General features: G+C 39.8%; 1 protein-coding gene, 1 long non-coding RNA gene and 4 other non-coding genes across 6 annotated transcripts; all 6 read left to right on the top strand.

Moving 5' to 3' along the window:
• The first annotated feature begins 2241 nt into the window (after positions 1-2241).
• Positions 2242-2313, top strand: Trnac-gca (transfer RNA cysteine (anticodon GCA)). The gene has a single exon. It is a non-coding gene; the product is annotated as a tRNA-Cys (tRNA).
• Positions 2314-8634: 6321 nt separating this feature from the next.
• Trnac-gca (transfer RNA cysteine (anticodon GCA)) lies at positions 8635-8706 on the top strand. The gene has a single exon. It is a non-coding gene; the product is annotated as a tRNA-Cys (tRNA).
• A 2087-nt stretch (positions 8707-10793) lies between these two features.
• Positions 10794-10865, top strand: Trnac-gca (transfer RNA cysteine (anticodon GCA)). The gene has a single exon. It is a non-coding gene; the product is annotated as a tRNA-Cys (tRNA).
• Positions 10866-11952: 1087 nt separating this feature from the next.
• Trnac-gca (transfer RNA cysteine (anticodon GCA)) lies at positions 11953-12024 on the top strand. The gene has a single exon. It is a non-coding gene; the product is annotated as a tRNA-Cys (tRNA).
• A 3893-nt stretch (positions 12025-15917) lies between these two features.
• Positions 15918-24399, top strand: LOC139121936 (serine/threonine-protein phosphatase 6 regulatory ankyrin repeat subunit A-like). Its single transcript, XM_070687269.1, has 2 exons — positions 15918-16624; positions 19466-24399. The coding sequence occupies exons 1-2, from the start codon at positions 16207-16209 to the stop codon at positions 22084-22086; spliced, it is 3039 nt and encodes a 1012-aa protein (XP_070543370.1). The 5' UTR covers positions 15918-16206; the 3' UTR covers positions 22087-24399.
• Positions 24400-56604: 32205 nt separating this feature from the next.
• On the top strand, positions 56605-59038 carry LOC139121930 (uncharacterized). The gene is made up of 2 exons (XR_011549368.1): positions 56605-57298; positions 58275-59038. It is a non-coding gene; the product is annotated as an uncharacterized lncRNA (long non-coding RNA).
• The last annotated feature ends 1910 nt before the right edge of the window (positions 59039-60948 follow it).

Raw genomic sequence — 60948 nt, 5'->3', positions numbered from 1 at the left:
GTGGAACAACATATTACCAAATAAAAACAATCAACCATTCAATACGTCTCACCAATCAAAAATGAATTTAAGCGACTGATGAAGAAAACTCTGTTTTCGAAACGTAGCGCCAAAGGATCGTAGTGTCACAGCAATCTCTCCGCTCCAGTGCGGATTAACACAAGACACGTAGATAACGGTACGTCTCGCCATGGTTAAGCAACATTTTACATAAAACAGCCAAACATGATATACACTTATATTATACACAATATCATACACAAAACGCAAACAACCCAAATATGAACGATGTGTGGAGTTGCTTTCCCTTTACTACCAATACTATTTAATTCCCGTGTGATCTGTACACCTTCAAGGAGACTTTAAACCCCATCTCCCTTGGCTCGGCTCTCCCGCGCTGGCACACCCTGTCAATTCAGGCACGGCTGTTTATGGGGGCCCATTTTGGTCAAAATTATGTGTTATTAATTTTAGTATGTTAGAATTAATTTTATGTAGACTGGAATTAATTTACTAGCATCTCGAATTAATTGCATGTTTCTTTTAATTAATTTTTATATGCTTTAATTAATTTTGTGTAGTCTTGCCGAATTAATTTTATGTGTTCCAATTAGTTATTTCTGCTTATCTTTGCTGTAATTAATTTTATGTAGTCTAGAATTAATTTTCCTAACATTTCAAATTATTTATATGTTTTTTTTATGTGCCGGAATTAATTTTATGTAGTCCAGATTCAATATATTAATTCCTACAATTAATTTTGGGTTCAAAATGTTTTCACGTGCTGCAATTAATTTAGCCTAATGTGTGACTTTTTGGTCTTTATCAAGTAGCCTTGTTCAACACCAAAGTGGCCACGGCTACAGCTGAAACTATTAGTGTAAGCAGTTTTATTGCAGTTCACTGCAGTGGCTTCGCGCTCTATTACGAAAATGGTTGTAGTTATACTGAGATTTCGTTCAATTTATTTATATATTTCACACCATATACATTAGCATCTTGCAAATACGGCTAGTTTTCAATCGGGTTCGAACCCACAACATACGGCATCGATATCAGTCGCCTAGCGGAGAGGCCACAGAGAGAACCGCTCGGCTAAATCTCCACTCCCAAATTAGACAAGTATTGATTGGAAGGTGAAATGTGTGTGTGTGTGTGTGTGTACCATTGTTTTACCCTGAAATTCAGACTTGTGTACCTGTTTTATTAATAACTACGATTGGAAATGCCCTAAAATGTTGGAAATTAGAAGAGAATGTACAATTTATTAGAAAATTAAAAAAATTGTCCAAATTGGACTGATATCGCGCAAAATATGGTCATAAGTGTTGATTCTATAATACCGGGGTGGCCATTTTGGATTTACGCAAATTAGGCATTGTTCCAGTCCTTGTGTATTTATTTATTTATTTATTTATCTATATATTCATTATTTATTTATTTATTTATTTATTTATTTATTTATTTATTTATTTATTTGTTTATTTATGTATGTATCTATTTATGTATATATTTATATATTTATGTATTTATTTATTTAACATTACAGACATTTGCACATTAAAATTGATTAGAAGACACAGTGTGTGAGCATTGTTTTACCGTAAAATTCAGACTTATGTTCCTCTTTTGTAAATAATAACAATGGAATTATCGTAAACATGTCTAAAATATCATGAAAATGTACAAGGTACATGGAAATAAAAAAAAATTCTCAAAATCGGACCAATATTGGGCAGTAAGTGGCAAAAAGAATTGAACCTATAATACCGGGGCGGCCATTTTGGATTTATGCAAATTAGGCCGTTTTCCACTCCTTGGATTTGGAAGACTTTTGATATGTTTTTCTGTGGGTTTTTCTGAGGTGAGTAGTGAAAAGATAAATTCTGTTGCAATTTGTAGTGGGTCATTTCGTAGTTTGACTGGACTAGAAAGCAGTCACGCAAGTGACTGATTGTTCTTGGTTCATATATGCAACAAGTGTTAATACGTGATAGGTGTGATTTGGAATGGGCATCATTCAGTGGATTGCTTCATTCTAAGCAACCAAATCTTATTTGTTTGAAAGGTATCTTTCAAGTTCATCCACCTACGATGTTTTGGCTTGGCAGTATCAGTTTAATGATCTTGGCAACATCTCATCTAAAACCACGTGACCACTCGACCTCCGCTGTAATGGTAGGCGATAGCTCGTAAAGAGAAACTGGATTTAAGACAGGATATTTCTTGGCAACGTATCAAGGGGATATAGCTCAGTGGTAGAGCATTCGACTGCAGATCGAGAGGTCCCCGGTTCGAACCCGGGTGTCCCCTTCTTTTGATCAATTTATACCAGAAGCAAGAAAAAATGTGTAAGAGAAAGGTAAGATGTTTGTTTGGATTCAATGGCATAAGATATTCTTCAGAAATCATGTTTCTTACCAATGTCAAAGATTGCCATTGTCAAAAAAAATGCAGAATTTCTAATTTCAGCATTGCAACGTTTTGTCATCGTCGATTATTATTTACATACATACTTTCAAATGTTAACTTCCTGTGTTATCTGTATAATTTCTAAAGAGGTGGAAAATATCCTTACTCCAAGACTTTAAAAAGAGCCCCTTCCCCACAAGTGGTAGATCAGAAAAGAGTTGTGTTGAAAACAATTGAAGTCCGAATATTTGTCCCCGAGGCGCATTGTACCTTAATACACAGACAATATAGACTGTGATACATAATGGACCATTCGTTTCACTTCCTTCAGAAAATGTTGCAACCGTATCGAAATAATGTCACCGAGCTTCCGTAAACTTGCTCACCATAAAAAAAAACATATCCACATTGTTTCGTATCAAGGTAGCCTTGCAAAGAATTTTCAAACATTTCAAATGACCATTTGCAGACGTAGAAACAGTGGAATGAATGGCACATTTGGAAGCTGATCGTTTTAAATTTCAATGCTGTTAAACAGGAAGACATTGCGGAAGAAAGAAATTCCCGACATTAATTTTCACAAGCGGAGATTTAGCTCAGTTGTAGAGCATTTGACGGCTGTGCGAGACGTGGCGGGTGTTCTTATGTTTTATCAATTTCTACAGTAGGCTATACAAGGAAAATAATAGGGAAGTCAAAATATTTGTTTGGATATTAAGAAAGTCTACATAACTGTTTCATAGCGATATATCAGAGCTTGCAATTAAATTAGAAAGCACCCCAGGGACGTATATCCTATCTCCAAATTTTACAACTTCTTTCTTATCTACCACGTTAGGGGGCTCAATTTTAAGGTCATGGAGTAGGACGATATAATTCCCCGTCTTCCTTTTTCAGATATTGAAAATTTTAATTCCCCATACAGTTAATGGCGGCTATTTTGCAAAGCAATTAATTTCTCTAGTACGAAATTTGCACCGTGACCCTGACTTTTATTCTTGATTTGGTAAGAGAATGGTTGAAAGTGTCATTTGGGAAAGTTTAAGTCTTTCACTTTCACTAGCCAAAATGAATAATTTATCTAAACAACGGAACTTTTTGTCAACCAAAGTTCATTAACATATGCATATTTTGTCACGTCTGTACTCTGCATGACTTTCGCATTAAGAAAACAATATTTGTATTTGAAAATAAAAGTTTTAATTCAGCCGAGTACCTGACCAGCTGAAGCAAGATACATATTATGTTCATGATTGCCCGGACGATCTTGAATTTGCAGTTATAGGTATACATAAAGCTGTCATTTACATATATCCAATAAAATATTATGCGTTGTTGCAAGGGCGTTTAATTATCCTAGTGTATACAAACTATCTGTCCCCTTCAATACATGATAGTTCAGGCTGTGACAGATAGTGGGACCACTGGTTTTACTTCCGTCAGGAAAGGACGCAACGGTATTGCAATATATACAATGTTAACTTCCGCAGACCACAAGTTCCCCAGCATGTCCATGTCGTTTTGTATCCAGCTTATACTTGCAAATAATTTTCAAAACCATCAGTTTGAGTACGACGTAGACGTTGGGACATTTTAGAGCGACGCGACTTTCCATTGAAAGTGCACTATGACACACAGAAGACAACAATGGGCGACGTGTCAGAACGCAACCTATGTTACCATGACAATTGAGGTCAAGAGCTTGCCCGCATTTCTAATAAGCAGTCATTTAACGGAATAACTTTACGTTGTCAACAACAGACTTCAGCGATAAACTTTTTAAAGGTTATTGACGAAATTGTATATTGCCTTTGTATAATCAACCTTTTACTATGTTTGATTATCATGTTTGTTTGTTTCGCTGCTTTTTACAATAGCTATTGTTTACACAGGCTTGTATAAGAGTCACTTTCACGAATTCTTCCTATCATTCAACAATAGGGCGTTGGCATGATTTATTCAGTGTCAGCTTAAAGTAATATAACACATCTGAAGTGTCTAACGTCGCCAGCAGAGATCAGGAACCCTCACATTCGTTCACCGTCAAGTAATCGACTGCCGACTCACTTCACAGGCAATTCAAGTGCAGGTTCAATGTCTAGCAAAACGGGACTATGAAAGTTCGTGTTTATCCGTAATGAAGCAAAAATATGCACATGCGCAATGAATCAACCACCGTATAGCTAAACTTTTTGTTCTTGTTGATGGTCGCAATCTGATTGCCCACTATTATTTTAACTTGGTCAGTAATCAAAGGTTATGTAAATCACTTTGGAATTTAACGTTGTTGATGCTAATGAAATCAAGAGATTTTATCACTTGGCCACTTGAACGATTTACACATACCAAATTCATATAACCGTGTGCGTAAATTGGTAACATGAACTTTGAATTGTTTTATCGAACTGCCTCCCCACGGTTACGGCGCGCCAAATGTTTCAAAAATATTTATCGATTCAGTGCAAAAATAAACTGTCTTTCTCGATTGAAATAAAAATTCGGTATCATTAGGAAGAAAATAAGTAAGAAAAGTATAATTAAAAAACAAAAGACAGAAATGTCATTTAATACTTCATTTTAACTTGAGAAAAAATCTTTAAAGCGTAATTAGGAAATAAACAATTTTCAATGATTTGAAAAATCATACATCCATACTTATCGACATACATACACGTATAATAGTTCCGTAAAAGGTGCAATGAGTGCTGATTTTACAAAAAAGAGTAAATATATTATACTGTGGTACGTCCACAAAATTCACAAGAAAATCACTAAAACTCACTACTACCACGCGGAAAAAATATTACAAAAAATGAAAATGTGAACCACATACAGAAAATCATTATAAAAGAATAAGACAAAAAAAAAGTCATGCATACATAAAATTATTTATGTACTTAAGAAAATTAAAAAGCACTACGTCTCATAATAAACGAATTATAGATAATCAAAAATATAATATGAACCACTAGCCGCTTTGACAGTAAAGAGAGAAAATCAGAGAAAAAATTCGGCAGTGATGGCTCTATACAAAAGTGGACATCATCTACAAAAAATAAAATAAAATAAAATAAAATAAAATAAGATAAAAATAAAAAAATAAAAAATGCCATGAACACAGGAAATACAAAAAAACGCGTGGGCCTGTGGAAAAAGAAAACAAATGAGCACTCGCCAGAGCCCCCAAAAAAAAAGAAAAAAGAAAGAAAAAAAACCGAGCACTCGCCACAGAAAAAAAACGCGCACTCACAATTAATTTATTCAAAAAACTCATGGTTCACGTTTCCTTCGATCGATGAATCCCAAACAGCTGGGAATCCGACACCACATACTCCAATGTTTGACGAAATATAAATGAGCATTTCATTGATAACTTTGACATCTTAAAACCTAGCTCTGTTTGGCTGGGCCCTGCCCGCATAGCTACTTGAAACCGTACTTGATGAAGTGAAGTGGGCAATATCACCTAAAGAACGTCCAGGTTAACAGTGAATAGTTCCAGAGAGTCAGTTAACTGGGCCAATTTTAGGCAGTCCACAGGTCAGATCACGAGCGAGACGTACAAACCCATGACCTTTCATAGCAACACTGCGAATATATCTATGCCTTAATAAGCGCGGTATGGCAGGGAGCCCACTGCAGGCCTTCCACCGAGCCGCACTGTCATCGCCGTTACATGATTTCTACACAGTCTATACGTGTGGTTCGATACATCGGGTTCCAATACCATAACAATAAACCACCTCGTTATTTGGTAATTCCTCGTCTATCCTCAAAGATCACCCAAATCATGATAAAATGAATAGTTTTGAAGAAATCTGCCGCGTGTTGAGAGAACGTCCATCATTTTCAATGTTCGACAAGACAAACGACGCAACTGTACAAGCCTTACGACTACGAGTATGGCGAGAGTGTCCGCCCTTCGCATCGCCAGACACTCTCACTCTACCCGCAGGGCTAGACCGGCACACGACATGTCGATCGCCATTGCAGAAATCTTTATATCCACACAGTCTAATATATGGAGCTACGATATTTGTGCAGTAGCCTATACATAGCTCTGGGTGGCAGGGCAGGGCTGTGAGTTACCGGCCTGGCCGTATAACGCCGGTGTTATACGGCCTGGCCGTATCCGGTAACTCACAGCCCGGCCTTGCTGCGGTTCCGTAGCCCTACCACTCCCTTTGCTGGTTGTGTTGAGCTACAGTGTACAGAGAAATAGCGGCTGCTTGATCAGTGTTTGTCAAGTCGGGCGCGTTCGCGTTCTACAGGTACTAGTGAAAACGTTGCCTCGAATTTAAACGGAGTGTTTCAGCCCGAGTATTTTTGCCTTTGCCATACTCCGTTTAGAGGCTATGAACCCACAGGATACGTGTGTGGTTCGATACATAGCGGCCGCTGCTAGCTTTGCATGGCAGGGCTGTGTACGTGTTACCGGCGTTATACGGAGGCCGTGTCACGCCGGTAACACACAGCCCTGCCATGCAGAACTAGGCCGCAGCGTGCTGCGTGGTATGCAATTTTACCATGCATACCCACACGGCGGCCGCTGTGTATCGAACACACGTAACCGTGGGCTAGCGGCAAGCCATCGTTTTGTTGGGGTTTGGGCACAGACTGTCTATGATTTGGGAGATGCGGCCCTACACTTTACAGCGAGAGGGGATCGCTGGTTGCCGGCGTGTAGGCCTACTGTACTAGCGACGGGACTGCCGGCCGCTGGCTTACCACCTCGAGTGTACATTGGAGCGAGGGGACCGCTGGCAGCCGACGAACCACCACGAGTGTTTTGTCCACTTTTAACCAAAACTGGTAACTGTTTAATATAGAATGGGACGTGTCGGTAACTTGGACGTCCATGAGATGATATTGAAGACTAGAAGCTGAGAGTTATCGCTGAAATACCCCAAAGATCATGTCCAACATCCGAGTGTGATGATCCAAAACCCTCGGCATTAAACTGTAACAATCATGACGTTGACAATTATTCAATTTTCATGTTGGGCTTTTTCTGCGGGGTGTCCCTCTCTGTTTTCTTTTCTCGAACGGGCCTCTTTTTTTTCTACTGAGTTTTTTTTTTTTTTTTTTTTTTTTTGGTAACCTCTTTTTTTTTTTGTAACCTCGCTTTGGTTTTTTTTCCAAGCTGACCTCGTTTTGGTTTCTTTACAGCCTCAACGCCGGCGCGATCTCGGTCGACTTTTCAATTGTGATTCTCTTTCTTTTTTTAGTCAGACCTGATGGTGGTTCGTTTTGTTTTTGGTAGTAGTGCAAGTACTATTTGTGGTTTTGTTTTTAATCATTTCAATATTTTTTTTGTGTGTGCTTGATTTATTTTTTTCATTTTTCTTTTTTCCCTTATAATCAGCATTCATTGCACCTTTATATCAAATACACATGTATGTGTACGTCAATAAGTATGGGAGTGTGGTATTTCCAAATTTTTGAAAAGTTTATCTTCTCATTACGGTTTAAAGAATATTTTACAATTAAGCATTACATAACATTCTGCCCTTTTTTGCAATAATACTTTTCTCATTTATTTCTTCCGTAATTCCATCGAATTTTCTATTTCAATCAAGAAAGACGGTTGCACGTCATCTTTATCTGTACAGGCACATTCAAATATTTAATGACACGTATTTCAAATGAATGCTATTTTTATGAAAAGGTACATAAATAAAATGAAATGATATGGACGAAAGAACTTTTTTCTTTATTATTCATACACGTTTAAGACTTTTTTTAGAAAGAAAATTTGACAGTTTATTTTTACTCTATGACGATAAATATTTTTGAAACATTTGGCGCGCACGTACACGTATATCAGTGAGTAATATGAAGATAGCAAAACAAAAAAAATACGTGAGTGGCAAAATTGACTCCTTTTAGTAAAACTATATTGTACTAATCAAGAGCCATATATAACAAGTGACTTATTATTCTTGGTTCATATATGAAACAGGTGTTAATACATGATGGGAGTAATTTGGAACGCGCATCTTTCAGCGTATTCTCCTCTGTAAGATTAAAAATATTTTTTATTAGAAAGGTATCTTTCAAGTTCATCAACCTACGATGTTTCAGCTTGGCAGTACCAGTTTAATGATCTCGGCAACATCTCATCGAATATCACATGACCACTCGATCTCCGCTGTAATTGTGGGCGATAACTCGTAAAGGAGAACTGATTTAAAGCCAGGATACTTCTCATCAACGTGTCAAGGGGATATAGCTCAGTGGTAGAGCATTCGACTGCAGATCGAGAGGTCCCCGGTTCGAACCCGGGTGTCCCCTTTTTTGATCAATTTACACCATGAGCAAGAAAATTTGTACACAAGAAAGTTAAAACTTTTGGTCGGGTTCAATGGCATTGGGAAATTATTCTTCGTTTGTCGTATTTCTCAACAATGTCAGAGCTTGCCATTGTCAATAAAAATACAGGATTTGTTTTTGAAAGACGGCCGAAACATTTTGTCATGGGTAAATTCATATTTTCAAATCTTTACTGCGCATGACTAAATGAATTTCCAATTATCTGAATAGGTATAGACAAAGCTATCATCTACACATATGCAATAAAAAGTATACATACTATTGCAAAGGCATTTATTTATACTGGTGCACAGAAATACTATCGACTTTAAGGAAGGACGAACCCCAAAACTTAAAAAAATTATTCTCAAACTTGCTTCAAGGCATCTTTCAACCTAGACTGGATACGATTACCGATATTTGAAATTCAAAATGGCCGCTATTCCTGCTTTAACTCAATGGAGAAAAAATAAAATTTTCGATATCCAAAAACCTGAGACGGTGAAAAGCTTTCTTACTTCAGTCCCCCACTCCAAGCGGTAGATAACAAAAGGATTGTAAAAAAAATTGAGAGACCGAATATCTGTCCCTGAAGCACACAGCTAGTATAGGCTGTGAGAAATAGTGGAACCACTGGTTTTACTGCCGTCAGAAATGATGCAACGGTATTGCAATTATGTAAACTTCCGTAAACTTCAAGTTTCCCAACATCCCCATATCATATTTCATTCAGCTTATATTGCAAAGAATTTTCCAAACTATCAGTTTGAGACTGCCCTGACCATTTGCAGACTTAGGGACAGAAAAATGAACGACGAGAGTTGAAGTTGGTAGTTAAAATCTTAACTCGGTTAAACAGGAAGGCATTCGTGGAGAAAGTAATTCCCGGCTACTGATGTTGACAAGTGGGGATATAGCTCAGTCCCCTTCCTTTTAACTAATGGTTATTACTGTTTAAACAATTTCATAAAATAATCATAATTAAAGAGAGTTCTACGGTAGCATTCCACTTACAAAAATGCTTGCTGTTCTGCTCTAGTTCAAGGTCATCTCGATCTGAATTTTGTTAAAGCCAAACTTTTATCTCAAATTATATTTGGTAGGCAAACTGGAACCATATTTATATCTTTTAATTCTTTGAAGTCCTAGAATTCAAATTGTGAAATTCTAGTACCATGTCAAGTGATTCTTCAGAGGAAGTGGAAAACCTTAGTCGAAAAAAATACATTCTTTTTACTGTTCTGACATCGACAATTGATCTCGAGTAAATGACACTTCCTTTAACTGACAAATTAATTTCAAACATTTCGCAGCAATTAATAGGTTCGAATATACATACGTATATAAACGTTTAACAGCAAGAAACTACGGAGAAACCGACTATTAGAATGTCCGCACAGTCACTCCAACTCATTCCTGTGTGGTTTGAATCGAATAAACAAAAGCTCAATTTCTGAGTTATCTTATGCAAAATACTATATATGAAATGAACGATTAACGGTCATTCACAGAGCTCAACGAGCGTCTGAGGTAGCCCTGGTTTTAAAAAATGTGAACACGCTATGCCTGAGTGTAAACATAGCAACTGTCTTCATAACATTTTAATTTGATGAAGTAACCCGGATCATAACACAGTAAATATACGAAAAAGATATTGTAATTTCAATTCAAAAGTGTATATTCGATCATGCACCCTGTACACTACTCTTTCTAGATATGGTACATACACGAATCTTTTGTGCATATACTGACAAACAAAACACAATCAGGTAAGTTCCGTCTCATTATATTTACTCAGGCTAGAATACTCTAAACCGTAGCACATGCGTGCAACAGGTGATAATATACGTAAAAGGCAACATAACATAAGGCACACTATAACAAGGGCAACACTCTATAACTCTAACAAATTGTCAAAACTTTTTCCTGTCTCATTTCACATGTTTTGGCCCTGTGGTCATCATTTTAGACTTTGATTACGCCCTAGTGATCATGTGACGATTGGAATTTATGGTGAACTCCTGAGTACAGAAAGGTATTGATACGTTAACACCCACTGGTGATACCAAGGGGATATAGCTCAGTGGTAGAGCATTCGACTGCAGATCGAGAGGTCCCCGGTTCGAACCCGGGTGTCCCCTTCTTTTTACTGTCGTTTTCGTGATAAGAGGTCCCGTGGCGATGTAGGGAGGCGTTGCAAAACAGCAGGGATTTCATTCACGATTGTCAGGTAATGGATTTGTCTCGGGTCAATTCTGCGGTTATGATAACGTTGGACGCACAATTAAAATACTCATGTTTCGAAATCATAACACTACTAATACAACAACTATCATTCTAATCCGAGTTGCAATGACCTTGACAATATCCCAAAAGAGGACCTATTATCAACCTATGTTTCTATGTGTTTTGAGTGGTTTATAAACATTAACAAAAATATTTTCGTAGGTAAATTTTTATTCAAAGGATAGTAGAGGAGCAAAATAAACTTCCCTCCAGAGAGATGATTCCCTTCTTCCGTCAGTTCTCTCAAATTGTGTTTTACGGTTTACAGCTAGATGGCGCTCATTTTAAAGCGCTTGCAGTAAATTAAAACTTTCACCGTCTTAGTTTTGTGAAAATCGAACATTTCAGGGATGAATTTCAAGTATCGGTAGATATTGGTAAAATTTGTTTTCTAGTGCCAATTTTTGCAAGGTGACTCCTGAATTATGTTTTTGATTTAAAAGGGAATGGTTTGAAGCTTCCTTACCAAAAGCTACAGCAAACGTTTAAGGCTTTCAATTGCTAAGTGCGGACAACCTTAATACTGTATAGTGCAGTTTTAAATAATATTCCCTTGCGTTAATTATCCCAGGGTTTCAAAATTTCGTCTGTACTTTGAAATATATTGTTAAACCCACTTTAATGGGGCGCTGTTCAAGATGATTGCTATGTCATAACTATCAAAAGAAAGTTCTGTTCTGTAGATAACGTGCAACAGGTGGTAGTGCTTTCCGTGAATTATAGGATGCTGGGGCATTTCCACAAAATAATATTTTCCAAAAATTTGAAAACCAAAATTTAAAGAATAAGTAAATGTCTTTAGATTAGCGATCATTGTCGTTTGACGAGAACAATAATATTTGCTGATCCAATATCGGATATCGAATATTTGAACATGAGCACATGAGAGCAGGCATAGCTTGAAAATGGTTGTAACCTTTGTCCACTCTCTAAATTATGTCAGGGGATATAGCTCAGTGGTAGAGCATTCGACTGCAGATCGAGAGGTCCCCGGTTCGAACCCGGGTGTCCCCTTCTTTTTAATTTATATTTCTCTCGTTTGGCAATCGAGAGATATATATGGTGTCACGGTAAGCACATATGGTGTGACGGTAAGCAATTGTTTATGCGCCGACTTGATAGTGAAGGCTTGCATGCAATATTATGGATACAATCTTCTCAAATTTTATGAAAAAGGCGCATCGAAGGCATTTGAAGAGAATACATAGAGAGAGGTATGGTCTATTCGAAGTAAGACCACTTTTTTATTATTCAAGTTGTTTACCAGCCTTTGATAAAAATGTGGCTGAACTGGCGTATGCAGCGTTCTTATCTTGTAGCATGTCTTGACAAGTTCGCACTCCCAATGACAACTAGGCTTGTGTGTATCACGTGCACTCGGTAATAATTTATACATTCCCTTTTAGGACAATGTATTAGAGTTCTGGATGATTAAGTGACACTGGTCTCTGGTAATATAGTGCAAAATTCTTATATGAGTTATTGGAATTAGAGCTCGTAAATCAGAGACGAAATCTTATAGTACGACGGACTGAGGTTAGACTAGTTTTCGAGCTGTGTGTCGTGTATATACACGAAGGTCGCCATTACATTCGCGTGACGTCATCGTGCCAACAATATCGATTCCGGTTGGCCGTCGCATGCTGACGTCATTGAGTTCGCAGGTCATCGTGCTGAGCGATAATTTGTACACGTACGCATAGTGAGTTACGTATTATTCATCTCGAACGAAAGAACGAGACATGACAGCAATATCAAGTGCCGATGTTTATGTTGTCATTCACTGTATATGAACATTTAATAATGGCCAGATTGTTCAACCCCTGTTATATTTGTATTTGGTAATTAACAATCTCAAATCTTCACTAATTATTGCACGGTACTATTTGCGTTTAAAAATTGAACTGAAAATTACTTACATCACATCTTTTCTATGCACGAGATGTAGCGTGCCAGTAATTTGCTGAATGGTGCTATCATCATAATTTATTTCCACATCGAGAATGCCAAGCAACGTACTGGACATTCGTGAGCACGCACCATGGCAAACTGTGAATAACTGCACAGATTCAAATGACTGCATATGTTTTATGAGATTCCTCATGACATTACTTCAGACATGTCCACACTAAAATATCCAACAATTGCGAAAAACAGTACTTACAAACCGTGGATTTCCATTCGTCTTGTGAAATCACTTTGCGCAAAACACATTATTTTAAATTACCAAAAACGAATAAGAAAAACATTACCCAAAATGTTCTTTACAAACCGAATTACAAAACATATAAAAATATTCTCGTCAGCCTTCTAAAATTGGGCGAAGAAGTTATTACACGAATAAATTAGGATTCGCACAAGAAGCCAAAGTGTACCAATACCCCCCCCCCAGTAAAATATTTTCTAACCCATCAAATAATTTCATTTCCGCCTATTTGCAGACGATACCAATTCATGTAAGTTAGTTTATCGATGACAACCATATTAATCTCGTTCAACTGGATTCGGACTTTTGCAAAGTCTGCTATTGGTGACATCACTAGAGCCAAATATTTATTACACAGAAAATTAACCGTTTAATTACATTCTCTGAATTCCGTTCCCACGCTGCTACTTTTCGACAATGGGCAAATTCGATTTTAAATGGATTACGCGCTTGAAGTGTAATACTTAAACTCTTTCGCTCAAATTATCCTCCATGAAAACTTTGAACCACAATCTTACCAAATCAATATTGCAAATCAGGGGTCACCGTGCAAAGTTTGCCACTAGAGAAACATATTACCTAATATAATTAACGATATATGAATTTCAAAATGGCCGCCATCTCCGTGTTAACTCTGAGGGAAAAAATACAATTTTCCATTTTCGAAAAACAGGTGACCAGTTTCCTTACTCAAAGAGCGTCAATGACCTCCACAAGCGTGATAGATCAGAAAAGTATTGTAAGAGTCCGAATATGTTTTCGAGGCGCATACCACCTTAATTACGTTCTAATTCTGTTTTCCATGTTGCCACTTTATTTAGACAACTTAGCATATTAAATGTCCCCACTCTGCAAATATCATACCAGTCTCTTTGTCTTCGATTTATTAAATAGCCAGTCAGCAAAAGACAAAAATCGTTACCGTCATACAATTCCCAACGATTATTCTACCCGTTTTTCTATTGGAGATAACTTTTGTGTGCAGAAAATTTATCACAAAGAAAATCAACTAAAATGTGCGGTGAAAAAAATCACGCGAAGGCATATATGTATGAAAACATTAAACCTATTAACTGTATGAATATCACACCGTGTACAATTTCCATGATTATTCTGAAGAATTTGTCATGTATGATTTCATGGATACGTTCCATAGATTATTTCCTATTTATTTAAACATGTGTTTTTAATGTTAATACATTTATTTATGACGAAATAAACCATACAATGCAGTAAAATATCATACAGTACAATGCAATACAATACAATACAATACAATACAGTGCTCGGCGATTAGGACGTCAGGTTTTCAGTTGAAAATGTAATCAGCCATCACGCAGCTGAAGAGAAGTGTCATATATCTCGTGCAATATTAAATTATTTCCTGCAATTTGAAATAACATTGATCGAACAACAATTGGCAGGTTTTGTGAAATAAAGTATGGGAAACGATCCAGTTAACCGTGAGTTTAGGGGAAGTATACGCCGCGTGAGGGCGTTCTGCCCTACTGTGAATATTCATACAGGAAAAGTAAAGCATGCATATTAAAACTTGTTTGACATATTTGTCAAAAGGACGAAGACATGTAAACTTGTGGCGTCCATGTCATGAATGAAAGACGAATCAATCAACCGTGACTGGGCCACGCCTTGGTATTGACTTACGCCTTTATATCGCCATAATCCTTCTGTCCGTCACATTTACCATATCTTTTCTTTATTCTTAAGGTAGAACGCGCCTCGGGGACAGATATTCGGACTGTCAAACTTTCATAATTCTTTTCTGATCTACCAATTGTGGGGGTTCATTTTAAAGCTCTTGGTGTAAGAAAACTTTTCACCTACTTAATTTCCTGAAATTCGAAATTTTATTTTTTCTCGATAGGGTTAACAAAGTGATGGCGGCCATTTTGAATTTCAAATATCGCAAAATGTTGGGTAATTTGTTTCTCTAGTTCAACGTTTTGTACGGTGACCCCCCCCCCCCCCCCGATTTTTATTCTTGATTTTGAAAGAGAGTGGCTTAAAGTTTCATTTAGGAAATTTTGAGCAAAAGTTTAAGTCTTTTACTTTCGAGGCCCATATACTACCTTGTCAGAGTTCATTTGATTGCGTGTGTGTGTGTGTGTGGGGGGGGGGGGTTAAGGTAACAGCGCATTTTCTTGAAAAGTGCATTGGGACCACTGCAAACGTGCGGATTCATTGCTTGTAGACACTGGTCAAATTCGAGCAGTTGTTTAAAAAGAATCAAAGTCGAACGTTGATTATTCTATTCTCTCTCATTTCAACAGCAATAAACAAATTCAGTGTCCGAACTGAGCAGATCTACCCCCTTTACTGTCTATGGATAAACTTACTAGACCGACTGACAAGCAGTTTAGTAGCGTACTATCTTCTCCGACGTAATGAGGTCACCACTGAAATATCGATCGCAGGTCGGTGCCAATATATCATCAAAGTCGCTGTACACTACAGGTTTGCATGCGAAGCCAATGATAGCGCGAATATTGGCAGCTGATCGGGTATTGAGTGTTGCGGAATTTCATTCAAATGGCGATGCCTGTCATACTATGTCTGGGAAGGTAAATATTGCGAAATGAATAAATAAAGTCAAGATTAGACCCCAGTTAATATTCAATGAAACGAGCTGGCAGGGTAGCTGCATTTCTATATCGGACAGGTACAAAGTGCGGGGCGCACCACATTGCACGCAGACAACGGAACGACCCGACCGGCGTTGTGAAATACCGACCTACATTGGGGCAATGTAAATCCCGAAGGACACACTCGCTGGTCCAGAACGCTGCCGGAACTATTTACCATATTATTGTTAGGAACTTGTGAAGATTGTTTTTGCGAACATGGCATTATCGGTCGAAGATTTTATATTGCATAACTGATGAAGGCGGCGGGACACCGATGGATGATCATCGAAGAGGGGTATGAAGCTTACAGCCGCCAGTGAGTTCACCTTGTCCCGCTAAAACAACATGGCTGAACAGACGACTGCATTCAGTCGTATTTCCTGTCGGTGGACCCCGGATGGATCGCGGATTATCCAGGGATCCATCCAAAACGACTTAAATTTTCTACTGAGGATATTTCTCCAGTCTCTAAGCGTTGAGAACGCCCCAGAAGTCGTCTCCAAAATTCTAGGGGGCGTAGCGATGACGTACGAGGACACATTCGAGATAGAGTTCGCCAAAAACAGAGCCGGAAACGACATGGCCATACTTTTCATGGCAGGAGCGGCGGGCGACGACAGCCTTAGTTTCACACTGAACAAAGCTCAGCTTGTCCTCAGCATTCTTCGTGTTTTGGAGTGCAGGCCGGCAAACTCACCGAAATTGACCCGGATAGGAGACCTGAAGGCATATCTTGGTAGATGCGGCATTGACCCTGTAACAGGTGGGTAGTCAATCTAAATGACCTTTAACCCCGTGCACGTTGGTGCTGGCACGATGACAATCATTACAAGCCATAGTAACACCATTACTACAGATTGTTGGCCAGTTCTTCCACGTTATATATTTGTATCGGACAACTATACAAGAGTTTGCAGTATGTTTAATGAGCTTTTCGTAAATCATTAGCATATTCGAACGAGTTAAAAAGTTAGCCTGACAATATTGTAAACAGAAATGACGTGTTAAAACACTGGTATGACGTATACTGATAAGAAATCAGTATGGTATTGTATTATATGTATACTCAATCTAGGCATAAAATCAAATCGATGATAAAATTATGTTCTCTGGGAGCCCGTCAGCCGCCATGTTTGTCTATCTGTCTGAGTTTGGACCTTATCATTACATTTCAGTAGCGAGACCAATTGCTTTGTGGTGCAAGCATGATCAATGACAAAATCATAGTCCTCAGTATGTATTAAAAAAACCCCAAACATGAAACACAGAATATTTTGATAGAAGTATGCATTTACATTATGTATTTAACTGTACTCCAAAGCGGGAAGCTGTCAAGTGCTAACAACTCGTAAACTGATCGTCATGGAAACAACGCTTGACGCAACAATTTTGAAAAAAAAATGTTGAAGGAGACTTGTATCGATCAAGAACACCCACTCACTGTTTACACAGTACAGCACTTGATTAAATTCATTTGAAAGAAATGACAGACAGCTTATGATGCTATACAACTTTAAAAGTACTTCTCAGCAAATCCGGCATTTTAAGGGGCATTGTTTAATAGGTGTTGTAAAAGTATCGTCTGCAGCTCAAAGTATATGTTTCATTGGTGTCGTTTTTTTATTAACTTTGGTGATTTCATGAGGGGAGGGGAGGGGGCATTCTCTTGTATGAAGGAGTGTCTGTATTCAAATTAGCTAAGGCACTTGTACAAATATGGATTCTAAACCCCATTTTCGAACAGTACCAACATGAATATTTAGCATGACGGTATACAGAGTATAGGGTTAAATATTGTATATTCATTTTCTTTGATTCTTTGCTATGTCTGTCTACAAGTAACTTGAATCATTTGGTCTGATACATCAATGGGCCTAATGTGCAGCATCTCGGTTGGTTGTGAAGTTGCTGTGAATAGTGACAATCAACCAATCAGATATAACCTTCCGAGCCAGCTGCACAGCCTAATTAATGCAGCCATTGAAACCAACTCAGTGTTTAAAAAGTAATAGGTGTAGACTATCGAAAAAGAAAAAAGTCAGCGAAACTGTGCTTTATGTTGGCACAATTTTTCAAGACCAAATATAATTGTGTTCGCTTCATGACAATACGGGTTTCACTTTCCGCCAACTGCTCATAGAATATGTATTTGTGCCACTAAAGACAGGGTATTCGATATGACATTTTGCAAAATGGACCATGTAGCGTTTTGGTACAAACGACTTCCCTCGGAAAGCCATCAACCAAAGAATGGGGTGTAGAACATCGAACAAGTTATTGCGCGATAAACTAGCAAGAGTGGGTGTAGTAGATTAACATGGCGCTGTCACTAGAGAACGGCAGACATTTCAAAACTGAATGACCTTACACGTTTCTCACTATGTTTCATTTGCGAATAACATGAGTATAACACCGAAATGACAGAAAAATATACATCACGGTCTTTTGAGCCCAACATTTCAAGAATGTTACTTCACCCTGTGATATTTTTAGATGCTTGTGCAGACTATAGGTAAGAAAAATAACGATGAAGTGTGTTTAAAGCTCCATGACTGGTGTCGTCACCTCGTATCGTGTTTTATCGAGAGTCGCGTTGTTGAAGTCACGCTCTACTTACAACTTTAGGCAACTGACTCTGCGGAAACGTTTGCAAGGCACGTATGTTACAAAAGGAAAGAATGAGCCGATACTGGACAGGCTACTATGACCTAAGTTCTGCCTGCAATTAAAACAATAAATTAGTGGTTACATTGACGTCAGTGCTACGTATATAGTTCTTTCTCGTTCTCAGATTCCCGTGTTGCAAGGCAGACATCCTGTATAGTGACGCATGCGTTGTGTCACGCTGCCACAAATTCGAATACCTGTGCACAAACAAATCAAAGACGCTTGGCACTAGGTGCGTTTGCAGAAAAGAACCTGATAGGAAGTGCAGTCGAGCTTATCGAGTAAAATTGTTCCACGTCTCTGTCGGACTTCGAAAGTTTACCAAAGACAACTACCACAATGCAGGTTTCCCGCGTCGTTGCTCTGAAATGGACGGTTTGTGATAGATTAGCATGTGTATACATACCTTGCAAAGGCACCATTACATTTCATTCCGTCCTCATTATCCTAAAAATGTTTGCGAAAAACAAAGGTCGGCTTTATTTTCTTCCGCTCAATTTTTCCCTCAGACCAATCGGCCTGAGAAATTTGTAGCGTATGTCTTGTTAATTACGAAAAAATTACGCTAAAGTTTGCTATTTTCCATGGGTCGAAATCTCGCCTCACAAAATCGACCAGAAAAATTTCCAACATAACTGCAGAAACAAATTTATTATGATTTGAGCCAAGAAGTACATGTATCGGCCCAACGAAAAGTGCGCAATTTCACAATTTTCGGCCGACAATAAATAATAAAGTTGGAAATCAAACTATATTTTCCGACCTAACTACAATATTTTCAGAATGCAAATATACAAACGCGCATTTTATCATAGTTATTTTCGTACAGATACTCTCGTCGTATAAACTATATTTTCGGCCCGAGTCCACACGAGCGCAGCTATAGCAATTATTTCCAGTGAAAGAATTATAACACTGTTTTTTGTTCTTTGCTTAGGAGAGTGTCTTGTCACGTCTGCTTTCAATAAAGAAGACAAGCTCTTTGATGCTCTTCGAGATGACGACACACAGACAGCCCTGGAGCTTGCTAAAAGTGTTGACTTGCTGACCGTCAAAAATGGATTCACCCTCCTACACCAGGCTATACTCTACGACAACGTCTTGTTCCTCTTCTCCCTCTTCAAGTATTCCGACTTTTATCACCTGCTCAACATCCGGGTCTCGAATTCAAACAGCGAGTATAACGGGTTCTCGGCGTTTCAGTTGGCTGATTGCCTGGGAAACGACACTATGATGGAAAAGCTCACGTATCTCTCGGATGTGGAGTCGAGCTTCACCACTCTGCACAGGGCGGCGAGGGCTGGGGATCAAGATGCCGTGGAGAGGCTTTGCCAGAACGGAGAAGACGTCAACAGCCGCGGAAGAACCAACATAACCCCGATATCCCTCGCCTGCGGTGCTGGCCGGCTTGGCGCTGTGAAAGTGCTTGCAAGGTATGGCGCCAACCTGAACGCGCGCAACGACCGAGGTGACACCCTGATGCACAGAGCTGCAGAGGGCGGCCATGTCGGCATAGCCAGGTTCCTTCTGCAGAAGAGCAAGAAAGTGGACGTCAACGCAGTGAATCGCAGCCAAATGACCCCACTCCACAGGGCCGCCTACAGCGGAAGTGACGAAGTCGTGCACCTCCTGCTGGAAAGCAGCGCAGTTGTGAACTCGTGTTCAGAAGATGAGGCAACACCGTTGCATCTTGCAGCTTTCAATGGACACGTGAAGACAGCCAAATGCTTACTGGAGAAAAAGGCTCTCATTAACCCTGTTACAAAAGATTCCAAGACTCCGCTACATTATGCGGCCGAAGAAGGGCACACGAGTATGATAGATTTACTGCTGGAATATGGGGCACAGTTTGATATCCATGACGATGACAGCATGACACCTCTTCATATGGCGGCCAGGAAAGGTGAGGTTCGCGTGGTTGACAAGCTACTGGAATGCGGGGCAAAGGTTAATTCGGAAACCAAAGATGGGATGACAGCCCTGCACTTCGCCGCAGAACTGAACAAGGTCGCTATTGCACAGAGCCTTCTTCTAAAGGGAGCCATCTTGGATGCCCGGGACATTGAGGGCCTTACTCCACTCCACAGCGCCGCCTTCGAAGGAAACAATGAAATGATCGAATTTCTCGTCTCCAAAGGGGCGAACCTCGACGCAGAGACAGAGCCAGACAAGCTAACACCGCTGTGGATTGCGATAGACAAGGATCACGAGGAAACTGCCATAATGCTCGTTCAGAGAGGGGCAAACGTCAAATCAGCGGACTGCCACGGACAGACAGTCCTCCATCTTGCCAGCAAACGTGGTCTTGTAACCACGGCAATGCTGCTGATAGAAAAGGGTGCAGATGTTAATGCCTTGAACGAAATCTCGGCTACACCCCTCCACTGCGCTGCAGTCGAAGGGCACACGAACATAGCACGTATGCTTCTCGCCCAGAATGCCGTGGTGAATTCCCTTGACAACGACTGTTGGTCGCCATTATTTCATGTTGTCCAGCACGGAAACTACGCAATCGCAGAACTCCTCATCAGCAGCGGCGCGAAAGTCAACGAGACAGATGCTTACCGAAACACGCCTACGCACTTCGCTGCGCAACTTGACCACTTTCGTATGGTGGAGCTCTTGCACAAGAAAGGCGCTGACGTCAACGTGGCCAACGAGGAGGAGAAATCGCCCCTTCATTTCGCTGCTATGAACGGCCACGATAGGACTGTGAAAGTACTGATGAAACGTGGAGCTGACATTCATATGAAGGATAAGGCGGCTTTGGCACCGATGCAGTGCGCAGTGCTAAACGGGCATGCCTCTGTAGTTGAAATACTGCTCGACAGTGGTGCTCGAACGGACGAGAAAACTAGTGACGGGTCTACCGCTCTCCATTTGGCATCAAAAAAGGGCTACACCAATATTGTAGAACTTTTGATCGAGAGGGGGGCCTTTATCGATATTGGTAACGACAAGAACAACACGCCACTCCACTGTGCGGCGGAATCTGGCCAAACGGAGACTGTGGAGTTTCTTGTCAATGAGGGCGCTTCAGTGTTCGAGCAGAACAGTAGCCGTTTGACGCCCCTGCACCTGGCAGTGGCCAATGGACATGACAAGACAGTGCAGAAGCTCCTTCGATTCGGCTCGGCTGTAGACGCACAGGATATTGACCGAGAGACAGCATTGCATATCGCAGCGGCAAACGGATTCCTTGACGTCATTCGAACCTTGCTTCAGGCCAATGCGTTCATCATGGCCAGGAACATCGATGGGTGTACGCCTCTACATCTCGCAGCGAGAGAGGGCGAGAGTGCAGCATCGGCGCTGTTGGCCGATCTTGGCAGCGAAGTCAACGCGAGAGAATCCGAAGGCCTGACGCCTCTACACCTGGCAGCGATGGCCGGACACGAGGAAGTGGTATCAGAGCTAATTGATCACGATGCTGACGTCAACGTGAGGGATGACGAGCAGTGGACACCTCTAGTATTTGCCAGGGAAAACGAATTCGAGAAAATTGTGTCTCTGTTGCTTGAAAACGGCGCGTACGAAAGCAAGCCCGAAAACTTATAAACTTAGCGTCAATGGAATAAAGTACTTGAAGCCCACATTGAACATTGCAAAACTCTCCGGGAAAAGCTAGTACATCTCTACCACAGTTGTCGAAATGGAGCTATTGTGAAACAAAGATATGAGAGGATTGGGCCATTTCAGGTAGTACGGGCCTCAACATTGAAAGATTAAAACTTTTGCTCAAACTTGCCGTGATAAACAATTTACCCAATATTTTTCCGAGTCTTGAAATTGAAAATGGCCACCATTCCAGTATTAACTAGGTAGGGGGAAAATTAAATTTCGAATTTCATAAAGATAGGCCGGTGAAAACTTATGTTATTCACAGAGCTTCAAACTGAGCCCCATAAGTGGTAGACCAAAGAGTACAGTAACTGTAAAAGTTTGAGAGTCCGAATATCTGTCCCTAGAGCACCTTCCAAACGATACTCTACTTCTACAAGATGACTTTGCATGGGTGCAAAATCAATGCGTAATTCAAATGAATAGTTTTCGCCTTTTATACACGTATGTCGTGATTTTACAAAAAAACCAAAGAAAGCCGAAAATATAAATACGCCTTAATAAAGTTGTTGTGCCGAGTGAGCCTCTTGTGCGCACCGTAGTGATGTCAGCTAAATTTATATAATAGGTTGGAAAACCCATCGGAGACAGAATTTTTGCAGTCCCTTACTGGTCTACCATTTGCGTTGACTTGTTTTAAACTTAATCGAGTAAAGGAAGTTCCAACGTGTAATTTTTGTGAAGATCGACAATTTAGACCTTAGAATTAATAATAGCGGCCGTTTTGAATGTCACATATCGGTATTGAAGGTAACTTGTTTCTTTGGTAACGAACTTTGCGTGGTGACCCCCAATTTTTATTGCTGATTTTGAAAGAGAATTGATTAATTAGGAAAGTTTGAGTAAATGTTTAAGTCCTTCAATTTCGAGGTGCATAATACCTTAATTGAAAAGTCAATACTATTTGAGGGCGCGCTTCGTCTAATTGTACATTTAAGTGCATGTTTTTAAGTGTTGGGCAAATGTCCTGTATACGAAATCAAGGTTTACTAAATGACTCCTGCAACGCTATACCTCATAGTTAGTACATATTGAAAGTGATTTTTGACAAACGTGATCAGGACAATGAAAAGTTGATTTTGGTTGACGCCACCTTAATCTGAATGCGTGAAATGTAACAATATTTTGATACAGTAATCCTTCAGACGAAATTAAAATATTCGGAAATGACTTATTCATTAAAACTTTACATTTGGGCCGCCTTTGCAAGATGGGCATGTCTATTTCACTTTTGAGCGAGGTCAGAGTTCTATTGATTTTTAAGAGCCGTTGAACGTTGTACATCATTTTTTTACCTAATATTACTTTTTTATGCAAAATGTCATTCAAGTTTCAGTAATTTGTTAACCCAAGATTGAAATAAGTGTTAGGGTTTATATTTTAGCATGACAAGAAGTAGTAAGTTGGGTTGGAAAGAATTGTAAAGGTATGCAAATTGCCCGATTTCGATCCTAGGCTTTTTTCCTCTCTCGTTTTCAGCACTTTATGAGACTGTACTCTTGCAGGGTCAAATTGTGTGATTTTTTTTTCAAATTTTTTTTTGAAATACTGTTTATCATGATTTTCATCACTTTTGAATGTAAGTTTTTCAATTCATGCTGTTTAAGAATGAGAATAGATAGTACAAAAAAAATTGCCGTTCTTTCTACATAAACTCGAGTTTCAAGTGAGATATTACATTTCATAAGTAGTGTCGATGTTTTTACCTATATTATTCATAACAAAATTTACCATTAATATTTACCTACTTCATCCTTTGAGTAAATTATTGCTATCATACTAAACTAAGATTCTCTGCTATTTGAAAATATAGAGTATGAGTGGGTTTATGTCACCTTTGATAAGAAATACCTACGTGCAGCGCCACGTTTTTATAGTAGCGCCCTCTGTCGACCTTACATCATTCTCATCGCCATGAACCCTGCCTGCTTCCGTACGTATTGTAACGAAGTGTTTCACTTTCCATACGCGGAACGCTACACTGTTTTCATCAAATTGATCTGGTTGTTTTGATTGATAAAAAGTGCATCATACATGACTGAACAGATATGTAAACAGGATACAACGAATCGTTTTGATTCAATAATTTGCATGAGACTTTAACACCTTACCATCGAAATAAACAAGAAGGTGAATTTATGTGCATTGATTTTTATACTGGTTTGTTATTTGTTAGATATAGCCATGCACATTTTATGTTTTGAACAATAGAGCTCATAGAAATAAAGTTTGAACACTTATTCCTCGCAATCTTAACTTCTATTTCTTTATAACAAACATCTACAGCGGATGGTGACCCTCAGATGTAATACTAGTTTTTATTTCAATGAAAATTAAAACTTAGTTTTAATTATGGATAATTATGGAATAAAGGGCGAAACACTAACTATATAATAACGTTTTATTGGTGGCCAAGGGCAAGAGCCAAGCCAAAAATTAACGGGCAAGGCGGAGCCGAGAGTACTAATTTGGAGTTACTTTCGCCAGGACTAGAATTCAAATTTAAACAATAACTTGAACGTATATTGGTAAGCTAAGACATTGTTTTGGAGTAGAACAATAAATTGAATTTGTCATACAGAGCAGAATTAGCGATCAAATCATTAACGTAACAGCTACAAGCCCTTTCACTTTACAACTATTTTACCCACACTGTGGAAGATATGTTGCTTCAGTGCATTACAACGTGTTTGATATCACTACATATTTTGAACTGCTGAGGGCGTATTCCTGTTCACCACGGCGAACTGTGACCCATAAGAGATCACGTACACACATGTGGCACTGATCCAAGTTTCACCTGAACAGATATATACATGTTTAGTTTAAATGAATAAAGCACAAGACAACAGTACCTTATCTATGAACGTCTATACAAATTGCTCATTAGCAAGGTGTAAAACATTATATTGATATGACTACTCGACTTACGTTTACCGTGACTCAGTTTCTACTGAAAATGATGATGGTGATGATGATGATGATGGTGATGATGATGATGATGATGATGATGATGATGATGATGATGATGACGATGATGATTACACCGTAAGAAACATACATATAGTTATACACAATAACAGGGATTATCTTAACAAAACTGGTACAGGGGAAATACTCTCAAACACGACTGGAACTAATTTGGGATAATTCGATGGTGAAGTAATTAATGTCGGTTTAATCTGCAAATGTAAGCTCATCTGCTTTTCTTTTTAAGTTATACACTTGTATTTATGAGTAATTTGTAATATTGTAACATTCAGCTATAGGGCACCTAACACTTTAGAGATATATATATATATATATATATATATATATATATCTGTTGTAATATTGAAAAAAGTAACTTAACTTTTATAACTTGGGGAGCTTTCAATAATTACAGGGAGAGTTGGGCTGGGGAATTCCGCGCACACCACTATTCATGGTGTCTATGATGAAATGATATGAATAGTTTTTTCCAATACAAAAATAGGTAAATCTTTGCATTTGTGTACTCTTGATTATTGATATTAATTTTCTTGATTAGACTAGAGTGGTTATACAAGTCTATGGTTGTGCAACAAATTTGATTTTGGAATTTAACTGAAATGTCGATTCACTATGCATTGCGGTCTATGATGAAACTATGATTTTTTTTAGCGGTCTATAATGTGCATGTATTTTGTTGGTGATTTGCTATTCAGGAAATATCTGATAATCAAAGTTTTGGCCATAAAATCAGCTTCTGTCAAAAGTGACCCTCCCCCAAGATAGGTTCATAAAACGTGACCCTCCCCCTTGAATTGTTTTCTAAAAAGTGACCCTCCCCCCAATTCCTCCAGCCTACCCCCTGTAATTACTGAAGGCTCCCTTATTTATATTTGTAAAGTTTGTCAAACCTTCTGACTACCGTTATTTAATCAGTCTGAAGATCCTTTTTATCAGCTTCTATAGTTTTTGATATTTTTATTTTGGTGTTATGCGTACTAATTAGACTTGTTCACCAACAAGTAAAACTTTCCATTTCAAAATTTGATGGATACCTTGAGGGCGCCACTCACGCAGTACAGCTGTATACAGCTGTAGCCAAGTATAATACTTCCATGGCCGTAGCAATCGATCTTGCCAGTATAACTTTCTCCCACCCTCAATCACATTAATATTTGCTCAACTAATCTAGAGACACACACACAGAATGTCTTTCAAATATGAATCACGAAGAAAGATACTTTGAAAATTAATTGCATGAGGCAGTAAGAATAAGTAGTTAGTATCGCTGCTCAAGTGCAATCACTGGACGCCATATTTGCTCTGGCTCATTCCAAATTCTGGTACAGGTGTCAAAGTCCTCACTGTGTTAGGCCTTTTTTAAATGACATTTTAAATTCAACCCTAGATTATCAAGCTTACGGTATTAGTACGTGCCTATATCTTCACCTACAAACTAATGTTTATCACTAACAAAATTAAGCATCTCCCTACTGATTAAATACAACTTTCCTTTACTGATATATACCTTCAACAAAATGGTACAACTCAAAACAAGGCTTGAATCTCATCAGAATATAAGTACATCAGCCAATCGGAAAACTGGACATAGGCCAATGGGAAAACTGAAAATCAGCCAATCGGAAAACTGGACATAAGCCAGTGAAAAACGTCAAGCCAATTACTACATATTTCAAAATAGCCATGCATTCAGTTCAATTTTTAACGTACTATTTCAATTGTTAGCACAGATATATATATATATATATATATATATAGGCATCTAACGCTATATATATATATATATATATATATATATATATATATATATATATATATATATATATTATATATATATATATTACTCTTAAGGTAAGACGCTCTTAAAAATAATATTTTGTTTCACTTTTCCTCAGAGAAAATTTGAAAATATTTCTTTCCATAATCAATATTAAAAAAGTTAAGGCCTTAAGAAGAAAACAGAAAACTATATGAAATTTACAGATATTTGAAATCCACAATAGCTCCTACACCAATATTGGTGACAATCTTCGGAGAAATACATTTCGCTATTTCAAAACGATGAAACCGCATACTCGACAGCTTTCAATATGAGTCCACACACGCGGAAAGAGAAATACTATAAATACTTGAGTGTCCGAAAAACTGTTGTCAAGGCGATCTACCATCAAATGTCGCTTTTCTAAGACTTTAAAATAAGCAATGTAGATACTTTTGCGATGTCTGCTATTTTGCCGTTCATATTCAAGCTTTGTGAAGTGATATGAGTCGACAAAGTGCTGTATGACAGTATCTATAATATGGTATAGGCACAAAGTGCTTTAGTTGCAATACTACAGCTGTATCTATACGACAGCACACTATGGTATAGATACCAGATTATAGAGCCAAGACTGTAGATATTGTACGATAGTACACGCTCTACCCATCGTAGATATCGATGCAAGTTGTCACAGGTTAAAAAATTGCCAACAGCGGCAACGATAAATGTATTAAATGATTTGCATCATGGTTTATTTCCTGAATTAATTTATTTACATAAAACCATAAAATAACTAGCGCCCTCCCTTAATATCAGCGTCGCGTATGAGCGTTGTTTAGGCCTCGTTAAACCATGAAGGCCGAGTCCATGTGTACATGATGCTTCATGAGTGACACTTGGCACTTTCCTTGGCCCAATGGATTAGCTTTGACGAGGGACACAATAAAGAAAATCATAAAAAATGTGTTAGGCCTGCTGTACATCAATGACTCCTTAAACGAACCTTTAGGGTTGTATTGATAAGCTAGACCTAGTAAAATCTATTCAATGTATGTCGTTACAGATAATCAATTTTCACATGCCTTAAGGTTCTGTTCCAGTATTGCTAAAAATCAAAATCAAAAGTGTGACTTCATTCTAGTGCAGAATAGCATTGATCTGCAGGAAACTGATATTCACAAAGTAGCGTTAAGATGGTGAGTGCGCCCTCAGTTGGTAGAAATTTTGTGTCAACGCTTTGTTGGTTCCAGCATAGACAGAAGTTCCCCCTCTATTGTCTATGGTTCCAGTGTGCGATACAATTAATTTAATATGCTAATGTCACCGGTGAATTAAATTAGGGTATACATCAAGATGAGGGTACTTAGATACAGAAACTTTTTGCTCTAATAGGTCATGTTTAAATCCGTGCTATTTTAGAATTGTTCTGAAATCTAGAGGGCGACATGTGCTGAGCACTTTTTGACCAGCGCCACGTACAGCACATTTGGAACTGTCGATAACACTCTTTACTTCATTTTCTGGTTAAAAAAAATTTCGAAAGATTCTTTTCAACCAAAAGTGCCAGAAGTCGGCAAAGGAAGGGACAGTGGGTGTGTTCGTACTTTGTATGATTTTTTTCCAGGATCCAAACAGTAAATACACAACTCCCTGACAGGTTGACAAAGCAGACGACGAAAAGTGGCCGATTCGGTCCAGCAATTTACGTGTGGCACCTTCGGCGAACAATGTGCCCGTATGTTGGTCTCGATGAGGCAGTTAAATGCTGGAGTTAAAAAAGAGATATCGGGTTTCTCACGCGGGATTCACGTTCGACCGAACACAATTCACCACTTGTGAGTGTTTGTTTTGTTGTCGTTTGGAGAGGAAACAATTTGTGCCATGAATTCGCGCGTTAAGTTTTCGATCGCATCCGATTCGTGGGGTTTTATCGCCCGTTCGTTTGTTTGGTGCCTGCTTAGAAATTCTTCCTTTTTATGGTCTTTTGAACGGGCCCTGCTATGAGCTATTCAATTCAAAATCATACCAGCACACGTGTGCTGCTCCGCGTGTATTGCTATTACTCGGAATTTGCATTTAGTTGTTTTTTTCTTTCCGGGGTGATTTGTCATGTCAGAGCCGAACTTGTTAAAAAAGGCACTAGAATAAAGGCAATATTGCGAATCCATCGGCCATCATACAGAACCCAACAAAAGGATCCGGCGTTTTCCGTCTTGCCAGCATACGGTAGTCAATCCATATTAATTTGAAGGAGAAGCAAGCATCGGACACTGACCTTCGCAAATCTATTTACACCTTGTCAAAGGTCATCATTTTGAAGATCTCAATCTTCCGCGAAATAACACAAATCGACGATGTTTGTGGCGATGCAAAATGTCATTCATTATTACAACGCTGGGGGAGAAGATTGTGGGTCTGTTCAACAACCTTCTTATTCAAATCTAAAAGCCGTTTGAATCATGCTTGACCAACTACTCGCCGATAAGTAGTCGGTCGCGTGGGCGCGCTTGGGTTTTCTTAACACGGCGCGTATTGAACGGTATCGCGACACGCCGGGCAAAGGCATGTTGTGTTTGATTGCACCACCATATATGGCAACACGCACGTGCGGTGTTCTTTTTTAATGAGGCGAATCGGAGCGTCGCGCGTCCTTCTCGAGTGGCTCAAGTGGTTTTTTTTGTTTTTCTCCGTTCCCGGGGACACTGTGCTTGGCTCCGGTACCGGGTAACCCGAGTACGTGGAGCTTGCAATCCAAGCCTCTAAAGTAAACTTTGGGCCAGTTGACGAACAGTGAACCAGAAACACCAGCTTTGTTTTTCTCCTGTTCAGGCGATACCCTATCCCGCCTGGATTCTTCCATGTCCCTTTCACATTTTCCAGCAAACAGTGAATATTTCCATTTCGTGACATCAAAGAATTGTATTGCGTGAAAAAGGAAAATCCTTTCATTCGACGAGTGCCGTAAAATTAACAAGGCTCATATTGTTGCAGACTGTTAACTGTAAAGCCACGCCTCTTATACCACAAGTTGGTTTGTTTGTCTGTGTACAACTTGCTGTCTGTCTTTGTGTCTCTCTCTCTCTCTCTCTCTCTCTCTCTCTCTCTCTCTCTCTCTCTCTCTCTCCTCTCTCTCTCTCTCTCTCTCTCTCTCTCTCTCTCTCTCTCTCTCTCTCTCTCTCTCTCTCTCTCTCGCTCGCTCGCTCGCTCGATCGATCGCTATGTGGGCCAATAAACAGCAATGCGGACTTCTAAAAACACCGTGAGCTTCTGTTCAACATACAAATTTAATCCAAATCGTACCTTTTCTCACAAGTACAGCAAGTACATGTTTCTCAGACTCTCGCACCCTTGCCCCTTACTCCCTCCAACTCACGCAAGCATAAGTTTGACAAACAACTTTATATGTTTCTCTCCACTACATTTCACTTCTCTTAACCCAGATGATCCTGTTGGTACTATGTTTCTGCCCGACTTTCTCATGTTGTGTATCTATCTCTATATTTCCCTGCCTCTCTGTATCTGTTTGGCCCATTCCCTTTCTCTGTCTGTCTGTCTGTATGTCCGCCTGACTGTCTGACTGTCTGCTTGCTCGTGCGTCCGTTTGTCTTTCGGTTAACTCTCTGATTGGTCTGGGCATCACTCTTTTTGAAGTCACTTTTACCCACTTTCTACAGTTCAGAGATTTCTTGTTTGGGTTCACAGGGGTTCGTTTGAACAGGCAAAGTTACCGCACAGTCTACTTTCTGAAATCCTGTGACCTCGGCAAACATGGATGGCCTCAACGCGGTTGCCATGAGGCATCACGTAGCTACAAGTACATCCTTTTGGCGTCGCACGTATGTGGTATTAAGTCGATTTTACTGCTCTCCTTTAACGTTTATGTCGTTGAAACAAAAAATATTTGAAAAACGTCGAATGTGCTTCGACCCTGTCGCACTTTATGTTATGGGTCTGAGTCAGGACAAAGTCACAATGTTGTAGAGTATACAGATATAGCAAATTAAATGTATAGGTCTCCCCTATTTTGGTGTCGCTAAATCTCGCGAGACATGAAACAGCATTTAAAAAATGAAAGCACGCTCGAGCTCGCTAATGGCAGCTTTTGTGCAGTAGTGAGTTTTTACCGAAAAGCAACATTTTTTCACAAGACATAGTTCGACCCGACAGTATTTTTACACATGATAAAAAGTAAAGTTATCAATACAACCTTTATAATAAAAGCGGAAATGTTTTCCCGAAAGAATTTAAATGTATGTCATAATACAAAGAAAGGGTTCGATTGTTTGCTTTCTCTTAGCATCATTAAACAAAGTTACAGATTAGCTGCATGCAGATGGTGGAGAGCTTATCCGAGTCGGCAAAGCTGTTAAATACCAATATACATTTCCTGGTTTGCATCGTGTGTTTAAGTGCGAAAAAACGCGGAAACTAATATTTCTAATGAGTGAAAACCCAAGTTATCGTGAAACAACTTGACAACTTCCCTCTTTGAGATTGACCCTTAATACAACCAGGAAAACTCTAGTTATTTGTGTTGTATAGACCTAATCGAGCGTGTGCCTTAGAGTTTAGAAAACTCTGGTCACAAGAAATAAATCAATAAAAAGCCTTTAGAGGAAACGGGTACGCTTTGAATTTAGACAATATATCATTTTAGGCGGAAAAAATCTGATTTTATATCGAAATTTTTGTCGGTCTGAAAAAATACTTCCTTTTTAACACCGTTTAATGAATATCTATTAAGTTTCCCATTCATCCTGACAGTGTACTTTTACAATTTGACGTCGTGACAAACACGCTAATGCCAGTTGAGTTTAAGTTCCGATGGAGGGACAAAGTCGCCCGCAAACACTCATCTCGCTGAAATGTTCGGATTATCACAGATATGATATTAATCTGATTTCGTATGATCTCTTGGAAACTATTTAGGCCGCGCGTTCTCGTGTCAAATGTTCAAGTATCCAGAACATGAGCATATGCAAACATTCAAGGGGCGTCCTATTGTCTTACTCCGCTGTTCACAGCTCATCAATTTTGCTTTGAGTTGCCGGTAATCGAATCGATAAACAGCGTGCACGTGCAATAATTGATGATTGATCTGACGTTGCTGTAATTGACATCAATGCGAACCAGACACTTGACCAATTTTCAAAACAGATACCTTTAATGAGCTCAATATCAATTTAATAGTTTAACGAAAGCGTCCAAAGTGAGCTTATCTTTCGTTTGGGTTTGTTGTTTATTGCATATTTAAAAGCAAGCCAATAACCCTATGGTTGGTTGTGGCTTACTCAACACATCCAACGGAAAAATGTTGCGCTAGGCATGCCTGATAACTTGCCCAAGAGAAACAGAGTAGGTCGGTCGAGAAATTTTTCATTTGGGTATGAACTATAAATGCGTCATTTTTGAAAATGCACAAAGAGTTTAGAGTTTGAGGGTTTTAAAGTTGGATGTCGGTTTAACGGTAAGATACATATCGATATTGGGCCTAAGGACTGTTTTGTGTTGCTTTTGCAACATCACTCCAGGTAGATCGCGCCTCGGGGGCAGATATTCGGACTCTCAAACTTTTACAATTCTTTTCTGATCTACCATTTGTGTGGGCTCATTTGGAAGCTCTTGGAGAAAGAAAAACTTTCACCGGTTTAGTTTTTCGAAAATGTCAAATTTTATTTTTTGTCAATAGAGTTAACGCAGGGATTGCGGCCATTTTGAATTTCAAATGTCGGTATGTAAATCTTTGGTAATTTGTTTCTCTAGTACTAAACTTTGAAAGGTGACCCCTGATTTTTATTCTTGATTTTGAAAGAGAACGGTTGCCAGTGAACGATTCCTTAAAGAAAGTTTGAGCAAAAATTTAAGTCTTTCACTTTCGAGGCGCATACTACCTTAATGGTAAAAGTCATTCTTTCCCTATGAGCTGGTAGAAGCGTCGTGGTGCTGAAGACTTTGTTCATGGTATGTCCATTACGGTAGCACGCGCGTCGAAATTGAAAGACTTTAACTTTTACTCAAACTTTCCGTAAAGAAAATTTAAATCATTCTATTTCGAAATCAAGAATAAAAATCAGGGACCACCTTGCAAAATTTTGTACCGGAGAGACAATTTACCAAATATTTTCCGACTCTTGAAATCCCAAATAGCCACCATCCCCGTGTTACCTTTAAGGGAAAATATTACGTTTTGGATTTCAACAAAAACAAGCTGTTGGAAATTTTAGTTACATAAGCTTCAAAATAGGCCCCCAGCAAGTGATAGACCAAAGAAATATTGTAACAGTTTGAGAGTCCGATTTTTTGTCCCCGAGGCTCGTTCTACCTTAAAGTCCGATTAGCTTTCTGCATGTTTTCGATAAGATGATTTGAAATCAAAAGCAATTTATGTGAAAATGCTTAATGAAGTGTGACGACCATGTTTCAAACATTGACGACGATCAGACGACATACATTGGCGGCGAACAGACGATGTAGGTTTCAAAAAACTAAACAATTTTCGAGTTGCCGCTCGAACATGGCCGCCGCAAATCTATGCATAAGCACTTAAATTAAATCAACCAAATCCATCATCAAGGATTGATATAGTGACATTTTCAAAGACAATATGGCCTGACAACGGGAATCTAAAATGCATCTCTGAAAATTTTCTTTGGTAAATTGTAAAAAAACACAGCTAGTGGGTCCACGTTGTATGAGTTTTATCTTCTTTCAAAAAGAAGTTGCCCAGTTCATTTTGTAGTTTTCTATCGCCCCTGTCAAAACAGTACAAACATGAGATGAGATGTGGGACATAGCTTTCACACTTGACATTTGGACTGATATTTTCGTGGCCCCTGGAGGCTTATCTGCCATTTCTCGACAGCTAATCCTACCATGTAAGACCGGGCAGATTTAATCCTTTGCGTATATACACTTATTTAAGGAGATACGAACCTTAGATTTATAGCGGAGTTGATTTCGCTGACGTCGCCTGCAATGGGTTTCTTTGTTCTATCGGGCCGTAGGCGTTCTGAGAGCGAATGTCAATATTGCGCTTGTGGCCTAAATGTTAAGTTTAGTTTACTGACAAAACACAGCCACCGTTCATTGCTGCAATCTGTATCAGCTCCTGTTAAATATCACGACGCCTGAAGCGAGATCAACTCCGCTTTCCACTGTCACGTGTGGTTTTATCGTGACATTTAACGCTAACGAGCTTAATTTTAGTTCGCAAGATTATTTTCTGCACAACGCATGATCATGAGTTACCCTCTGCAATCGCCAACAGCTACAAGAAGTTGTCACTATGAAAGCGCAAGACCAAGCTACATGTAAGCGTCGCTGGCTGGTATTTCCTACGTTAACTGGAAAAGTCCCATCAATTGGTGACATCAATCACTGTTCACAATAATATTTATAAGCCCGTATATACTTTGCGGATTTCCTGCGACTTAGCTGTTTTGAGAGATCTCTCTCATGGCGTCAAACAGAATAACATCCCAGACGAAATAGAGGTGTTGTGTCTGTTTCTATTGACCAACAACCCACATCTCGTAGCGCTTAATGGTCACGCCCGACTTGTCAATAAGATTCCGCGTGCCTTTTATTGTCGCAGGAGACACGCGCAAACTTAAAACTTCGTCGGATCAAACAAGCTAAACGGAACTTTATCGAAGTACATGCGGGTTCTTTCACATACGCAAGGATGCATTGTTTACGATCGAGGAAAAGGCATGACCATGCCTAAATGAAATCGTAGACGCGCGTCTTATTGACATATTCGAGTTCTGTTTGATCCGCTTAAACGTCATATAAAAAGTTTTGGCACTGATCGGCGAATTTCGATGGTTTCTTGATTAGATACTGACCCTAAATTAATCACTCCACCTATCATACATACCCGCATCCCTGTGTTTGAACAACGTTCGTTATGTCTGCCACTCTACGATTGTTCAGATAATTATCACTATCTTCTTGACGCCGTGTTTGTTCTGTTGTGTTCACGGTGCCCGAGCTGTAACAGTTACCAGTTAATCAGATAACCTGGGTTAGTTTTTGTATTTCACATTTTCGACTTGGTGATAATGTCTGTTTGTTTACGATAAGCAGCGTGCGCGTCGGCGAAACTCAAAGTTGTCGATTTCGTTCGAGTAAACATTTCGGATATCAGAATCGGTTTTGGAGAGCTCATTCTTATATCTGACGCACCCCAGCACTCACTTGTTTCCATTATAAAATGTGGTATTTCTCGAGACTATATTCCCGAAACCCCAGAGATTTCAGACGAAATGTTAACGACGAAATGTTCACGTTAGATATTGCAAAGGTGGATCGTCTTAGGTTGTGATCACCACCACTACCACCACCACCACCACCATCATCATCATCATCATCATCATCATCATCATCATCATCATCATCATCATCATCATCATCACCATCATCATTTTTTGTTATCGGCACCACAATGTCACTTTTTTAGATCAGTCCCTTTATTAGATGCTATTTGGATTGTAGAACTCCTACTAAATAATCCACATGCCTAGGCGCGGTTGTTTAAATATGTAGATACACGGAAAAGAGATTCCTCGTGGATAAATGAGGTCAACGTCGGTTTGATGTCCACTGATAAAATAAAGATTTTCAGCGATTTGTTTAAGTTAAAACAAAAAGTAGGTGAAAGCACTTGTCGAGTCGTTCGCTGTAACTCAAGTCTACAAAACCAACCAAATCAATAGATGCACAGAGAAGGCAACGTGGCATGTCAAAGTTAATGTCAAAGGAACGAGCAGTGCATTTACAAACTGATACGGTATAGGTCATTGGTCCACCCTGACAGGTCACAAATCACACAAGTAGACATTTGTACGGCCCTCCTCGCAAAAGAAATCAAGGTTTATTTGGCCTAATCTCCGCATTATTTATCACGGTGTTTCGAGAGGTTCCCGTTAATGACAAACAGGTGCACCGTTTCAAAGCCCCAGTCTGCCCATCATACGGGCAAGCTTTGTCCTCAATGGCCCGATACAAGTTCGTAGATTGACGGCTTCTGTTTTACAGGAGTAAGTTATCTGGCAAGCACTTTTATCGTCTTGGCTGACAACGCCAAGTTTCAGTGGTGACAACCAATCGCTGATGGATCAGAGTCATGAATGTATGAGCATGATAGCCTGTCTCTGTCTGTCTCTCTGTCTGTCTGTCTGACATGTATATATGTATGTATGTAGTATATATGTACGTCTCCATCTATCTATCTATCTATCTATCTATCTATCTATCTATCTATCTATCTATCTATCTATCTATCTATCTATCTATCTATCTATCTATCTATCTATCTATCTATCTATCTATCTATCTATCTATCTATGTATCTATCTATCTATCTATCTATCTATCTATCTATCTATCTATCTATCTATCTATCTATCTATCTATCTATCTATCTATCTATCTATCTATCTATCTATATCTATCTATCTATCTTTATGTTATCTATTCACTAACTATTCACACACCCTAACATGCCATGCGCCAATGTTTTGATGCATGTATGAGTTTTGTGTATGTAACTGCGTACCTATGCATCAACGTGTCTATGTTTTTTTAAATATGCGTATCTAGCATTCAATTATGCGAATTTTTAGTCAATCTGTAGGCGCCATTTTATTGCGTCGCTGCTTGACAAGCAGTTGCTGTTAGCCTCATTTTTCAGTAGAAGCAAATTTGGACAACAGCGTCGCTTACAATCATCCACGCGGCAAATCCGTACACTAAAAGTCACGATGTAAACGACCTTTCTGTTCATCTACAGATCATTATTACCAGCAAACGAGCTGAAGTAGTGTCCACGTTATAGGTTGCACGCAGCCGAGCAATATAGTAGTAATAAAAGTGGAAACCGGCTTGTCTTCAAGTTTACCCCTTTAACCACGCATGTTTGCCCTGTTTTTTGTTCATCAAACTGTGCCTGTCATAATATCGTGCCTTGTGAGAATTTATGACGAAATTTATGAGTCCACAATGCCTTTTCCCCATGCAAATAAATAAAATTATAAAAGCGAATCATTCATACAACGCTGATATCAAATATGGTTTTGTTATCATTTCGGCCGCAATCTTATCATATCTCCCTGATTCATTTCTTTTTTTCATTTTGTTCATGCCGTTTTGATCTTTTTATTTTGAGGAGCAAATAAACCACACGGGTAGAGCCAGATTTATTGCAGGCGTGGTGGCAACCAGAAAGGGCTTTGTTGGTTGTAGCGTTTGTGAACAAGAGCGCCGGTTGATAACTTTGTCAGTCTTAGAGATTCAGAAGCCGGGGTTATGATCTTTTCGTAGATGTATCTTGGTAACCGTGAGTTCTCCGAAACCTATTTTTAACGGAGATTACCGAATTGACTGACCGTACAATACTGATGTGTAGCAGACACTGCAAGGCTAATGGTGATAAAGGTCTTCGCAAGCAATTTCTTCGTCGGTTTCTTCTCTCTCAGGCTCTAAAAATAGCAAGCAAATAGAGGAGCAGGCATTTTTAAGCATTATCAGGGAGGGGAATTTAATCATTGTTCACAGCGAGTAATTTGGAAAGAAGCTCCGCTTATAGGTAGTTAGTAGGTGTTGTTTTTGTTGAGGAAGTGGTCTAGTACTTCTTTAGGTGGAGGTTATAGTTGGCAGGTTTTTTCTGCAGATTCGAAGCGGAGAAGTTCCCAGGTGGGACGTTACAGAGGAATTGTACGTATGTGTGAGCGAAGGGGGATTTAAAGACGTAAATTGCGAACAACTTCCCCTTATTCCTCCAAATTTCCATTTTGTTCAGCATACGCAAGAAATACAAACATGGTTGACTGCCTGGGTGGCACATTCACTGCGGAGTTTTGGCAATATGCTGCTCTCTACCCCCTGCGCATTGCTGTTGAGGCCACGGTATGTGGTATATCACGCACCTCACAACTAAACAACACCCAAAACAAGCTTATTAATCAATGAACCATGCACGAGTCGACAATGTACTGTCCAGGTTAACACACGTGCTCTCTATCACGATGGAGGAGGTTATGAGGGCTGCCTAATCTCTACCGTTATGTGATGAAGTGTTTGCAGTTGACGAGTTACCAGAATTCATAAATCTTGCATGATTTTACGCATCTTCGCACGCAATACATACATACATACATACATACATACATACATACATACATACATACATACATACATACATACATACATACAAACATACATACATACATACATACATACATACATACATACATACATACATACATACATACATACATACATACATACATACATACATACATACATACATACATACATACATACATACATACATACATACATACATACATACATACATACATACATACATACATACATACATATTTATTAACTATAATCAGTGATCTCAAAAGACTTCTATATTAACAGATGAAGAAAAATATTTGTAATCTTGTATAGGCTTTGGATTTATGTCATGGTGAAACAGTTTAATTATATCATTATTTGTTTCTACAAGGTTTCAACTGACACCCATTGCAAAAACATTAATTCTAGACCTATTCTTTCTATATTTATTGCAAGTTTATGTTCCCCTATTTCTGATGCAAATCTAGCTGCAATAATTGTAGCCCTTGGTTGGTGGGGCTTGGGTTTCTGTCGTGCGGCTCGCGCCTTGCAAGGCGCGAGCCGCACGACAGAAACCCAAGCCCAACAAACCAAGGGCTACAATTATTGCAGCTAATGCAAATCTATCTACTCCTCTTGAACTATTCGTCGACTTATAATTCTCTGAGTGTGTGCTGATATGATTAGTTTTCCAACGGTTCACGATAGATGGCGTCGACCACGGTGTATCTAAACGCCACTCTGCTGATACACTTATTTTAGGGAGCAACATGTTTCCTATTGGAAAGGAAAGTCGATTAAAGGCATACACCTATCAAAGTTTTCCCATCTGGTTTTGGGGGAAGTGCGGAGCGACAGGGGGCAATTGATCGCAAATCGAATCTCTGGACAGAGGAAAGTTTGATCACACGATGCTCGTGTCCAGAATTTTGACTAATATCAAGTCCTAAATTATCTGCATGTAGCCTCTATTTTACCCCACCCCTCCCGAGGTTATTTTATACATTTCTTTAGCCTGTGATTGGGGAATTCGACATGGTTGGAAAATATGTCAAATTTCCTGTTAAACCCCACCCTGGAAACTTTAATAGGTATAATGTCTTTAATATACCGTTGTACAGCGTTTATCTCCCGACCACCGCCTACAATCACTAACCGCAAAATCCATGCCATCACGCTGCCAAGGTACTGATAGTCGCCACCTGACGACACTCAGTCTGCCCCCCCTGTGACTTTGTCTGTGTGTCGTTCGGTCTCCCTCGTCAAACTAATTCAAAGTTATTTCTCTGTATCAAAATTCGATACACCGTTAGATTTTATCCGACATCTTTGTTTACATTTTATCTTTATCTCAGCTTCCATGAGTGCATGGTTCTGCCTGATATGATCTGCAAGCAGGGTGAAAATAATGTTTCAAGCTACTGGGGTTTTCTAACTCGCTGCCTGCCGTTCAATTTATACCTGACATTTCATGGTATAGGTCTACATCATGGAGGTAGGAAGAGACTACCTCCATGGTCTACATTAAGTTGCTCGGCACAAACTACCACCCTTGTTTATTCCTCTATTATGCAAGAGGATTGTAGTGAGACACACACGAGTAGCTACTCTCTTAACATTTCATCATTTTGGCGGCGACACATAACTGAACAAAGAACCTGACACCGTGGTTACTGTATTCTGTGCATGCAGACGGTGGTGACACTGACTTTCTTATTAAAATACGGGTGTCTCGCTTCTTGCTCCCTTGTGTAAACGAGTTCAAACGTCATAGACGGACAGTGATTTGTGATATGGGGTCAAATCCCGAGCGCGTTTTTCATCCAAACCGTTGTGATTTCTACTACTTGCGCAGTTGCAACCAGGCCAATGTTTTCATTGATGTTTCCTCGATATCGAGCTGTGTGTTTTAGGATTTGTCAAAAGTTGGAATAAACCGTTGGCCGAGCGAGTGTTGGACAGATTCCGTTCACGTGGACACACTAAGCAGATAAGTAAGCATTGAAAGAGGTGTGTTAATCTCCGACCACTTGCCGCCAATGCCGATGAATAATTAATAAATGCTAGATCTCTGAGTACTGCCCAGTTCTAGCTGTCAACAACCTGTTTGATTGACTTATCAGAGCTATAGCTGGGGTTTGCTTTCAGCGCGTGGGACGATTGACGATTAACCAGTGGAGTGCGCTCGTTTCAAGGCCACGGAAGCCACTGAACACCACAATACGATACATACTGGTTCTTTGTGCGCACTGGCGATAAAACAAGCGTCGATGTGGCTAAGTGTCAGCCAGGATTCAACGCCTGGAAAGTAAACATGTAGAACAACCGTTTTCAAATTTTCATCGGCGAAAATAAATCTTAAAATCATGTAAGTGTATGTATGTACGTATGTATGTATGTCTGTTGTGTGTGGGTATGTGATTATGAGGGTATGTATGCATGCGTGTATGTATGTATTGATAGAGGGAGGGAAGGATGTTGGGTGAATGGATGGACGGATCATCATGGCACGAACAAATATGTGTGTATGTGTGCATGTAGAGAGAGAGAGAGAGAGAGAGAGAGAGAGAGAGAGAGAGAGAGAGAGAGAGAGAGGAGAGAGAGAGAGAGAGAGAGAGAGAGAGAGAGAGAGGGAGAGAGAGAGAGAGAGAGAGAGAGAGAGAGAGAGAGAGAGAGAGAGAGAGAGGAAGAGAGGGGGAGGGAGAGAGTTTGAACATTATTTAAGTTGCTATTTATATAGAAAGATATTTTTAAATCTCTGTATTCTGGCCGTTAATTAAAGTAGCTGTGCTCAATGTCTGGTCCTCGAGTCGTGGAGGTAGATTCTGGTTGTGCTACCTCCATGATTATGGCATGTGTACACTTATTGTCTGCATGGTATCACTACTTCGTTTTCCATTTCTAAAGTTTTATCAAGTTATAATCGATTAGTTTTGAGGTAGAGCTGATAAAAAAACACATATATGTGACAATCAACTGACAAAACGCTTATTTGTTAAGATGAGCATGATCAACACCGATCGATATTTTTCATGATTTTCAAGAATGCATATGATACATCAAGGTCAAGATTTTGTGTCAGTAATTTTCACGGATCGATCAATCAATCTTTATTATCTAACTTTGGGCAATCAGCATTGGGGACATGACAAACACATACATCAATTACAAATATGACAATTTAAAACACAATGTTAAAATCAGGGCAGTGCTCAGTGAAATTCAATTAAAAGCATACATGCAGAGGTACAATGACAGAAATACAAAATTTTAAAAGCTAATTGAGACTGTTCAGTTGTCCGATAGACTTGCAAGTTGATGATAGAAAAGACGTTCGCTACATCGTTGTTTTTTTCTCGTGTTGATCGAATATGGCTCATGCAAAATAAGTGGTCTCTCCGACTCTTTGTCTATGCTGATTAATTCTATTCACTGCTGCCATGATTTACGTCTACGAAAGAATCGCTAAAGGTTAACGACCCTTCTCTCCTATGGTTCTAGATAACTCGACAAAAATGCAAATGTATGTATGTTGCCAGTCGCTGCTGTTGTTTCCTTCGATTTCAAATCTCACGGGAACTGGCTACGACAAAACAAGCGTCGAAGCGTTGACCTGTAGGCTATACCAGTGGAATTGTTGGCACACCGTGACGATGAACAAGTCTCGTCTTGACGGATTGCTGAAAATTAAATGTGCGTCCCAGTCGACCGGTCAGTGCAGTGCAACACACTGGGGAGATTTGAAAAGGTTTTCTGGTTGAAAAAAAAAAACGCGAAGCGGCAAAAAGGTCGATGTCACACTAAAGATCATATGCAGAAATTGTGGCAGACAACAAAATTTAGAAAGTTGAAAACGCGCGACTGATATTTCTCTCTCTCTCTCTCTCTCTCTCTCTCTCTCTCTCTCTCTCTCTCTCTCTCTCTCTCTCTCTCTCTCTCTCTCTCTCTCTCTCTCTCTCTCTCTCTCTCTCTCTCTCTCGCATGTAGCATGCATATTAAGGCAGTCTAGTGTTATGTCAATTATATGTAACCATAGACGGTAGAGTTGGGAGACTTATAACAGTGCGTACACGGATATGAGTGCTACAGTACAGAAATATTATCCGGTACGATATGTAGGTTGTATGAAGGTGATGATATGAACCGTTAAGAATAAGTTCATGGCTAATTGTTTGATTTCAAGGCCCAGCTTCACCAGTCGATTGGAATGCCTTAAGGGCATGGACGGGCCCTTTCTCTACAATGGACTCCAGTGAACAATATGTCATCCACCACGAATTAAATAGATTGGTGATCAGAAGAGCAAATTTGTTATAAATGTAAATGAAATATTATTAAGCCGAGCAGTTTAAACTCCTGGATATACGTATTCAATAATGTTATCATTCGGTATAAATTGTTCTTGCATTGTGTTAACATTTAATCGACATAAAATCCTGCTGTTTTGTAGAATAATATCCTATAAAATTGATAATATCGTCTAACTTTTGAAGAAGAGTCAAATGCTAGAAGGGGTTCTGGTACAGGCTAAATATGCAGTTTTATTGGATAATATCCGATAGTATCGATTATCTTGTCCGTTTTTGTGAACGGGCCTCGTTCTCATTGCACAATCGAACTTGGTCAACTTAGACGAACTCGGAAATTGTCGATTGATAAATATACTGCGCATGCCGAAGTCGCGCCTTCGTACAGGTATGTCCCCGGATGCACCATTCATGGTACATACTGTCTATGTTCTGACGCAGATGATCGCCGGTGGCTGGGTTACACAGTACACTTCCGACAATAAAACTTTGTGACCCAAGCGTGTCATTAAAGCAGTTTGAATTAAGGTCAAGACCAGCTGACCTCCGATTTTTGAATAGATTTTCAATCACGCTGACCTCTGCCGGTTTAGTCATGGCCGTAAACACACTAAAAGAACCTTCTGATAAGTTTGCCAATTGTAAATTTTCCCAATGCGCGGCAGTGAGTACGCAGGACACAACAGTACGGGCTGGTAATTTGACTTACTTTAGTAACAGGCGTCTCATTTAAGAACGTCGCAAAAAAGAAAACTCTTGTAATTCCCTTTTTCTTGTTTTCTTTCAAACATGCTCAAAAACTGAGCAATTTAAACTGGTTTTGGAACAAAATCCCTTCGGCGATATCCCGGAAAGCGGATGTTTCCAAGGGCTACACACATACATCATGGAATACTTTGGGAATGTGTATAAGAACGAGTCACTGGCTGATGCCCAGTCTCGCTGCAGGCATATGTACATGCTCTTTGAACAGAGCTATGATTTATGGTGGATCATGATAGAACTGATCCGGAATCAGAAACGTGGAAGCTAGGGGTATTCGAGAAACTTTCTCCTGGCAAAATTGGCGGGAACGACGCTGCACTATCGTGCTGCTCTTGCGCTGTAGCCTTATTATTGTCAAACCACAGTCCGTGGTCAAAGCAAGTGATTAGGCGACTGATTTTTATAGTTGCTCTTCCAAGTCAATAAATGACATTATGCTAAAAGTACAAATAAGATTTTGTACAGATGGGTATTTTGGGATTGGCTAGTGATCTTTTGTTGCTTCTTTCGCTGGTTACGCTGACGACACATCCCTACCGTGGAAAAGGTTTTGTGCCCAGCGACCAATATGCTCTCCGTCGACTACATTCTAAATTTAGACGTTTGACTGTCACCACAGTGCTAAAACAATCACATTTGTGCAGAGGTTGGTTTTTTTTGTTTAAAATTCATGAAGACTGTGTGAACTGGTTTTGCACAATAACTTATGAACCCTCGAAGTGGAACATATCCCGGAGATATCCGCCAAACGCGTGCACGCAGTCTCATATAATCACAGACCACAAAGAAATGTCTGTCTTGTTTGATGGTGTCTGGGTGAGAGATATGTTTGGCCCTATAGGTCGGTTGCTGGCGCATGCCTTCTCATGCGATTACTTGCAATAGGAGACCAAGAACATGAAACGTACACGTGAACAGCAAAATCTCCACGATATTTTCAGTATTTCCGTGAGCGCAATAGATTGAATCTCATTAGCGATTGTACTAAGGGCTCTCCATCATTGCAGGGCAAGTATGTGGAAAGCCGCAAGTCGTACGCTGCATTGAAATGAAACAAAAGCTGTAGTTGACCGTCATCTCTGTAAACAGGTTTTAAAAATACCCTTCAGAGCGTCTCTAGACCTGAACTGACTCTTCATATAGTCGATCACATACTTAAAATTGTGTGTTCCGAACAAAATCTCTCTCTCTCTCTCTCTCTCTCTCTCTCTCTCTCTCTCTCTCTCCTCTCTTCTCCTCTCTCTCTCTCTCTCTCTCTCTCTCTCTCTCTCTCTCTCTCTCTCTAATGTTACTGTGAGCGATTTCAAAAAGGCAGATTCACGACGACAACAAAGCTGCTGTTACCATAGGATGACGTGACTCTGTGAAACCCGTAAATGATGCAGACATATAAAGCTGCAGACAAAATTGTCCCCTCATACAAGCTTTCTGTCAAAGTGCACTTTACGTGCACTAGTAAGCCTTTACAAGGCTGTGTCTTGTCAACTCCCAGACATGGATTGCGTGGTGTGACGTGGCAACTAGATTTTTTCCTGTATATAGCCAGTGTTTCTGTACACAACGATCTATTGCTCATTTGGTATGTGAAACTATTTTTCATTGAAGACCTCTACTCAATGGAAGACTTCAGTTCCGCAGCCTAGACCCACACTGCATAGATCAACAGTGCCGCGCCGACCGGCTGCTGTCGTAACTTTCACTGAATTGTAGAGGGCGCCCTCAGCAAAGACGACGCCCACTGCAAGTCTGGATGTGTGCTGTCCTCTCCTCGCCTATGTTTTTTGAAACTTGGTTGCTGAAAAGGTTTCCAGACACTCGAATAGTGATCACGCGAGTATGATGTCAGCGCAGTGAATAAGTTCAAGTTTGAATGCCTTTCGTGACATTGTATGAGGATGTATAGGTCTGTTTGCCAGAACTGAAGAACAAAATCTATTTCAAATTCTTTTTGTCTTTCTTGTCCCATAGCCTTGATTAGAACGCAAGTCTTTTATATTCATGATTAGAATCACAAAACCGATGGAGAGGTGCGATCTCGACGCTGAGTTGACAACAATCTTCAGAAACCTTTACTTTGGCGTGAGTGATTCCAAGGTGGGACGCTTTTTATTCTCAACTCTCACTTATTTTCAAGTATGGTAAATACACTTGTTGAAATCCCTTTAGCCCCTCTCTGCGTCTATCCCATTTATTCTTCAATACCTCAACTTCGGTGCTTTCAGTCTTGATAATTCGTCGCGACACAGTGGCGCCACTTCTCGTGACGTCATCCGATTAAAGAATACACTGAAATGTATGAAAAGATAGCACAAAACTGCAAAAGCAGACTTCGCGCGCGATTTCGGATCCAGGTGAATCGTTCGTTTATTCAGAAAAAAAATTTAACTAAAATGACGTAAAATGAAGTAGAGCTGCGAAGACGTTCTCGTCAGCTGCAACTGGTCTCTTCAGCTGCAACTGCCTGTTCTTGTCTGCAAGTGCACCCATAGACATGGGTTATCGAAAAGCAACAACACAGGTCAAGGGTCACTCGCTGATTTTCGGGGGTCTTCCAGTGTAGGTGGCCGTATCCTCTACGGCTACCCGTGAGCCTTTGCAAGTTAATGACAAGGTACTCAATCGGGTCTACTGGCACGTGTTCCATTGAAAGCCAACCATGCGAAAGACGAAAACTAAAAAGCCGTATACAATTCGTCATCAACACAAAGCGAACAAAGAGCTGTAGTGCATGAGCGATGAATCATCGCATAAGACATTGCAGTAGCCGGTTCTACGCTGAAGAGCGTGCAAAGTACAGTTTTGGTCGGCTGTTCTATTTTTGAATCTGCCTTTGTGCACGTTTTGGAAATATCAGTAAATATCCTATTGCCTTCCTCACAGAAATCGCCCCTTTCCTTTACATAATCTCCCGTTTTGCTTGAAAACTGGTAGTTTTGCCTCGCTCAACAATGTTCGCGCCCTCTGCTTTGAGTTGTCTGTCAGTTCAGAGAGATTCTCCGTAAGGCCAAACAAAAGAAAATGAAAGAAAAAAATCAGATCAGGAAAATGTTTAAGCATGCCAAGTCCATTGCTATACATAATGATGAATGACTTCAGGAATGTAAAACCAATAACTCGACATCTGTTTAGTTTATCGGTAACTCACTAATGAGCAACCCGCATCCACACGGCAGATTGTGACTGACGCCATCTGTCACGAATCGCAAAGTAACCCCTTGTATTTATTCAAATATGTTATAATTCGATCTTGAATTACAGGTACCTCTGTATATTTTTTGTATCAAATTTAGTACAAGTGACCTTTCGTCTGTTAACAGTTCTCCTTGTTGCGAGTATCCCTCCTCGCCACACCAGGAATATGTGCACGACCCAAAGGAGGGCATGTGCAGTTTACTGCAAATTCGCAAGGCGAGCAGTTCAACCTCGCAACACTCTGTAAAATTGTTGCATCTGCCGCGATTGTTATGGCGTGTGATGACGGGATACCGCGGAGGTAAAACCACACACATACACACCGTGGCGGTATAAAACCCTCATGCGTACATAAGTACTCGCACACACACCACCTCCCTACATCCAAGCATTCTAGATCTTAATTACTTTAAGGTACAGATTCCAATCGGTCTATGTGCGACGGGTCACGCTTCGGTTTATGTGTAAACTCAACAGGTTTGGCGGAGGTAGGTTTCCTTCCACGCAGACGCAGAAACACCGTACAAGTTTGACATAAGTACAGTATGTGTGCTACCACCATGTCTGAAAAAGAAGGTAGGAAGGAACACGGTGGTAGAGGTTTATACCTCCATGGTTTAAAAAAAACGCGACTGACTAAGCCGCTTAACATCATAAAAAGAGATTAAGGCATAGGATGACGTAACACAAGCAATGAAGTGTACTGATTTGACAGTCAAAAGTGACTCGATTTTAAAGGAGGGGTTTGCATAATTAATTGGTATCGATACAAAGACACGTTAATTTAAATCTGACAGGTTACTTTTCAATACACATAAAGACCAAGATTTACAAAATTCAAGATGAACTAGGCTCATCCGCGCCGTTATGCTTGACACGCTTCAAGCTCAGACGTTGCCCGGAAATGAGTATAGTGGTAGAAAATCTGAACGCCCAGCGCGTGCCTGGAACAAACACGTGACTGTCCGCTATTGAATAACTTAGATTATAATATCATTTTTGAATTCATGGCGGCGGTCACCGTCGCAACAAATGCGTGCCTCACTCACATATAAGTTTCGGTCACAATGAGAGCCAAGATCTTTCAGGAGCTCCACAGAGAGCTTGCTCCGGATTCCTTAAAAGTTGGCAAGGTGCCAACATACGTCGCCCCGCATGATGCCCCTCCCACATGGTGCTAATGTATTGGGAATGTTTTGAGAATGGTATATGGAAGACAACAATATCCCAAACTCTTTGTCTTTTTACTCAACAGGTTGTTACTATGGAATCCTTAAACCCTCTAGGAACTTGAGATTGAAGGTGGATGGGACTAATTATACACAGACACTTCATCGTTACTTTCATTCAATTGTAATGACTTCACGTTTGTCCCTTGTGTTAAGAATGAAGGCACAGTCCCATCAGTCCCACTGGAGGACTGTACCTACCTTCCTCTTCGTAGGCATACATACATACATATCATACATACAGAGGGACCGTGATACATACATACATACATACATACATACATACATACATACATACATACATACATACATACATACATACATACATACATACATACATACATACATACATACATACATACATACATACATACATACATACATACATACATACATACATACATACATACATACATACATACATACATACATACATACATACATACATACATACATGCATGCATGCATGCATGATGCATGCATATAGTTACACACTCGGACAGACAGCCAGCCAGACAGACAGACGGACATGAGGACAGTCAGATATCTTACGTTCATTTCTCAAACCCAACTTCACCAACTAATATGCGCAGGATATTTGTTAGGTAAGTCATAGACAGTAGAAGCGAGATCATGTACGTGGTGTATTGAAACTTTGAGGCGTTGATCTTCTTTTCAATCAAATATCGTGAAATCTTTCTTTCGTTGCCGTATTCTTGCCAAGGTTAACGATTTAAGTGATACTTTTCATGCGTTCAACCGCCAGCAATGACTGAGGGCGTCAACCTAATGAGTATTTTGTCAGAGTCTAGTATTTCTGCTCGAGAAGGTAGATCCTTTGTGGAGACGTGTGCGCCAAGAGAAGTGTTTGCACGGGCGGTGGATAGATCTCTGGCGTCTGCAAGTTGCCGCTATGAGGAGGGATTTGGCCCGAAATTGCATCGTAAATGAAAACGACCACGTGAATAACCGGCGGTGTTAATCAACGCCGGTCTGGGCAGCCGAACAATGATGTCGCACGCTGGCCTCGTGTCCGACGCGCGTAGAACGCTATCGGGCGCGCTCTGGATTTTCCGACGGTGAAAATGAGAAATAAACTGAATGCGGCTGCGGCCTGGGCTGGGGTACGGCACTTGTGACAGCATTGTCCGGCTTTAGTCGTTCAGTCGTAATAAATGTAATCTCCCAGTGCCGGTTTTTGAAGCGAGCTAAATAGCCTTCGACCCCCATTCACGTGAATGAACAAAGTTTGTCCCCATTCTCGAGTCTTTGCAAGTTGCAATCAATCAACCGGTGTGGTATGTTGTTATCAATAACAACTTCCTGTGATACTCCAAGTCGCGTGGCAGTGACAGATCCGCAGTTTACCTTGCGCCATTATCTAAATCCCCACATCTCTCTGTAAATACTCTACCCTAGCCTAAGAACTATTTTTGTGATGCCCCGTCAAGTGGCAAGTCGTACACCCATAATCCGATCACTAGGTAGGCTCGCACCTGTGAGCTGCGTCGGCGATGCAGTAGCTGACTGGTCCAACAAATCTTGGCAAGCCATCATATAAGTACGGGTAATGCTATTGGTTGGAACTCAGACGAGAAAAAATCTGTTTTGGTGGAGTTGCTCTTTTAATAAGGTCGTAAAACAAACCTATTCCTAGAACCAACTGTTTGTCAAGTCAGCGCATAACCCCGAGTCTCAATCTGTCTCGGTGATGATACGGGACGGGGCAAAAACTATAGGAGTGTGTAGCTAAAAATAGAGCCTGCTCAGGGTAGATGTGTCTCGACGATATTCTAGTCTACCGCTTAGGGGATTTATTGTAAAGCTCATGGAGTGGGAAAAAATTCACCGTCTGAGTTTTTCAAAAATCCAAAATGTTATGTAACTGTATTTTTATTTTTCCCAGCAGGGATTGTAGCCATTTTGAATTTCAATTATCGGTAATTGTTACGTAATTTATCTCTCTAGTACTAAATTTTGCATCGTGACCCCTATTTTTATTCTTGATTTCGTAATAGAATGGTTGAAAATTTCGTCGAGGAATGTTCGAGCAAAAATTTAAGTTTTTCACTTTGGAGGCGCATATTACCTTAATAAATACAAGACGGGGTCTGCAACTGTGGTAGATGACACGTTGGAATTTCTGACTTCAAAAACAGTGACGAGAGCAATACTTAAAATAAATCGAATGGTTTGAATGTAAGTTGCATTGCATTCACTAAAGGTCATTTTACGTCCAGCCATTAAGAGCACGACTCTACAGAAAAAGATTTCGCTGAAAGGAATTTAGGACTGGTTCGAAAAATCTCAGCTTCCCTCCCTAATATAGAAATAATAAAGTACCACTCGATGGAAAAGTAAGACAATAAGATAAAAGGGTAGGCTTCTTATCCTTATTTAGATTTCAAGTTGGAAAAGCAGTGGACTTTAGTAGTACAACTGTTTTGAAAAATAAAACTGTAGGGAAAAAGCTATACATTTAAAAATAGACGAAAATCCGCTCTTTTCACCTTTGGTTGCTCAGTTCAAGTTGTTCACGTGATCTATTTGCTTATGAACGATTGGTAATATTTTAAGTGTTTGAGTCCAGATTGCAATTAAGATATTACGCACCTCGAAATTTTAAGACTTGGAAGTTTGCTCAAACCGTCCGTAGGAAACTTCAAAACCATTCCCTTCGAAACCACCGAAGAATAGGAATCAGGGATCGCCGTGCAAAATTTTGTACAGGCGAAACAAATTACCCAATATTTTCCGACACTTGAGATTCAAAATGGCCGCCATCTTAGTGTAAAGCCTATGGGGTAAACGAAAGTTTAAATTTTTACAAAAACAGGCCGTTGAAAATTTTACCTACACTATAAGACTCAAAATGAGACCAAATACGTTCTAAACCAGAACAGTTTTGTGAAAGTTTAAGTGTCCAAATATCTGTCCCAGAGGTGCATTCTTTGTTCGCATATTATTAGGCCGAATAAAAAAAACCAGCTGTGTTTCCGATAACCTGACCTACCTAAAAACCTGCCGACCCAAGACATTTTTTTCGCATTTTCAAACTTTTTGAGTCAATTCTCTAAATTTCACCGTATTTTATGGGTCATAGTCAACAAAAAGCTTACCGACCTGCCTACCCTAATTTGCGGAGGCATTTTACCGGAAACACAACTTTGTTTTTATTTTGCATTATTGACAATTATGTGTAAGTCAATGTCAATTTTATAAATCCTTATCACTAGAAAAGTGGAAAGAAGTTTCGACAGAATGCACCTTTATTTTTTGAGTACATACAATCGGATGGAACGTGATTCCCAGGGGCTATTTGGAAATAATTTCTACAAACCTTTGCTTTACCAAACTACAGATCTCAGCCAACAGTAAAGCTCAATTCTACACACACTCATATAGTGCCACTTTCTGCTGATTTTAGGAAGGTGGGTTATATTTCTTGATCGTGAATCGAGTCATAAGCATCGATTCTGTCCCCGTCGTGTAAAAATAAAACAAATACTAAAAAAAGTGTCGCACTTATTTCTTGATGATAGTTCCCAGTCGAAGCAATAGTTTAACAAAATACATTAAGTCAATTGATCATGTGTTCAGGTGCTGCCGAGTGACCTTGTTGACTGTGATAGCCTAGAATCTATCATTTGATGTATGACCGCCATCAACTTAAATTTGTTTAAAAATTTCAATGCCTTTTTCCCGCCCACTCAATTCCCTTCGTCGTCCAGTCCATTTCTGATAAACCGAGACTGCGCGTCACGATTCACTCCGCGCATACAGTTCAGAGTGGCTCGCTGGCTGCCTTGAGCGCTTGGCAAAATGACTCCTCTATGAATCGAGGAAAACTTCATGTCTCACATTTCGAAGGCGAAAAATTAGATGCTCAATGCAATTCGGCGTCGCCTGTTGTCACATCTGCTAAGCGCTGACACCCAACACTTCGCAAAATGGCCACTTTTGTTGCCAACACTGGCTGATATTTACATCACAACCAGCTATATTAATTTCGCCATCATATGGTCATAATATCCACTCCCTACCATTGGGAAACATATGCTAAATTAAATGGACTTTAATAAAATCCGGATCATTACACTATACTTAATATGCAATCAATATCAAATTTGTTACGTACAGAAATGTTGTTGGAGACGGTACAACGAGATTGGTATCGCTAGAAGTCCTTCTGCAATAAAGGTACATTCAAAGTAGCCCGAGTTTTTGATTTTTCAAGCTGACGATTTCAGTAACCAAAGAATGCTACAACGGACTATAATTTATTTATTATGATAATTGATTTTGAATTGATTATTAAAATCAACAATTTAGCCGATGATTGTTTGCCCACTCATAGAAATTATTTCAGCCTGTTAGACACCAACTGACTGGTCGAATCAGAGTATGGAAATATGGTTTTGATCGCTTTTCAATTTTCGAGTTACAGGTACTTATTAGATTTCCAATCTACGCTCTCTCCTTCCGGGCAACGACAATTATTCTTAAACCACATCTCAAAAACTAATGTGGTACAGGGGAGCTTGTAGAAGAGTTTGCGAGGACCGTTCCTTAGTGGGGAAACAAAACAGGAGGGGGAGGTAGTTCGTCATTAAAGACAGCGCTCTCTTTTGTGTGTGAGTTCTTTCACGTTCTTTGAAGCAGCGGTGTATGTATCGGGGACAGAGCCAAAATATCGACCAATCGCCTTCCTCTGCAGGGGCGTACTCATTTACGGATGGCCCCAAAAAGCTAATGTCCCCAACATCCTTTCATCTTTGGTGAATATGCGAGGTATTGAAGTCCCTCTATAGCAGCGGGATGAAGGACGCTCTTTGTTCGCGAAAAGGATGAAAGAGGTGGCCTCTCTCGCTTTAGTCTTATTTTGTTAAAGATGATCTTCTAGAATTTCATCATGACGATGGGCTTGCGGGAATTAACGCGAAAGGAAGTCTTGAGTGGTACAAGCCGGCGAGTATCCAAACACAAGCTTCCCTTGGACAAATTCAAATTTTCTGTGGAAAGAAATAGAAATTCAGATAGACCTTTGCAACCTTTGCTATACGAGTGTAGGGAGCCGTGTTTCGCCGGCCATTTCGTGCTAAAAGAAATTCGTGAACTCGTGATGTCTGTACCAATCAAGTTAACACAGAGGTTAGCGGCCATATTGAATTTCACAGATCTACAACTTCGGCAGTTCTCAAAGCCCACACTTTACTCGGTAGCGCACACTCAGGTTTTATCCCCGATTTCAAACAACAACAGGTATTTACTTTAAAAAGAGTGCCTACACATAGCTAGCAAAACTAGTTTTGGATTGAAAGCAGTTTGGCAATCGTTGATTTTTTAGAGAAACTATCCTCCAAACATTTTATTACATTGTGTGAAGAGAACCACACAGACTAGTTAAAATAGGTTTTGCGCGCGCGCGCCCTTGTATACAAATTGCAAAATAGGCAATTATTTTTATGTGTAGAGATTTGATAAGGCTGATGCAGATTTTCTTGATAACGCCGAAAACGAGGCTTAGAGATAGATAGTTGATAAAGATACGAAACGATGGACCGCTGATTCGTTAAATACAAATAAAACAACAATACGCGCCAAAAATCATTGTGAAATTCTAGAGAGAAAATTGTTAAATATCAACATTGGGTATCACTTTATCGGTTCATTTTCACTTGAAGATTTGCCAACTTTGTCTGCCCTATCTCCCAGTTCCGAAGAGGTGGATTTATATCGGCTCGTTCGGTCCAGTCTAGTCCAGTTTTTATGTCTGAGGATAAAAGCCAGTAATAAAATTCCTAGCACGTAGGGGGTGCCTTTCATGCTTGTTTGGCTAATAGGACCGTCGGTAATTATGGAGAAAATTTGCAATTGTATGGCCGGGGATTCAGACGCTGGATACGGACACTTTGTTTAGCCAGGGCTTTTTTGTTCTCGAAGTTTTTTTATTTCCATTTCTTTTGGCTTATACAATTTCGCGCGTGCAAGGCCCTACTGGAAAAGCCCGTCAATGAAGCTCCATAAACAATACCTCCAAAACTACCCATGTAGTAAACATGCGATGAGATGCCCTAGGTACTTTAGTTCATGTCTCAAGATTGTGTTAGGGTTAAACACAAAATTCTTATGTACTGTCATGTATGTATGTATGTATGTATGTATGTATGTATGTATGTATGTATGTATGTATGTATGTATGTATGTATGTATGTATGTATGTATGTATGTATGTATGATGTATGTATGTATGTATGTATGTATGTATGTATGTATGTATGTATGTATGTATGTATGTATGTATGTATGTATGTATGTATGTATGTATGTATGTATGTATGTATGTATGTATGTATGTATGTATGTATGTATGTATGTATGTATGTATGTATGTATGTATGTATGTATGTATGTATGTATGTATGTATGTATGTATGTATGTATGTATGTATGTATGTATGTATGTATGTATGTATGTATGTATGTATGTATGTATGTATGTATGTATGTATGTATGTATGTATGTATGTATGTATGTATGTATGTATGTATGTATGTATGTATGTATGTATGTATGTATGTATGTATGTATGTATGTATGTATGTATGTATGTATGTATGTATGTATGTATGTATGTATGTATGCAGTCATGTATATATGTATGTATGTATAACAAAGGTTTGTTGTTGTTGTTGTTGCCGTTGCTTTACTTTGTTTCTATGTTTTATATTCCTTGATTGATGTAAAACTTCTATTTCCACGTTTTTATTGGATATTCCATCCTTCAAATGTTTGCAGGAGAGAAAAGAAAGACAACATTTGTGACGCTTGGGCGTGCACGAATAGGCAACAACCTGTAACTTGTAGGTTGCTGTGTTTTGGCGCCATCCATGGACGACATCTCATTACACCTTACTATCGGACGATGCGTAAATTAAGTCCATGGTAAAGACATTCGGAAAAAAAAAACTTCAGAGAAATTTTTGTACAACTTATCAAATGAAAATGGACGATTATGACTAGGAATAATGTTATTCACTCAGTTCTGTGTGGGCTTTGTGAAAGCATTCTTCAAGTTCAAAATCCCAGCATTGGTCGCTTTCTGCTCCGGCCTGTCATGCATGTTGGCTGTCATTGCTTGGTCGTTTACTAGTGTGAATGAATAAAACAAGTTAAAATACACAGATGAATATCACTACCGTTATAATGAGCCCAATCTTTTCTCCCTTCCGTCAATGAGTTATCTCTAAAGCGCAGATACAATAGACGTTTGAATATGATTAATTGCTGTAGAACAAAACGAACACATCGTATCTCCATGAAAGGATTTAATTGAATAGATTAAGGGCCACACCAATGGAAATTTATGGGGGGGAATAAGATCATGAATTTTATGGGGATTCGTCATATCTAAAGCTACTGAGTCTATCTAAAGCTACTGTAGTCTAGTTCCAGTTACTAAATTGCGAAATTAGGATCCGAGAGTAGTAATAATTTTATTTATTTATTTATTTATTTATTTATTTATTTATTTATTTATTTTAATATCCACGTTTAGGGTGAATGCAAGAAATGAAATAAAAATGTTTTCCTTAGTTGAACCTACTTGCTACTTTCTCGGAGTACGTTATTGGGTCATTGAGGCTGTTGACCCGTCAAATAAATAAATAAATAACGAGATTAGGGTTTGCACCGTTGCATGCGTGCAGATGTATACCAATCTAAAATGTTCAAACTTGTCATAGGGATGCCCTTGGAGACAGCAACAGAGTGTAATTCCTTTGCAGTGATCAGTAAGCATATTTATTTTCCAGAAACTTATTTATCTTATTTTTCTTATCTTTGGTTCTACTCGACTTCTCTTTTTCCTGTGTGTTCTATGAAGAGTTTGTTGAAGATGTGGTTTTGCTTCGTTTTATGTACTTAGGGATTTCAGGCATGGAAAGTAATGATGTTTTAAAACTTACAAAGCCTGTACTTCTTTACTCTTCAAATAACTCCACGTGTTCCACAGATGAAATTTTATGTCAAAATTTTTGATGAGTTGCTAGAATTCAAGACAAACGCTTGATTGCTAATAAATATGGATTTCAATGTCTTGCCTGGATGTACAATCAACTCATACAACCGCCCTCCCCGAATCGCCGTACATGTCTCGTCCCTAAGTAGACCCGCCTGTTGCTTTACCGCCACCCTTTGAGTACAACGTCCAACGCCTTAAATTGATGGCGGTGGATGCTGGTTTGGGCACGAATCTGGTCTCATCATCCCATCGACGACAGTTATGTTTAAGTTTTCGAATGCGAAAGATAAACGCAAAATCGGCGCTGTTAGGTCATATTCCAGCGTAGTGTCCAAAATAACCACCTGAATAAGATTTTCTCAGACGTGACCGCCAGCGACTTCATTCAAACTTTGGTTTGTTTTTTCGGCCGCCACAAATTGTTCGAGTTTACCTTGGCCTTCATTTGTAGCTTGCCACAGCTAAACTTAGGATATGAAAATACACTACCACTGGAAAATTGGTGCAAACAGAACTTTGATTACCATTACGGGTGTTAAAAGTTTATTCAGGGCCACTGTGTGCGTAGCATCGCCCATGAATGCCACTTGCATAGCCCAGACTCAATATACCTGTACTTACAGTTGTTGATAGCAGAAACGCGTGATTTGCATACTAAGTACTGTATTACCGTGATTGGCGCATCTTTTGAAGTGCAGAGTATACTTATTTGCATTATTTGGGCCCTCGTAAAGAGCCTCAGAGTTGCCCCTCCTTTTATTTGCAGACGTGTTATCAACCCCCACGCGTGCAGTTAGATATTTACACATGGGTTCTGACTGGTGCCATTCATATGCAAATTTGTTCGCGCGCCGACTTCTCTTGGCTGTCAGCTCTATAGTGGCTATTCCGTTTTCTAAATGGCTGAATGCACCGGATTGTTTGGCCCTTTGTGCTGTCCACGCGAGCAGCGCGCGCATTAACACAACAAGCGGCCGCTGATCAAAAAACCTCGACGAGGGGCGGTGCTTCACATAAGGGTATTTCGATAAACAACAGACCAAGAAAACGCCGGACTGTAGAGTCGCCTATTTCACTAGCTAGGTTCCTCGTGCTGGGTCAAGACCTTCGGCGCATTCTCGGCACACGCCAAACCGAGGAGGAAAACCATCAACACTGCCAATACCAGACACGTCTTCCACTGCCTTGGATTATACTATGGAGAACACGACGCCAGATAAAGTTTTACAAACTTCTTGTGTGTTTGTGAATTCAAACTGTTCAAATGTCCAATCGACGCGGACTAAACCGTTAAAACGCTCAATAACTGACTCACCGCCAGAACTTATCAGGTGTAAGAGGCGCTTGAACTTTCCGTACTCCCTGCCACAGCAGCAGCCAGCAGCCGTTGCGAGGAGGAACGAACGAGAAAGGAATCGCGTAAAACTAGTAAACATGGGATTTGCCAGTTTGAGGGAGCAGCTCCCGAACGGTGCTAACAACAAAAAGATGAGTAAAGTAGAGACTCTCAGGTCGGCCGTGGATTACATCAGGCAGCTCCAGGAGTTGCTTGACGAAGCCGATGCCGTTAACGCTGCTTTCAATGGCTCACTGTCGCCAACCTGTTCGCTTTCCAGCTCACCAACTCCATCCTATTCGTCCGAAGGATCGTCCTGCGACCCACTCAGCCCAGAAGAAGAAGAACTTCTGGACTTCACGACATGGTTTTGAAAGTGCAAGAACCGTACCAGAATGACATGACAGAACCGACAGGTGAGATGTCAAAACAATAATTTGTGACTTTTTATCATTCTCCCAAAAATTTTGAACAAAAAATACTTTCATTCTTTTTTTCATTGAAAAGAAATTCAAATTTGAAGAATGAAACACAATGATTTCAGACTGAGATTTGAAGGAGCCCGTGAAATCACTGCAGAAATTGCCGTCCAACATCTTTTGTTTCGAGTTATTAGTGTTCCGATATATATTAACAAAAGACGTCAAAGATTATAACCAGTTATTTCTTTTCGGCGAGACTTTTTAAATCTTTAGTTTATGTCAGTCGTGCATTTGTGAAAAAAATAAGCTTAACTGAAATTTTGAAAGTGTAATGGTATGTTAGACAAGCCATCCCAATGGACTTGCCAGTAAATTTCTTCTTTCCAAAAGAAAAGCTCAAATCAGAAACTATTGTGGTACTGATCCGATTTCGAAGCCTCGTTTTGGACTTAGCACGTGGTACCTCTTAGTTTGCGATTATTATCTGGTCATTGCATTCAGTGGATATTTTTAAGACGTCTTTTCCTCCTTGAAAATGAACAAAAGACGACTTACATAAACTCTCCGGGGATCAGGCAGCCCCCGTATTTCAATTCGCCTTACACGGCGAGCCGCCGTCTGATTGGTTTGAAGCCCACAGCAGACCATTATACTGCAGCTATAGTATTTAGCACTGTGTCAGAAACAAGGCACGCGGCACTTCAAGCCCCCTAGGGCCATAATTGTTTGTTGGGGCCCGGGGAACAGAAGCGTGCCAGTGAATTAAGTATGGGGTCCTGCCCCCGTCGCTAGACTGGCCAAGCCGTCTCTAGGACGCTTGTAAAGGAAGAGGGTGATTTATGTTAAAATTGGCCAGTGACGCGTGCCGCTCGGCGCTGATTGATCGGCGTGTAGTGTAGCCTTTATCTCGATTTGATGTCAGTGCGGATAGCGTGGCTAATAAAGTCTTATTCTTTACCCCTCCAAACAGAGCTTATGCAAATGAAGGAACTGCAATCAAGGAATTCTACAAAGAAGTATCTTTGAAGATAGTGAATGAGCAACCTTGAGGGGTGTGGTTTAAAGCGTATGATCTAAAGTTCTGACACTCAACGTGTGGCGGGCACGGCCAGACCACTCGACTGTCGGACAAAAAGAGAAGAAACTGCACACAGCTATGTCCAGACAATCACCCTTGAAGTCGTGACTTTGGCGTCCAGATTGAAAGCGTTCAAGGAGTTGCCGCCTCGATACACCGGAGAACCAGCAAAACACTGCCAAAATATTGTTTAAATGTGTATATTGAACAAAAACAGAATACTGCCAAACAGGAAAGCTCAATGCGCAAAGACTGATTGTATCTCCAAAAGACTTTTTTCTACTCAGTGAAAGGGACATGGAACCTTACGTGGCATTATTTTTGTACCGCTCCTTTTCGCGTTGTTATTTCTATTACATTTTATTTTCAATTTTCATTTTCGAAGTTTAAAAATTGTCTGTAAGTATCTTGGAATTTGATTTGTACATATTTTAGATAGTTCTGTTGAAGCTTTTATGAGTTTTAAAATCAATTTGACGAGTCCGCTATGTTTTTCAAGAGTCACTATCCCCTCTGAGACCATTCTTTGCTTGTTAAGACCAGGCTCGTAGAAATCTCTATTTTTCTAATACACAATTAAATGTCTTTTTTATAATTTTTATATTGATGTATAAAAATGAATATTTTGATAAAACAATAAAAACCAGACGATTTATACTGAATACAAGAAGGGTTCGACTTATGGCTCTTTGTACGCGAGTGTGTTAAGGTGTGTATGCATACCTGTGACCTGTCATCCTGAGCCAGGTTCAACGGTATTTGTATCGATCACGCATTCACTCACGGACGGTACACGGGGAATGGGTAGTGTAAAAACCGTCGACTTGTTGATGATATACGATGCGTTGGTGAATAATAAAGAGGGTGAGTACACCCTTTACTAGTGTTTGAACTTCCGGACACTTCGATAACCTATTAACACCGTGCCTCGAATTTGAATAGTGAGTTTGCAGGCCAAACATAGATAAGAATAACTGAATGGTGTAGACGAAACCATGGGACACAAACATTTGAAGAAGCTGTTTTGAAAGCGGTAAGATACTGTGCAACCGATGTGTGTGCAAAGACATTCACACTTTACGAGCACGTGCGGCACGTTATAGCGGAGCAAACCATAGACCCTATTAGCAAACTGACACAAATTGTCGTCTGTTCACTCGTTCTGATAGATAAGGGTATCCGTGTAGATCAGATCATGAAGCTCACAGCTCAGTGGTGGCAGCATGAACGATGTGGAGTTAGTTGTGACTCACCGTTACATGGTGCATGGTCACTCCAGGCGTCAAGTACAAAAGCTTCAGTAGAAATCCGTCAGTAAAATGGAAAATCAACATAATTGACAGCCATGCAGTAGAACTAGCAACTGCCAACAGTACCTTGTGCCATGGCTGAAGCCAAAATATGAATATCTGTCGATACAGTAGCAATCCGCTTGTCCTGTACAAACTGTCTGGATATTCACACTCTTTTGTGTGTGACTATTCACGCTAAAATCATCCCGCCAAAATTACGTATGCAAAAGTCGCTATCTTGCATCCTAAATTAAGTTTTGATATATGTTCAGGTGAGGGTGGACAGGGAGAGCATATTACTTTACGCTCTAAGGTGTTCATCGCTAGAGAAAATGTCACGAAGTTGAACTTTGCTCACAGAAATAGTGTAAAGGTCTTCTTTTAAATAACCAGTGACCTACAGCGCCATTAAATATTTGCCCATGATGTTCTAATGGTGACAGTAAGATGCTAGATCAGTTGACACGGTTTGGGGATGCGGGTATGATAAGCCCTACTCGACAAAACATTCACAGAGAGTGTTTACTCCCTTAGTCCCCTGCCAGTCAATAGAAGGTGTCTTTTCATCACATGTGCTGCATTAGCGTCACGCCGATCCGACGATTATACAGACCTGTTCCGGTGTGAATTGTGCCAGGCAAGGGATTAACACTTGTTCTCCAATGAACTCTTCCCCGATAACTAAGGATATTCTGGCCACGGCCGACGATTGCAAAATATTTACCAGGCTTTTAGTTTGGCGGCAAATCTATTTTGATTGGTAAGAGAAACTTTTCAGCCAGATTAATGTAGTGTCAGACTTGCTTTGCGAGGGGAGAAACGTTTCTAGCGCCATGGTATTTTGAAGTACATGTGTCTTTGTAGTGGCCATTTATACCGCCAGAACTCGACACACCATGCAGGTAGTAACGCATCACGACCTTTACATTCGTGAACAACCTAGAGAACACGAAAACTAAAGCAAAAATTGTTGCACAGCTGAACAGTACAAATGGGCGGGAAATGCGATCACATCGATTTACGCCGAAAAAAATTGTTGACTTGGTATGATCGACGTGCCAACCTATCGAACTATATCGCCTCTGAATCACCCCCTCTAATGTCTGGCTTGTAACCACCAAAAAAGTCAAATTTTGCTAACTTTAATTCACCTAGATAGTCTGACCGTGTAAATTTTCATTGCCAAACGCCATAACGTCAGATTGATCGCCTCTCGTAGGTTTTTTTTCTGACTATATCAACAAGACGAAATGCAGTTGGACACTGAGCATACC

The sequence above is a fragment of the Ptychodera flava genome, chromosome 2 (assembly GCF_041260155.1).
Source record: "Ptychodera flava strain L36383 chromosome 2, AS_Pfla_20210202, whole genome shotgun sequence".
NCBI lineage: Eukaryota > Metazoa > Hemichordata > Enteropneusta > Ptychoderidae > Ptychodera > Ptychodera flava.
The sequence above is the reverse complement of the archived record's forward strand: the minus strand, read 5'-3'. Positions and strand labels throughout refer to the sequence as shown.

What these genes read in the sequence shown, in the direction of transcription:
- LOC139121936 (XM_070687269.1), top strand. Translation starts at nt 16,207, where the DNA reads ATGGCTGAACAGACGACTGCATTCAGTCGTATTTCCTGTCGGTGGACC. An exon ending in CGGCATTGACCCTGTAACAG is followed by an intron (nt 16,625 to 19,465) that starts GTGGGTAGTCAA and finishes TTCTTTGCTTAG; the next exon opens with GAGAGTGTCTTGTCACGTCT.